This window comes from Anolis carolinensis, chromosome 5 (genome assembly GCF_035594765.1).
Source record: "Anolis carolinensis isolate JA03-04 chromosome 5, rAnoCar3.1.pri, whole genome shotgun sequence".
Lineage (NCBI taxonomy): Eukaryota > Metazoa > Chordata > Lepidosauria > Squamata > Dactyloidae > Anolis > Anolis carolinensis.
This window is the reverse complement of record NC_085845.1, coordinates 7,358,833-7,430,921: the sequence shown is the minus strand read 5'-3', so window position 1 is coordinate 7,430,921 and position 72,089 is coordinate 7,358,833. Positions and strand designations below refer to the sequence as shown.

General features: G+C 41.2%; 3 protein-coding genes and 1 non-coding gene across 4 annotated transcripts; all 4 read right to left on the bottom strand.

Moving 5' to 3' along the window:
* Positions 1 to 14,573: 14,573 nt before the first annotated feature.
* On the bottom strand, positions 14,574 to 26,428 carry LOC103280066 (uncharacterized). Its single transcript, XM_062981045.1, has 4 exons — positions 24,686 to 26,428; positions 22,176 to 22,533; positions 19,717 to 19,890; positions 14,574 to 15,411 (listed from the first exon to the last, which is right to left on the bottom strand). Exons 1-4 carry the CDS (start codon positions 24,728 to 24,730, stop codon positions 15,218 to 15,220), a joined length of 771 nt encoding a protein of 256 aa, XP_062837115.1. The 5' UTR covers positions 24,731 to 26,428; the 3' UTR covers positions 14,574 to 15,217.
* Positions 26,429 to 26,550: 122 nt separating this feature from the next.
* On the bottom strand, positions 26,551 to 61,570 carry ddrgk1 (DDRGK domain containing 1). Its single transcript, XM_062981044.1, has 9 exons — positions 61,412 to 61,570; positions 53,618 to 53,773; positions 48,057 to 48,163; positions 45,789 to 45,890; positions 37,892 to 38,014; positions 34,664 to 34,702; positions 30,203 to 30,259; positions 28,945 to 28,993; positions 26,551 to 26,776 (listed from the first exon to the last, which is right to left on the bottom strand). The coding sequence occupies exons 1-9, from the start codon at positions 61,497 to 61,499 to the stop codon at positions 26,601 to 26,603; spliced, it is 897 nt and encodes a 298-aa protein (XP_062837114.1). The 5' UTR covers positions 61,500 to 61,570; the 3' UTR covers positions 26,551 to 26,600.
* mir146b (microRNA mir-146b) lies at positions 33,991 to 34,079 on the bottom strand. The gene has a single exon (NR_129866.1). It is a non-coding gene; the product is annotated as a microRNA mir-146b (primary transcript).
* A 2,350-nt stretch (positions 61,571 to 63,920) lies between the features above and the next one.
* Positions 63,921 to 68,229, bottom strand: LOC107983285 (olfactory receptor class A-like protein 1). The gene has a single exon (XM_062981043.1). It carries the CDS (start codon positions 68,036 to 68,038, stop codon positions 67,076 to 67,078), a length of 963 nt encoding a protein of 320 aa, XP_062837113.1. The 5' UTR covers positions 68,039 to 68,229; the 3' UTR covers positions 63,921 to 67,075.
* Between the last annotated feature and the right edge of the window lie 3,860 nt (positions 68,230 to 72,089).

Below are 72,089 nucleotides of genomic sequence, written 5' to 3'. Positions count from 1 at the left end.
CTGACTTTTAACTTCTAACACTGGCTTCTGTACTCAGACTCAAGCCTCATCTGACTTCTAACTTCTAACACTGGCTTCTGTACTCAAGACTCAAGCCTCATCTGACTTCTAACTTCTAACACTGGCTTCTGTACTCAGACTCAAGCCTCACCTGACTTTTAACTTCTAACACTGGCTTCTGTACTCAAGACTCAAGCCTCATCTGACTTCTAACTTCTAACACTGGCTTCTGTACTCAATCAGACTCAGCCTCATCTGACTTCTAACTTCTAACACTGGCTTCTGTACTCAGATTCAAGCCTCACCTGACTTTTAACTTCTAACACTGGCTTCTGTACTCAGACTCAAGCCTCACCTGACTTCTAACTTCTAACACTGGCTTCTGTACTCAGACTCAAGCCTTATCTGACTTCTAACTTCTAACACTGGCTTCTGTACTCAAACAGACTCAAGCCTCAACTGACTTCTAACACTGGCTTCTGTACTCAGACTCAAGCCTCATCTGACTTCTAACACTGGCTTCTGTACTCAGACTCAAGCCTCATCTGACTTCTAACTTCTGGCTTCTGTACTCAAACAGACTCAAGCCTCAACAGACTTCTAACTTCTAACATCGGCTTCTGTACTCAGACTCAAGCCTCATCTGACTTCTAACTTCTAAAATTGGCGTCTGTACTCAAACAGACTCAAGCCTCACCTGACTTCTAACTTCTAACACTGGCTTCTGTACTCAAGACTCAAGACTCATCTGACTTCTAACTTCTAACACTGGCTTCTGTACCCAGACTCAAGCCTCATCTGACTTCTAACTTCTGGCTTCTGTACTCAAACAGACTCAAGCCTCAACTGACTTCTAAATTCTAACACTGGTTTCTGTACTCAAACAGACCCAAGCCTCATATGACTTCTAACTTCTAACACTGGCTTCTGTAAAATAGACTTAAGCCTTATCTGACTTCTAACTTCTGGCTTCTATACTAAAACAGATTCAAGCCTCATCTGACTTCTAACTTCTAACACTGGCTTCTGTATTCAAACAGACTCAACCAACATCTGACTTCTAACACTGGCTTCAATACTCAAACTGATTCAAGCCTCATCTGACTTCAAACTTCTAACACTGGCTTCTGAACTCAAACAGACTCAAGCCTCACCTGACTTCTATTTCTAACACTGGCTTCTGTACTCAGACTCAAGCCTCATCTGACTCCTAACTTCTGGCTTCTGTACTCAGACTCAAACTTCTAACACTGGCTTCTGTACTCAGACTCAAGCCTCATCTGACTTCTAACTTCTGGCTTCTGTACTCAAACAGACTCAAGCCTCAACTGACTTCTAACTTCTAACACTGGCTTCTGTACTCAAACAGACTCAAGCCTCAACTGTCATTCCTCAACTGTCATCCTTTTAAACTGTATCTAAACAGTTGCTGAACCAGTCACGTGGTCTGCAGCCCCTCCCACTACCTCAAGTACATAGAGCTAAGACAACGGAAAACATACACTTCAGGAAGTAAACAACATTATAAACAGACAAAACATTGGATAGAGGAGGCTTGAGAAGGCTGCTATCTCCAACAGAAGCAAACTGATGACAACATCCATTGAGAGTTTTGGAAGACCTTAGCAGACCTCAGCAGAAGATGTCCTTGGTCTACACCTGGCAATGGGGACACTGTCAAGCACTTCTTCGATCCTCCCCATTCTCCACCAGAAAAATAATTGCCATAGGGAAGGGGTGCCATAACAGGAGTCCTGGGAACAGCAACAGAGCAACCCTAGCAGAATCCGACAGATCAAGCTCCTACTTCATTTGATCATAGACTTCACTTGGTGTGACTATTCAGCAAACATCTGGTCTTGGAGAGAACATCGAGAGACTATGGCCTAAATCCTATTCTTGGTCACAACTAAAACAAAGCCAGTAAATTAATGGAAACTTGGTAAGGGAATACTTAATGGAAAGTCAAAAAACAATGTGCAGATGTCCCTCGCTTTTCGACAGCCTGCCTGCCTGTCCTTTTTACCATTTGTGCATTTGTTGGTTGTTAAAAAATACTAGTCTCACTGGAGTTTGTCTTGGGAGCAAGTGGCAAATGTCCTACAAAGAAAGAGAGTGGTCCATTGTCCAGCACAAAGGAAGGACCCTTCCTCAATCTGGCACATTTATGGAGACTTAGGAGCAAGCCGAGCTTTTCTAAGCTGCGAGTGGAAGAGCCTTGTTCTTTATTGCTCAAAAAAACCCAGATGTGTCACAGATGCATCTGTTAAACCTGGTTGCATAACCACATTAAAAAACATCTCATATGCAGCAGTATTTTTAGCTCTCTTATCCAACAAGCACGTTCAGGAAGCATATGGTTCTTTCCTTTAGCAAATTGCCCTTAGCAATACTTGGGAATGCCAATTTTTTTACACCGAATAGAGATGGTTAGCTGGAATGGAAGGGCTCTGCAGGCTTGCAATATCCATTCACTGACCTCAAGGAAGAAAGAGAGACATTTATCTCCATATACTTTAATACAGAGGATCCTATATTGGGAGAAAGGTGAAATTATCCATCCATAGTGTCATCCACAAAATGAGAGGTCTGTAGCATGCTACATACAGGCATTATAGTGTTTTCCAGGTAATTTAAAGGCCATGGCTCAATGCTATGGAATCTAGGATTTGTAATTTGGTGCAGCACCAGCAACCCTTGGCAGAGAAGTCCTTGCTAAACTATAATTCCATACCATTGAGCCATGGCAGTTAGTGATGTCAGCTGCATTCATTCTCCAGTGGTGATGCCCCTAAGAATACTTTCCTTGGCTTCTCACAAAGGTCGATCATCGACGGCTTTGGCACTGGATTACAGATTTCAGCAGCCACCAAATCACGGCAACCCCTTCATTTTGCACAGCGACGTCCACCAAAAAAGGATAAACAATGCACAAAGGCCCCGCAATGTAGGTGCAAAGCGCTGAATGGCAAGCCGGCAGCAGGCAGCATGGCCAAAGAATGCACACGTTCATTAGCAGCATAATTTAATTAGGCTTTTCTAAGCATTTCGCTTCGCACGCCAAGGGCTTCCACCTGAGCCATTGTAGACGCACGCACCGAGTCGGATGTAAAGGAAACCCCGTTCCTGGGAAATGATGGAATATATTTCACAATGGTGGAACTTTGGCACCGTTTCATCCCTCTGCTGACTTGGACATCTTCCATCCAAGACAAAGTGGATTTCTCTGTAGATCAGGTAGTAGTTTAGAATGATAGATTCTTAGAATGAGAAGAGACCCCAAAGGGTCACCCAGTGCAGTCCTACTACACAGGAATCAAAGCCCTCCAAACAGATGGCCATCCAGGCTCTGTTTAAAGCCTCCAGAGAAGGAGACTGCACCATACTCCCAGGAATCACGTTCTACTGTCATCTTGGATATCCCTTTTAGGGATATTTTAGCTAGAGCTAGTGCCTTGAGCAGAGGGTTGGAGCCAACCTTCCAACTCTCTGACTCTACCAGATGGTGGATGGAGCAATTGTTTAGGCACTCCAAAGAGGAACTGTTGCACCTCAGCACTGGTTCACCTTGCTCTTAACACACACTCCACCACAGCAGACTTGGTTTTTTTCAGTTTAGATAGCAAAAGATAGCAAAATCTTAATAAAAAGCAGTAAAGAAAGCAGGAATCCAATTGCAAAGGCAATCTGCAGAATATAGTTCAAAGTCTCTATAGAAAATAGTTCAAAGTCTCTAATATAGCAAATTAGTCCTGAAAAACAAGGTAGCATGAACTCCAAAATACAATCCAATCTCAGAATCTAGGCAGGAACAAAAGCAAGAATCTTTTTCCATGAGCAGAGACAAGGCAGGAATTAAGCTTCCAAAATCAACATTGCTTCATCTGAAATCTTTTCCTGTTTTTCCCTATTTAACCATGCTTACAAGCTAAGAAAGCATTCCTCTGACCTTGGGTTCCCATCCATTTCCTAGCGATTCTCACAGAACGTCTGGGATGAACTCTTAACCTTAACCTTGTGTCTCTATCTAAGGAAGACCCCTCTGACTCGCTGCCTGAGCCACCTGGACTTTGTTGATGTTCTAAATCTTGTGAAAGGTCACCCTTATCACTAACTTCAGCCTCCCTGTTAGTCTGTGGCCTTTCTGACAATTCAGAGCCTTCAACATTTTCTTGGTCAACCTGCATAAACCCAAATCCCTCTTCATCATCACACTGAACCACTACAGGAACCAGTTTCTTTAAATCCACATTCAAACTGCATTATAGCAGGTTGCTGTGCATTTTTTGGGTTATATAGCCTTGTTCCAGTGGCATTATCTCTGATATCTTGCCTGCATCCATGGCTGGCAATCTCAGAGGTTCTGTTGCTAGTGGGGCAAGTGGAATGTATACAACGTATCTGTGGAATAATGTCCAGGGTGGGGGAAAGAATCCTTGTCTGATTGAAGCAAGTGTGAATGTTGCCATTGGCAAGCTTGATTACTAACAATGAGTAGCCTTTGCAGCTGAAAAGTCAATCAGTGAGGGTATCTGCATAGAGGGAGCTTGTCTGTTGTGCCTGGAGGCACCCTCTGTTTGGGAGGTGTTCACTGGAACTTTATTGTTTGCTGTCTGGAGTTCCTCTGTTTCTGAGTGTTGTTCTTTATTTACTGTCTTGATTGTGGTGTATTTTAATACTGGTAACCAGATGTTGTTCATTTTCATGGCTTCCTCATTTCTGTTGAAATTGTCCACATGCTTGTGGATTTCAGTGGCCTCTCTGTGTAGTCTGACATGGTGGTTGTGAGAGTGGTCCAGCATTTCTGTGTTCTCAGATAATATTCTGTGTCCAGGTTTGTTCATCAAGTCCTCTGCTATGACTGACTTCTCTGGTTGAGTTAGTCTGCAGTGCCTTTCATGTTCCTTGATTCCTGTCTGGGCAATGCTTTGTCTGGGGATTCCTATGGAGATGAAGTGGTGAGAGGATCCCGTTGCTGAATGTAGCATTTGTTGAATTTTCTTGGTGCGTCTGTAAATTGTGTTGTCGAAGGCTTTCATGTCCAGAATCACTGGGTTGCCGTTACACCCCTAGGCTGCTTCAGAATATAAGCAAACAAGCTGTTTATTGAAAGTTATAAGTAAGCACAAGCAAATAAAGTTCAGAGTCAATAAAATGGGTTTAAATCCACAAGAGCAATGTACTTGAAAATCTTAAAGCAAGAGTCTAAGAAAGTCACTCAAAGAACATAATCCAAACCAGATATCAAACTCAGTCCAAGAAAAGGCATCAAGAAACAAGGTTCAATTCCAAGGCATGAGACAAACTGGAACCACAGGAAACAAGACTAGAATGTAGGATCAATCTCCAAGGTAATCCAAGGTCATAGAAATCCAAACAACATTCAAATGGATTCAAAGAGCAAAGTTACTAGAACATTCAACTGGATTCAAAGGCAAAACAAGCCTGGAACTTGAAGGAAAATCCACAGCTGCAAGAATATACAGGAACATGGAGCAAAGTTCTTTCTCTCGTGAATTGCAAAGTTGCCACCTCTGCTACGGCAGAGAAGAACCAGGCATTTAAGGAAAATCCGAGGTCTTTCTTTCATGAGAAAACTGTTGTGACTCAGCCTCAGAGTGACTCTGATGAGGATTTTGGGATACAGGTTCAAGAAGAAGCTATTCAGGTTCAGGATGAGTTTCAAGATGACTTTGATGGGAATTATGGGATTCAGGTTCAGGATCAGTTTCAAGATGACTCTGATGGGAATTATGGCATTCCGCTGCAGGGTGTTCCCCTGCAGGGTGAAGATGGGGAACAGGGAGGCTTTCCCATGGGAGGAAATGGTGTTGTGGATGCTGATGTTTCACATGTGCAAGAAGCAGGAAGGGAGAGCAGCTCCCAGCCTGATAACACTAACAAGTAGTTTGGCCTTGACAATGCAGCATTTCTGGACCGGGCCAGCTGCTTGGAATTTAGGGGGGTTCACAGAAGTCTTAGAATAGCAAATAAGAGAGAGGTCAAAGGGCAAAGGAATGCCTTCATGTTATGCTATTAAAACAGTCTGCTGAGAGAGGAATCTTTGTCAAAGCAATGTCTCTTTGAATCGAGAAGCAAGTTCTGCTTTCCTGGGTTGTCTTGTAGCCTTGATGTACTCTCGCTCATGGGACTTTGTCATGTACTGAAAGGACTTTGTTTCATGCCAAGTGTTTCTTTGGATTATTTCTTACAGCCTTGTTTCGCAACTATCTTTTGGACCTGAACTTTTGCCTTTTAAGAACTATCTTTTCCCCTATTCCCAATAAACAACAAAAGACTATATGCTGTGTACTGCCTGGTGTATTTTAGCAAGGTGAAGCTAACCTGAGATGCGACAAAAACTATTCATTAGAGCGTGTTGTATCCCAGCCACAGGCTGGCCAGATTCTAGATGATGATGAAGGGGATTCTGGGTTTGGGATTCAAGATCAGCAGTCTGAGGCTGAAGTCAGCTCAGACATGCAGTTTCGGTTTGAGCAGGATGAGCTGCTGATTCCAGGAGAAACAGATAACGGTCAAGCTGACATGAGAAATATTGAGGGAGAGACTTCAGCCTTGTAAAATAATGAGGATGACCAGGTGCAAGATAACGATGAGTTATCTAGAGAGGACCGTTTGTCTTGGATGGGTTCCCAGGTCTGTAGAAGTGAGCGTTTGGCGCGCAAACGGGAATCTAGCTGTGGGAAGAGGAATGCATTCCTAAGTTGTTATTAAAGTATGCTTTCACAGACTATTTGTCAGTGCAATTTCATCGCTTCATCTGTGTGGATGTTTTACCTTGCCAGCGTTCTTGGAACCTTGGGCCTTGTTCTTTGGACTCTATGGACTAATACCTTGCCTTGTGGATTATCTTGGATTCTTGGACCTTGTGCTTTGGACTCTATGGACTAATTCTTTGCCTTATGGATTATTGTTCTTGCTATGCTCTTTGAACCTATGGACCTAGCCCTTTTGGATTATTAGACATTCATGTTCTTTGTGAATCTCTTGGACCTATTGACTCTTTCACTACAACTTTGAATTACCTTTTGATTGATTGCTTGATTTATATTCTGCTTTGCTTAATAAAAACCTCAAAAGACTACCTGTGTGTCTGACTGGGTATCTATAGCAAGGTGAACTTAGCCTGAGGTGTGACAGAGCGCTTCAAAAGCAGTCGTTTACTTCTATGCAAACATTCTCGTTCCCTCCTTTGGTGAGTTATCGCTCCCCTCCTGTCAAACTCATTATCCTCCTCTAAACTAGAATGTCCATCTGACACCTGGACTGCAGGGAGGAATGTGGATCACAATGCCTGCTTGCAACCATTTGGTCTCTGGTTCCAGAATCCACTGGGACAAATTCTGGCTGCATGTCAAGCCCAAACCCAGAATCCTTTGGCAAAGCAAGTGCAGGGACAATCACTGGCTGAATGGGCCCATCTCAGGCTTAGGCTGAGCTACAACAGTTGCTTTGAGTTTTCCAGGCTGTCTGGCTATGTTCCAGAAGCATTTTCTCCTGACATTTAGCCCACATCTATGACAGGCGTCCTCAGAGGTGTGAGGTCTGACATCAACAATGAATTCTCACTCTCTACAAAGAAATTTGGGAGCGAAAGGAAAATATAATGGGGGAAGAATGTGTATTTGTGAGACAATGCTTTCTATTTAGGATATTGCATTAACCATCCATGACGTTGTGTGCCATTGAAGACACATAACAACAACTGAGCACCCAAGGAACCTTCCCTGGCAGCAACCTCTTGACTCCCCAATATTTTTAATACTTTTCCACTAAATGTACCCAAACACCCCACAGGAACATGGGGATAATTTAACCCATATAGAAAGGCTCTGTTTAGGGGCTTTCTATTGTCATACTCTTTATGGATGCCGTTGCTGGATGCTTCAGAGAGACAAATGCTTCACGATCCCAAGCAGCTGTTTCCCAGTTAAGCAGGCAAATTTGCTGGATTACAAACAGCTTTTTACAAGCATTTGTTCTGTTAAGGCCTGTAAAGGGATGTGCGAGCATGGATTCCTTGGCATCAAGAGTTATGTAAAAGCTTATGGATCTTATCCCCAGTTCCTGCTGTAGGCACAAATGGCTAGATCTTAGGATTACATTGCACCATCCTCTTGTGTCATCGCAATCGTGTTGGATAAGCATAACAAAACATACTGTTACTAGCTGTGCCCGGCCACGTGTTGCTGTGGTGATGTATAGTGGTATGGGAAATAAAGTATTGAGGAATTGTTGGTAGTTAAAGTAAAGGGTAAAGGTTTCCCCTGACATTAAGTCCAGTCGTGTCCGACTCTGGGGGGTGGTGCTCACCTCTATTTCTAAGCCGAAGAGCTGCTGTTGTCCGTAGACACCTCCAAGGTCATGTGGCCAGCATGACTGCATGGAGTGCCGTTACCTTCCCGCCGGAGCGGTACCTATTGATCTACTCACATTGGCATGTTTTCGAACTTCTGGTTTGGTCTTCCATACAGCCTTGTGTTTGCAGGGTCTTCAACTAAAAGCATCCCAAGCAGGTTGCTGCCTAATTTCTTTTTTGAAAACATCCAGAGAAGGAGACCTTTCTCGACAATTGGTTCCATTACCAAATGTCCTTTCTGTCTGGGAGCAAACCCAAATGGACAGGCTAAATATCCGAGTTAAATCACTGTAGATAAGGTCACAGTAGCATAGTTATAAAATGTGGCATTACTTAGAAGACATCACACTATCCAACAATCGTGCCATCACCGCTCAAGCAGGGAGCTTTGAAATTGTTGAACAGAAGCTCTCTGAAGCTTTAGGTGCTCTTATTGCCTATTACAGGGAAAGCCAACTGATTCCTAATCCATCTAAAATCCAGACATGTGCTTTTCACCTTAAGAACAGACAAGCATCTTGAGCTCTGAGGATGACCTGGGAAGGAATCCCACTGGAGCATTGTAGCACACCAAAATACCAGGCAGTCACTCTGGACCATACTCTGACTTACAAGAAGCACATCATACAAAAACTGATTGGCACAACTTGGGAATCACAACCAAATAAAATGAAGACACCTGCCCTTCTACTTTGCTACTCTCCTTCTGATTATGCATGCCCAATGTGGAATACATCTCACCATGTTAAAACAGTGGATGTGGCTCTTAATAACACATGCTGCATTATCACTGCTGGAGAAGCTATACTGCTTAACTGATATTACAGGCTGCTGGGAGGTAGCAGCCTGTAATGAAAAGACCAAGGCATTGATATCTCCGGCCCATCCTCTGTTCGGACATCAGCCAGCATGCCAACACCTTAAATCAAGAAACAGCTTCCGGATATATACAGAAACACTCGCAGGAACACCTCAGCAAGCGAGAGTCCAAAAGTGGCAGGCTAAAACCTGTAACTTCAATCAGTGGTTGATACTGTAAGACAATACCAGATGAGAAACTCCCTCCTGGGCACACAGAAGACTTGGAAGGCGCTGAACAGACTACGCTCTGGCATCATGAAATGCAGAGCCAACCTTAAGAAATGGGGCCACAAAGTGGAGTCCACGACATGTGAGTGTGGAGGAGAGCAAACCACAGATCACTGACTGAGCCTGGCCACATGCACAAGGGAGGACTTTCTTACAGAGACACCAGAGGCACTCCAAGTGGCCAGCTTCTGGTCAAAGGAAATTTATTATAATGCCAGGTTTTTAACTTTGTGGTTTTTCTATACATTATAACTGTGTTCTCAATTAAATAAAAATAAAATCCAACAATACTTGACAGTTTGATTCCTAGATTCTCAGATAGAATCCAAATCGGTGACGGTGCAAAGTTCTAGTCAATAAAGGTAAAGGTAAAGGTTTCCCCTGACGTTAAACCCAGTCGTGTCCAACTCTGGGGGTTGGTGCTCATCTCCATTTCTAAGCCAAAGAGCCGGCGTTGTCCATAGACACCTCCAAGGTCATGTGGCCGGCATGACTGCATGGAGCGCCGTTTTCCAGATTTACCAGTCAATAGCATCTGGTAAATCATGAAACAGAGGTAATACACCACCAACACATGTAAAGTGTATCAAGTGCAATTCAAGGCTTTTTCAAGGCCTGAAGTTTCGTGTGAATACCCAAGAATGTCTTCAACCACGATGGCAAAACTCAGGATTAGATTAGGTATATATATTACGTATACATATATAATATTTCTTTCTTTCTTTCACACTAAGTGCATGAATGTAGTTTGGCAACACTTTAAGTGCCAGGGCTTGGTGATAAGAAATCCTGAGAGTTGCGGCTTTAAGAAATCTTTAGTCTTCCCTGCCATTTACACTGTATGATTAATGCACTTTGAAACCACTTGCCATTGCTCAATGCTATGGGGTTGTAGGGGTTGTAATTTTACAAGTCATTTTTCCTTCTCTGCCAAAGAGCTCTGGTGCTTCACCAAACTACAACTTCTAGGAGTTCATAGCATTGAGCCACAGCAGTTAAAGTGTTGTCAGACTGTAATAATTCTATAGTTCTATTAATAATTCTATTGTAGAGTACGTAATAATTCTATTCTATTTCATCTCAATATCCCTGTTGCAGTTTCATCATTCCCAGTGTTTCAATGTGCGCTTAGTGCCGATTTGCTAATAATATTTGTCCAATTAATCCCTGAAGATATAAGAAGAGAAACCATTTACAGTAGAGTCTCGCTTATCCAACGTAAACGGGCCGGCAGAATGTTGGATAAGCGAATATGTTGGATAATAAGGAGAGATTAAAGAAAAGCCTATTAAACATCAAATTAGGTTATGATTTTACAAATTAAGCACCAAAACATCATGTTATACAACAAATTTGACAGAAAAAGTAGTACAATACACAGTAATGCTATGTAGTAATTACTGTATTTATGAATTTAGCACCAAAATATCACGATGTATTGAAAACATTGACTACAAAAATGCGTTGGATAATCCAGAACGTTGGATAAGCGAGTGTTGGATAAGTGAGACTCTACTGTAATTCTATAGTCCTATTAATAATTCTATTCTATAATACGTAATAATTCTATTCTATTCCATCTCAACATCCCTGTTGCAGTTTCATCATTCCCAGTGTTTCAATGTGCACTTAGTGCTGATTTGCTAATGATATTTGTCCAATTAATCCCTTCAGATATAAGAAGAGAAACCATTTACAGTATATTAGAATTCTCTTGTTTGCCCTCAATATAAACTTCATATAGTGAGGTGGGGCAAAAGGAAAAAAATATTTAAAAATTACTGAATTAGTAACAGGTAATCCTTGGGCCTGGCCAAACTGCCAGCATACATGTCTCCGTTGTGCTTTGCTTTGGCCCAGGCCTATTATCCTTGTTGAATATCTTGTCTTTCCACTTTATTCTTTTTCATTGCTCCATTGTTTGGGCTCATGGCGCTGTCCCAGGGCGCACAATGGCTCTATTCATCGGGACCGTTGGCTCGGCAAAAAAATAAAAATAAAATGAAATAAAAGTGAACAAATAACCTTGAATAGAATCGTTAAAAGTGCCTGGGAACTGGCAGGATTGCATTCATTGCCTGCAGGTGAGAGCATGGATATTACAGGGGGCAAAATAGGGAAGAAAGGAAGGAAGGAGACGCAGCACAATTTTGCAAAGGGCGCAACCGATTGCAGCCAGCGCCGGTTTGAATTAAGGTAATGGAGCAGCATGCGACCTGGATGCTTGCCCTGCGGTGGCTCACAAGGTTGCTTCTGCGATGTGCAATGGGAGATACACTGCTGCCATCCCCTGGGCAAGCCATGGATTGGCCCTTGAATAATGGAATTATAGTGTTGTAAGACACCACAAGGGCCATCCCGTAAATCACCCCTCCTGACACTGAAGGTCAGGGGTCCCCAAACTTTTTAAACAGGAGGCCGGTTCACGATCCTTCGGACCGTTGGAGGGCCGGACTATAGTTGGCCACCAAACAATAATAATTAACAACAACAACAACAAAAACAGGGGCCGGGCTGTGGCGCAGCTGGCTAGTAACCAGCTGCTATAAATCACTACTGACCGAGAGGTCATGAGTTCGAAGCCCAGGTCGGGTTAAGCCTCCGACCATAAAAAAATAAACAAAATCGCCCCGGCTTGCTGTTGACCTAGCAGCCCCGAAAGACAGTTGCATCTGTCAAGTAGGGAAAATTTAGGTACGCTTTATGCGGGAGGCTAATTTAACTAATCTACAACACTGCTCACAAGGAAAAGAAGAGGAAGAACAGCCACCAATGGACGGTGAAGCAACAGCTCCCCCTGTGGCCGGAATCGTGAAGCTGGAAAAGATGTAAAAAAATGCCTCTGTGTCTGTCTAAAAACTGAATGTTGTTTGTCTGTTGGCATTGAATGTTTGCCATATATGTGTTCATTGTAATCCACCCTGAGTCCCCTTCGGGGTGAGAAGGGCGGAATATAAATACTGTAAGTAAATAAATAAATAAATAAACAACAACAATAAAGAGGGTTGGAAGAGACCCTTTGGGCCATTGAGTCCAATCCCCTTCTGCCTTTGTGCGCCAAAAGCACAAGCAAAGCACCCCTGACAGATGCCCACCCAGCCTCAATGTTAATAATAATAATAATAATAATAATAATAATAATAATAATAATAATAATAATTGGGCCCAGGCTGTGGCGCAGGCGGGAGAGCAAGCCAGCTGCAACTAGCTGCAATGAATCACTCTGACCAGGAGGTTTTTTATTTACTGTCCTGATTTTAGAGGTTTTTTAAAATACTGGTAGCCAGATTTTGTCCATGTTCATGATTTCCTCCGTTGTGTTGAAACTGTCCACATGCTTGTGGGTTTCAATGAATTCTCTGTGTAGCCTGACATGGTAGTTGTGAGAGTGGTCCAGCATTTCTGTGTTTTTAAATAATATGCTGCGTACAGGTTGGTTCCTTAAGTGTTCTGCTATGTTTGACTTCTCTGGTTGAGTTAGTCTGCAATGCCTTTCATGTTCCTTGATTTGTGTCTGGGAAATGCTGTGTTTCGTGGTCCCTATGTAGACTTGTCCACAGCTGCATGGTAACCACTGCATTTGATTTTGTGTATCTGTGGCAGTTGTAGGGGTTGAATGAAAAGTAATGCCTCCACCTTCGTTACTTGGGTTTGGATGGGAGTATTTTAATAAATCAAATGCAGAAATAATCCTTAGAACGTGCTCTTTAACTACCACTATTCACTTTTCCACATCATCACCAGACAATTGGATACATTTCTGCCAACGATGAACAAGTTTTCTGAAGCCGTCATGGAAGAAGTTGACACTCTGTTTCCGCAACCAGCATCTCACAGGATCCATCGTGCACAGATCTTCTGATAGCCAAGCAAAGCAATAATGTGACCCACACATTCTTGTGAAATGTTGATTATGCTTGAAATTTCTGAGTGGTACAATGATTGTCTTGAATCAATCTGTCACCCTTTTGCTTGTGAAACTTGGTAGTTGCTGTCACAGGATGTCGAACACTTTGTTTGTCACACAAGTCAGATGTTCTCACCTCAACATCTTTAAACTTACTCGCCCAACAACGCAGAGTACTCACATCAACACAATAACCATAAGCACTTTGCATTCTCTGATGAATCTCCTTTGGGGTGACACCTTCTTCTGTCAAGAATTCAATGACTGCACATTGCTTAAGTTGCATTGACCGACAATCTGCGCAGGATTTCATACATTGTACTTTAACAACACAACTGTTCAATGCTAAGGCTTCTCGCCAAATGGAACTGTAGAGGAGAGTCTACTGAACAAGCCAGGACCTGCCACATACCAGGACTGTCATCTGTTGAGGAGTTACGAAGGTGGAGGCATTACTTTTCATTCAACCCTCATAGCTGTTTTGAAACAAATCTCCTGTGCATTAGGAAACACAAAACCTCCCGAAAGAACAAGCCAAGCCAACTTTTAATAGTTTAACAGAAGGAGTTAAGTAAGGCAACGGGAAAATAAGATGCTCAAATATGCACATCTCTGTGTTAATTAAGCAGGAACCCACCTTCCTATGCGCAAGACAGCTTTAGAAGGAAGGAGACAACTAGATTATTTAGAGATGTAAAACACCACAAGAGCGTATAAATGGAAGGCTGCTGCAATGGTAGATGCTAACACTACTATATTTGTTCCTTCCAGGATGTGGTCTATATGTACGTATCTATATTTAATTATATATAAATATCTATATATCTATGAAGAGGCACTTTGGAATTAAGCATCTTTACTATAACGAAGGACTGGATTAGATATTATGTTCTCTATAGATATCTATATGTAATTATATATAAATATATATATATCTGTGAACTGGCACTTGGAATTAAGCATCTTTACTATAACGAAGGACTGGATCAGATATTATGTTCTCTATAGATATCTATATGTACTAATTATATATAAAATATATATCTGTGAAGAGGCACTTTGGAATTAAGCATCTTTACTATAACGAAGGGCTGGATTAGATATTATGTTCTCTATAGATATCTATATGTAATTATATATAAATATATATAGCTGTGAACTGGCACTTTGGAATAAAGCAACTTTACTATAACGAAGGACTGGATTAGATATTATGTTCTCCTTTTTTAATCATTTTCTTATCTAGGTTGATTCGCAGATCTGATGTAAGCTGGTTCAGATATAACATTTCTTGCTTCCTAAGCCATGGTTTTTAAAAAGCGTAAAACAGTGTTGGAACTGTAAACAATCCCCTTGTTTCTTGCTCTTCCTTCCTCCTTTGGGTCCAAGGTTTGGTATGGAAACCCTCTTTGCTTTCGAACCACAATCCCCTTTTTGCAATCTAACTCCAGTTTGGTTAGTCGTCTTGGGATAAGATCCTGCTCAAACCAGAGGTGCCGATTTAAAACAGAATTGGGAAATCCATCTTAAGCAAACCAGGGTTTCTATGCAAGGGACAAGGGATAGAAGGAAACCATATTTGTCTCCATTTCTATTAACTAGAGTGGACCAAACGTGACCTCCTAGATAAAAACTGCATTTTAGGACTCGGCATTAGCTAGTCTAATGCAGGCCAATGGGAACTGCAGTCCAACGCATTAACTTGGCCGGCCCCCTCCTAAACCATGGCCAATGAAAGCAGGAATGTTGTACTTGAACTCAGGACATTTCTGTGTTGCAGTGGCTGTTTGTGTTTCAATTGTTTCATTGGAAAGGCGGCTCTTTTCGTAGTGGTCCCCTCATTATTCGCTGTTCATTGACCGCACACTGAATACGACGGATAAGATGATCAGAGCTAAACACATTAAGATGATGTAGAAACTCTCTCCGGGGACAACGCTCAAGTGGAATATCTTCCATCCTTCTTCAGTGGTGCGCCACTTGATCTTCATCAAGCACCAACAACATAGGGTTATGAGGGAGATGATAAATATGCCTACAAGAGGGAGAGAGAGAGAAAGAAGGAAAGAAAGAAAGAGAGACGATGAGCAAAACAAGCCGTGGAGAAATCCCTCATCCCTGTGTGTCGCACCTCAGGCTAGTTTCACCTTGCTATATACACCAGGCTGCACAAAAGGTTGAAGACTTTTGTAGTTTATTAGGAAATAGAAAGATAAATAGTTCTTTAAATGTAAAAGTAAAGTTACAAAAGATTGTTACAAAACAAGGCTTCAAAGAATAATCCAAGAAATCATAAGGAATACACAAGGTCCCAAGAGAGCATGACAAAGTCCCATGAACTTGAATACACAAAGGCTGCAAGATAATCCAGGAAACAAGAGCTTGCATCTTGACTTGAGCAAGAAGTTGCTTTGACAAAGGTTTCTCTCCCAACATACTAATACCCTTTGAATAATACCCATGAAAGCATTTCTTTGGCCTCTGACCTCCTTCTTGTTTGCTATTCTGACACTCCTTCGAACCTGCCTGAATTCCAAACGACCAGCTCGATCTAGTGATTCCGTTTCATCAAGGCCAGCCAGCTCGTTAGAGTCTGTCTGCAAGCTATCAGGCTGAGAACTGTCCTCCTTTTCTGAGTCAGTTTGCACCTGGCTAGTTTCAGTATCATCAACACCATTCCCTGCTGTGGGAAAGCCTCCCTGTTCCTCATCTTCTACAACAGGAACACTCTAAACCTGAATTCCATAATTCCCATCAGAGTCATTTTGAACCTGAATCCCATAATCCCCATCAGAATCACTCTGAGGTTCCAGCTGAGTCACAACACTGTGTGTATTCAAGCCATTTCCTACCTATGCTAACCTAAGGCCCTATCTACACTGTCATAGAATAAAGTTTGAAACTGCATGACAAAGAAAAGTGGATCTACGCTGTCAAATGAATGCAGTTTGACATTGCTTTAACTCAATGGTACAGATTCATGGAAGTTGGAGTATTGTATTGTGTAGTTTTGAAATTTCACTTATGGTTTAAAGCAAATTGATTGTGTGTGCCTGTAATGCAGCATTCCAGTAGTGTAAGAGTTAATTGCATAGAGTATTGCTAGCAGGCTAAAGTGTGTGGTTTCCGGATACAACAAGACATTCGTCATTGCTCTGGAATGTGCGAGTGGACAGCAGACAAGCTTCACTCGTGGCCATCGATCATGTCGGATGCTTAGATGTTACCTCCTGCAGAGCTATGTAAATATTGTAAATTACTTCAATAATGATAATTTACCACTGGCTTCAGCCAACAGCTGAGAAGTGTGGATTTATTTCTGTGCAACTAAGCAGATTGCTAGATCACCGGAGAAGGTAAATTGAGACGGAAGGTAAAAGTGTCTCAATTTAACCCTTTCCTGACAGTAGCTTGGTGAGTCACTCTCCCTCTTTGGAAGGGAAAGCAGTCCAAAGAGGAAACAGTCAAGGCTTTGAAGCTGCGAGGCTATTCAGTGCTAATCGAGCTGGCCAATTGCAACATTCACACTGGCCTCAAGCAGACAAGAGTTCTTTCTCCCACCCTGGACATCATTCCATAGGGATATAAATCCCACTTGCCTAGTTTCCAACAGACCTCACAACCTCTGAGGATGCCTGCCATAGATGTGGGCGAAATGTCATAGAATCATAGAATCCTAGAGTTGAAAGAGACCTCATGGGCCATCCAGTCCAATCCCCAGCCAAGAAGCAGGAAATCGCATTCAAAGCACCCCCGACAGATGGCCATCCAGCCTCTGCTTCAAAGCCTCGAAAGAAGGAGCCTCCACCACACTCCGAGGCAGAGAGTTCCACTGCTGAACAGCTCCCACAGTGAGGAAGTTCTTCCTGATGTTCAGGTGGAATCTCCTTTCCTGTAGTTTGAAGCCATTGTTCCGTGTCCTAGTCTCCAGGGCAGCAGAAAACAAGCTTGCTCCCTCCTCCCTATGACTTCCTCTCACATATTTATACATGGCTATCATGTCTCCTCTTCGGCAGGCTAAACATGCCCACCTCTTTAACCCGCTCCTCATAAGGCTTGTTATCCAGACCCTTGATCATTTGAATCACCCTCCTCTGGACACATTCCAGCTTAGAATCAACATCTCCCTTCAATTGAAGTGCCCAGAATTGGGCACAGTGTGATTCCAGGTGTGGTCTGACCAAGGCAGAATAGAGAAGCAGCATGACTTCCCTGGATCTAGACACTAGACTCCTATTGATGGAGGCCAAAATCCCATTGGCATTTGTAGCCACTGCATCACATTGTTGGCTCATGTTTAACTTGTTGTCCACGAGGACTCCAAGATCCTTTTCACACGTACTGCTGTCGAGCCAGGCGTCCCTCATACTGTCAGGAGAGAATGCTTCTGGAACATGGCCAGACAGCCCGGAAAACTCACAGCAAACCAGAAAGACTTTGTAAAACTACAACTCCTGTGATTCCATAGCAGTGAGCCATAGCAGTTAAAGTAGAACTAAACTGCATTAAGTCTACAGGGTAAATAATAATAATAATAATAATAATAATAATAATAATAATAATAATAATAATAGGGCCGGGCTGTGGCGCAGCTGGCTAGTAACCAGCTGCAATAAATCACTACTGACCGAGAGGTCATGAGTTCGAAGCCCGGGTCGGGTTAAGCCCCTGACCATTAAATAGCCTGGCTTGCTGTTGACCTATGCAGCCCCGAAAGATAGTTGCATCTGTCAATTAGGGAAATTTAGGTACGCTTTATGCGGGAGGCTAATTTAACTAATTTACAACATCATAAAACTGCCAGCAAAACACGAGGAAAGGAATGAGGAAGTACAGCCACCAGTGGACAGTGAAGCAACAGCTCCCCCTGTGGCCGGAATTGTGAAGCTGGAAAAAAATGTTAAATGCCTCTGTGTCTGTCTATATATGTTGTTTGTCTGTTGGCATTGAATGCTTGCCATATATGTGTTCATTGTAATCCGCCCTGAGTCCCCTTCGGGGTGAGAAGGGTGGAAAATAAATACTGTAAATAAATAAATAAATAAATAATATGTCTCAAGTACCACCTCCCAGCAGCTGATGACCCAAAATGCAGACTGTGCAAGGAAACTGACGGAACCATTGAACATATCCTCAGCTGCTGTAAGAAAATTGCACAGACAGACTACAAACAGAGGCACAACTATGTGGCCCAAATGATTCATTGCAACTTATGCCTCAAGTACCACCTGCCAGTAGTAAAGAACTGGTGGGATCACAAACCTGCAAAAGTATTGGAAAAGGAGCACGCAAAGATACTGTGGGACTTCCGAATCCAGACTGACAAAGTTCTGGAACACAACACACCAGACATCACAGTTGTGGAAAAGAAAAGGGTTTGGATCACTGATGTCGCCATCCCAGGTGACAGTCGCATTGACAAAAAACAACAGGAAAAACTCAGCCGCTATCAGGACCTCAAGATTGAACTTCAAAGACTCTGGCAGAAACCAGTGCAGGTGGTCCCGGTGGTGATGGGCACACTGGGTGCCGTGCCAAAAGATCTCAGCCGGCATTTGGAAACAATAGACATTGACAAAATTATGATCTACCAACTGCAAAAGGCCACTTTACTGGGATCTGTGCGCATCATCCGAAAATACATCACACAGTCCTAGGCACTTGGGAAGTGTCCGACTTGTGATTTGGTGATACGGAATCCAGCATGTCTATCTTGTTTGCTGTGTCATAAAATAATAATAATAATAATAATAATAATAATAATAATAATAATAATACTACTTTATTTTTATATCCCGCCACCATCTCCCCGAAGGGACTCGGAGTGGTTAACATGGGACCAAGCCCAAAGGCAAAACATAAACAAGATTAAAAGCATATACGAACAGTACCAACAAACAGAAAAAATAAATCAGATTAAACACAATAAAACAAGGTAACTCAGTCAGTTGTAACTCTGAGTTTTGTAAGTCCAGACTACGATAGCTAATTACCAAGGCTCTTAAAAGTCTCTCTTGTTTGCCAGCTTGATGACAAACAATAAACAACAACTAAGTTTTGTAAACCTTGGCGTTCCCTTGCATCTGCTGATACCTCTCACTGGACAGCTAGGATCCACATTTCACCCATAAGCTGGCTATTTGCTTCCGAAATGATGGTGTTAACAACGACGACGACAACAACAACAACAACAACAACAACAACAACAACAACAACAACAACAGCAGCAGCAGCAGCAGCAGCAGCAACAGATTGTGATGGTGTACACTCCATTGAAACTATTGTTTGAAACTGCCCCGTATCATCTCCTGCTACACACAAAGGCAAGGAAAACATTTACCTGACAAAATGTGGAGGAAGCAGGTGATGGACATTTGGTGCCGGCCAAAGCGCTTTATTTTCACAAAATCCATGAGGAAAGCCATAAAGCCAAAAAACAGGCCCATGATACAAAGGGTGATCATCACAGGCACCACGCTGTCTTCCTCTTCATCCTCAAAGAAATAAAGTTTCCCTGTCAAAATAGGGGGGGGGGGGGAGAGAGAGAGAGAGAGAGAGAGAGAGAGTTGTAAATGACAAAAGTTGGATTTTTGGTTTTGGATTTCAGATTTGGTTGGGGCAGAGCAGAATGGAGGGTGAACCCTGGCGTAAAGAATTTATAACAACTGCCACCAATTTGTGAGGGACTAAGAATGTCTAAGGCTCCTTCAGGCAGGGGGAATCTTTTTTATCCACCTGCTGCCACCAATTTGTAACGTGGTGGCCCCCAATTGACAAGGAGGTGCCTCCTATTTCAGCGATGTGTGACCGACTCAGGGAGGAGACCTTTTACTCTTCTTCTTCTTCTTCTTCTTCTTCTTCTTCTTCTTCTTCTTCTTCTTCTTCTTCACTTTAGATGGTAGCGTAACTTAGTTTAGAATATATGCGACAGAGGCTTGGATGTTGAAAGAACAATAACAAGTTATTCAGGCACAGAGCCTAATGGTTACAATGTTGTTTCTCACTTAGAGGTACACTTTCTTCAACAGTTGCAATAATAACATATGGTGAATTCCCTTTCAAAAGACTTTCTCCTTTCCTTGAGCAGTTTAAACCTTTTTCTTCTCTTACAACCGATGCTATCAACTGATCACTTTGGATCTAACTGGGATTGCTTCCCCTTAGCACTCAGACTCCAGTACTAACTCAAATAAGTCACTTGACCTATTTAAAATGACTCAAACTAGAGATCTGAACTTCCCTGGTTCTCACAACCTTAGAACCAGTCTTTCCCTGTGATTCCTTGATCACAGACTGACATTTGAACTTATTTATTTATTTACAGAATTTATATTCCGCCCTTCTCACTCCGAAAGGGACTCAGGGCAGATCACATTACACATATAGGAAAACATCCAATGCCTTTTAACATAGAACAAAGACAAACAAACATAGGCTCCGAGCGGCTTCGAACTCATGACCTCCTGGTCTGAGTGATTCATTGCAGTTAACTGCAGCTGGCTTGCTCTCCCGCCTGCTTGCTTATTATTAAGCAAGCATTCATTATTTGCTATAGATTGCTGTGGCTGGCAGAATTCCACTTCTTCCCTTTAGTATGGAGATCAGAGGAGGAACTATAGTACTCTGAATAAAATGACCTCAATTTCAATTTATAAAAATAATGCACTTCTTATATTTATGTTAATAGTGTGCAGTATTTCTAATAGACAACCAACTTCCCTGGTTCCAACCATCTCAGAACCAATCTTTCCCTGTGATTCCTCTGATCACAGACTGAACTCTTTTTTAAAACATTCCCTCCTTTTTCATCCAGCTAGCTCCGCCCCTTTCTTGCTAGCTTCGAAATAGTTACATTTCTACAGAAGCAGCTACGTTTCTATGGCAACCTGCCTCAGAATGCTGAGCTGGCTACCATCCCCCACGCACTGGTCACTTTAATACTTACCCTTTTAAAACATATACACACAATTAAACATAATAGCTGTAAACCAAAATTTGTACTTCATTACACCTGGTAACGAGGGAAGGAAGGAAAGAGGGAGCTGATTAAAGAAAGACATAAAGAATCTTTGCACTCTCCGCAAAACAATTACAGCCTGCAAATAGTAGGAAACAGCTGCTGCCCTAGCTGAGACGAAGACTTAAACACATCCCTTTCTGGGTTGCTGTGAGTTTTCCAGGCTGTACGGCCAGGTTCCAGAAGCATTCTCTTCTGACGTTTCGCCCACATCTATGGCAGCATCCTCAGAGGTTGTGAGGTCTGTTGGAAACTAGGCAAGTAAGGTTTATATATATATACTGTATATACTTGAGTATAAGCTGGGCTTTTCAGCCCTTTTTTAGAACTGAAAAATCCCCTTTGGCTTATACTCGGGTGAGGGTCCTGGTTGGCTTATATTCGGGTAGGCTTATACTCGAGTATATATGGTACATTTATTATTTTCCTCTATTATTATTGGCATTGTTACATTTATTATTTTACTCTACTTATTATTATTATTATTAAGATTTACCGCTCTTGGCTTATACTTGAGTCAACGTTTTCCCAGTTTTTTGTGGTAAAATTAGGTGCCTCGGCTTATAGTCGGGTCGGCTTATACTCAAGTATATACGGTACCTGTGGAACAATATCCAAAGTGGGACCAAAAAGTCTTGTCTGCAATGGCATAGAAGGGGAAAAGGAACGGGCCTGAGGCCAGGAATTGTGGGAGTTGAAGTCCAAAGCGCGTCATCGCATTTCACCATCCAAGTTAGGAGCGCATCCGCTCAACTCCCTGTCCTTCTTGCAAATGCACTTACCTGTAATTGTTTTGTTGCTGCCTGGCGGTGCGTACACGACCATCTCGTAGGGCACGCCGAAAGTGTTGGACACGAAAACGCGTGGGAGTTGGCTGTAGTGCTGGAGCACGATGACCCACTTGAGCAGGGAGATGGCCACGCAGAGGCAGGCCATGCTCAAGCACTCCATCAGCGCGGCCAGCAGGCTGTAGACCGTGGCCATGGACAGCTCCTGCATATTCTCGTGGAGCGTTTCGCGTCGAGCTTGAAACGCCGCACTTGCCGGCTGTGAGACTCGCGGCATTTGGAGCGCCGCATATTCCGACTCTGTGAATAGCCGAGTTGGTGCGCTTGGTTGTGTTGTACTAGCCTTTGAGTCCTGCCATAAAGGAGAAGGGAAAAAAAGATTTGTGCAAACCATCTGGCTACCTGCACGGCTGTCGGGCAAATGGAGTTGGCGAATTAAAGGCATTAGCCTTCCCTTCTCAATTTGATCCCCAGTAGCTAGGCAGGAATGGGTTGGTCCCATTGTAGCACGAATTCTGTTCCTGGGTTATAATTGGCATTTCCTAGTTGGTTCTATCATAAAAACATGGGAAAAGCACACTGCTGTATTGTGGGGCTAACTGGACAATGATGTGCCAGACATACATTAAAAGGTAAAGGTTTCCCCTGACGTTAAGTCCAGTCGTGTCCAACTCTGGGGTTGGTGCTCATCTCCATTTCTAAGCCGAAGAGCCGGCTTGTCCGTAGACACCTCTAAGGTCATGTGGCCGGCATGACTGCATGGCGTGCCATTACCGTCCCGCCAGAGCGGTAACTATTGATCTACTCACATTTGCATGTTTTCGAACTGCTAGGTTGGCAGAAGCTGGGGCTAACAGCGGGCGCTCATTCCGCTCCCCGGATTCGAACCTGTGACCATTTGGTCCACAAGTTCAGCAGCTCAGCACTTTAACACACTGTGACACCGGAGGCCCCCAGGCACACATTAAAGGTAAAGGTTTCCCCTGACGTTAAGTCCAGTTGTGTCCAACTCTGGGGTTGGTGCTCATCTCAATTTCTAAGCTGAAGAGACAGCATTGTCAGTAGACACCTCCATGGTCATGTGGCCGGCATGACTGCATGGAGCACCATTACCGTCCCACCAGAGCGGTACCTATTGATCTACTCACATTTGCATGTTTTCGAACTGCTAGGTTGGCAGAAGCTGGAGCTAACAGCGGGTGCTCATGCCACTCCCAGGGTTTGAACCTGGGACCTTTCAGTCTGCAAGTTCAGCAGCTCAGCGCTTTAACACACTGCGCCACTGGGGCTCCTTAGGGTACACATTAGCCACAGCTAAATTTTGGGCCTGACTTGAAAGTGATGTACCAGGTACACATTAGATATATACTGTCGTTAATGTGATGTGTCAAACGCTTCTGTTAGCCATAGCTTAATTTTGGACCTAATGTGACAGTCATGTGCTAGACAAACATGTTAGACATGGCTTCATGACAATGATGTGCTTGGCTCACATGTTAAACATGTATGCCAAGCACATTGCTTTATTGTGGGTCTAACTTGATAATGATGTGCTAGTCCAGTGATGGCCAACCTATGACACGAGTGTCAGCACTGACACGCCTAGCCATTTTTGCTGACACGCTGCCGCATGCAGATTGATTGGATGACTATGTCTTTTGTGGCCAAATTTGGTGTGATTTGGTCCAGTGGTTTTGTTGTTTACTCCATGGGAATTATGCACAATATATATATTAAAAAATCTATTATTATTATATCATTATTGCAGTATATTATTATATTATTACTATTATATTATTCATTATTCATGACTACATTGAAACTACAATAGAGAGAAATCAGCATGGAAACTGCAAGAGGTACCATAGATCGTTGTACATGGAAATGAGGGTAGTGAATAGTTTTTGATTTATTAAATACAGTTATATATTATATTAATTATTATTTAAATATATTATTTAAATTATACATATGGGTTTTCTCTCTCGAAGTGACACACCACCCAAGTCATGCTAGGTTTTTTGGTGAATTTTGACACACCAAGCGCAAAAGCTTGCCCATCATTGTGCTAGGCACACATACTAACCATAGTTTCCTTTTGGGATTGGCTTGACAAAAGATGTGTCGGGTTGGGTACACATTAGCCAGTTTTATTTCGGGCCTGACTTGAGAGTTATATGTCAGCCACGTGCTAGCCACAGCTTAATTTTGGGCCTAATGTGAGAAGGATGGCCTTGGCACACACGGTATCCATGGCTTCGTTATAGACCTGGCCTGACAATGATGCTCTAGACACCCATGGCTTCGTTTTGGCCTTGAAAACAGTCTTGGTTGTGTGCCCCTGCCCTGCGCATCTTTGGGCATCGGAGGGGCTTCCCCTTGGTCCCAGCCACGGCCCATGCGTCCCAGCCCTCCTTCTCCTGTGCAGCCATAACTGTAGTTCCATAGCCGTTACAACGCAGTGCGCTGCATTCTTTCAACCCTGCCCTCCCTTCCCCACTTGCCTTGGGCAACCGTGCACTACTTGACTCAGTCATCCTTTCCGACATAACTGGTTACATGCCTTCCTCATACGTCATGCAAGCAAGTGCGCATGTGTCGGGGGGCAGCCATAGCAGCCATAGAACCTCTGTTGATAATGGAAGCATAATGGATAGTGGAACTCACAGCATTCTGCACCCTTGGCTATGCTGGGTAGAGCTGATGGGAGAGGCAGTCCAACCCTATCTATAGGGCCAGTTCCATACACCTTAATATCCAATGGGTTTGGTTCCAAGGCTCCTTGTGGATACCAAAATCTGCGGATTTGCTCCTTTGCAGAAACCAAGCAAGTTGGTGGACAGGGTGGGAGAGTGAGTGGATGATTAATGCATTGCTTGTGGCCTTCTTCTGGATCAGTGATTCTCAAAGTGTGCTCCAGCTCCTTTTCCCTGCCTCCTTCACCACCATTAGCCTTTTCCCCTTGGTCCCCTTGCTGCCAAAAGGCTTTTTTCCTTTCCTCCCATTCTGACAAAAGCCTTTTTTCCATGCTTCCCTTGCTGCCAAAAGGATTTTTCTGCTACCCCTGCTCCCAAATGCCTTTTTCCTTGCCTCCCATGCTGCCAAAAGGATTTCCCTCACCTCCCTTGCTTCCAAAAGCCCTTTTCCTTGCCTCCCTTGCTGCCAAAAAGATTTCCCTCGCCTCCCTTGCTGCCAAAAGTCATTTTCATCGCCTCCCTTGCTGCCAAAAGGATTTCCCCTCCTCCCTTGCCACCAAAAGCCTTTACTCCCTCACTGCCCAGATCCTATTCCCCTCGCCTTGCTTGCTTCCCAAAAACTTTCCCCCTCCCACCACTCAGGGGAGTGTTTTGACTGTGTTTTTTTCTGTTGACTCACTTTTTCATCTGCTGTTAAAATATCCCAGTTTCTCTGTTCAATTTTTGGTTTATTTTAATTGTTGCAAACTGGTTTGAAAGTCGTTTTGCACTTATTAACAAATGTGTTGTAGCCTGGTCAGATTCTGAGATGAGGAAGGGGATGAAGGGATAGATTCGGAGGACCCAGAGGAAGATAGAAGTAGCCTAGAGAGAGTTGTTTTGGAATCTCCTGGCAGTTCCCATGAGACTGGAGAAAGTGGTATCTGTTCTCATGGGAACTTGTCAGAAGTGCGGGCTGAGAGAAATGTGGGAGACGAATGTTTGTCTAGGTCAAGGCGCTTGAAATTGAGGAGACAGAGCATGCAAAGACAGACTCGCTTTTCCCAGAGACTTAGAGATAGGGAGAGGAAAAGCAGGTGTGTGAGAAATGATGTTATGGGAGGGACTGAGGCCTTATAAATTGGTTCCTGCTGGTACAATTCTTTGTCAGAGCAACATTGTATTCAGGTGAACAGCTCTCATTTTTTGAGTCCTATGTTCTTGGAATTCATGTATTCAAGTTCCTAAGTTTGCTCTTGTTTCTAGTTTTTGTGTTGCATAGGTTGCCTGTCTTGGATTCATGCTATCTTGTTTATGGATATTTTTGTGGACTGTATTTGGAAGGATTGTGAACTCTTGGCTATCTTGGAAATAACCTTTTGAAATTTGATTATCTCTTTTGCATTTGCTTATTTTTTGTATATACTCTTCTTTAAATAAACCTTTACTGACTGGATTATCTGGACAGAGTGTGGTTTGTGGTGAAAAGGTGTTTCCGGGCTCTAGTGCAACAAAATGGACTAATGATGAACCCACGATTTGGTTGTCTGAGGATGCATGTCATAGATGTGGGCAAAACGTCAGGAGAGAATACTTCTGGAACATGGCCATACAGCCCGAAAAACACACAACAACCCAAATAAAATATGCTTAATATTAATATTTTGGTGTGCAAAGAGAAACGGAGTCTTGCCTGTTTTTTTCACTGAGACCTTTATTTTTTCCAGCCTCGCAGAGAGGCAATTCACGCCACCCCTTTGGTAAGAAGTGCCCTGGGCTCCGGCTCCAGGTTGATGAGGGAATTGCTGTGCTGGGCCAGTTCCGTAATGGAGACGCGTCCCCTCCGGCGAATGAAGTCGGCCATGGCGCTCATCTCCTCCGCCGTGATGTAGATGAACTTGCCTCGGTCGTCGATGACACCTGGAGGAAAAGGCCAGGCCGGGATTAAAAACGCCGCAGCTTGCGCTTCACTCGTTTAATTGCCTAATTAGAACTTTCTTGTCAGTCTGGCTCCGCGGTTTGGGCTGCGTCGCGAGAGAGGAATGCCAGGCCTTCAACCTTTAATTGAATAATGGGCACCATTAGGGCTTTAAATGTGATTTTAAGTGCCCAACTAATTAATAGGCAGAAGAGCCTTATATTCCTACTTGGCAGGTTTGCCAGTGTCACTCCATCACTGCCAGTTGAGGTTTGCCAGCTTATGTTGCCTGGTAAAGAGTATAAAGGAGGAAGAAGGAATGCCATCCCCACCAAATAGTAATCTATTGATTAAAATGCTGGTGATTCGTCATCTAAAAACAGCATTAGGTGACACTGATTTCTTCCTCTTTTATTCTTATGTGCCTTCCAGTTGTTTCTGACTTATGGTGACCAGAGGGTGAACCTATCACAATGTTTTCTGAGGCTGAGAGTATGTGACTCATCCAAGGTCTTCAGGTGGGTTTCAACGGCTAAGCACAGAATGAAACCCATGGCCATCTGTCAGGAGTGCTTTGACTGTCCTCCTGCACAGCAGAATACGGTTGAACTGGATGCCATTTGGTTTCTTCCAACTCTAGGATTCTATTCTATGCATTCCAATCAGCACTCAGCCAGTAACACCAGCAAACACTATGCCTAGATCGTCTATGGGGAAGCCCGCAAAAAGTAACACTTATGTCTCTCTTCTGAAATCTAATTCACCCTCAGTGTAACAATATAATAATAATAATAATAATAATAATAATAATAATAATAATAATAATAATAATAATATAAAACTTTATTTATATACTGCCCTATCTCCCAGAAGGGACTCAGGGCGGTTTCCAACAATAATACAACAACATACAATACATAAACAGTATAAAAAAACACATTATTACACAAGATAAAAACCTTTACATTAAAAATAACAATCAAAAGGTGTTGGGGTAAAAACAAAACAAACAACACGCCCGCTGGGTAGATATGTGAATTAATTCCTTCCTCTCACATCCTCTCTGTGCTGTGCACGGGAATAATTGTCTCAAGGCGAGCAGTTAAATTGAACCAAAACACAGCAGAGTCTTTATCTGTAGTTAGCAGAGATTTATAACACAGCCTCTGACCTTGTTTAATAAGACACTTGAGCTCTGGCTTTCATCCAAATTCCTTTGGAGGCTTTAACCTTCAATCACTGAATATATACAACTATTTACACATCAGGTTTGATATCGGTATATGTGAAGATATACACACAGCAAAACAACGGGAAGCGACGAACATGGCAAGGGATCATCACTGAAAGAGGACTGCATGGCAAAGAGAGACCGCATGACCAGAGATCATGCACATCTGTCACCCATTTTTATACCCATAGGAATCACAGGAAATGATACAATTCTCGTCATGTCTATCATACAGTCATGACTCTGCTGTCCGAGTCTACATCCACATCTCCGCTTGCTTAACCTTTCAGTGGAATGTGCTGTGACCACATGTCTATTAGAACTGTATTTTTCATTTATTTTTCACACATTGTATTTCTATCTAACACAGCATTATCTATCCAACAAAAGGCCCTGATAGTAATAGCCATTCATGTATGTTGGCAAAGTAAAGTTCACTGTGGTTCTCTGTGTGTGTGATTTACAGTTTAGAGTTGGAAGGGACAACAAGGACTATTATTCCTGGTGAGATCTGACCAAAGCAGAATAGTGTGAGGCTAATATTTCTTTCAATATAAGTCCTGTGGCTAAAATCCTTTGGTGCACTATATTCATTTTTTTACTTTTCCCAGGAGCAAAATCTGAGAAACTTATTTTTCCAGCACCTTTCTTCCTTCCTGCCTGCTTCATCGGCAGCCTTTCCCGCTCCACTTATGCTGGAAGCGTTACACTTGTGTGATACATTAACTGTAGTCTAGCAAGTGTCATTTCTGTCAACCAGGTTTTCTACCTGGAGTTATTTCTACTCAAAACAGTGATATCTGCAGTGCTGCTGAGTTGTAAATCGAAACAGCACCTGAATGAAACCCAAAATAACCCAGAGTTGATGTTTAGGTGCTTCAAGACATCTGTTTCAATCTAAAACAAGGTGATGCAGTCCCATCATGTTTTTGTTGTTACCTGTGAGCGTTCCATCTGCCATCAGGTCTTGTACTCTATTAATTGCATCCTGTTGAGGAAAAACAAATCAAGTAGGCAACACACTTCATGCTTCCAGGTGCGCTGGCATGTTTGAAGACAAGCATGCTAGCATTTTGACAAAGGCCCACAGAGTGTCTATTTTGGGAGGCATTCAAAGTGCAGAAAACCCAGCCAAGAAGAACCTGTGTTACACAGAGTCAAGGACTGGCTCATTTAGCTAAATTATTATCTATATGGGGTTGCACTGTTCGGATGCAGGCTGCGTTTATGCCTCTGAAATCCCACTAGTCTCCTAAAAGCCCCTAATTTAGATTGTATCAGTTGGATTTTACCACTTTTGGGGTTCATCTACACCAGGGGTCCTCAAACTTTTAAAGCAGAGGGCCGGTCCACAATCTTTCCGACTGTTGAGGGGCCGAATTATAATTTGAAAAAAAATACGAACAAATTCCTATGCACACTGCACATGTCTTATTTGTAGTGCAAAACAACAACAACAACAACGAAAAAAAAAAATACAATATTTAAAAATGAAAACAATTTTAACCAACATAAATCTATCAGGATTTCAATGGAAAATGTGGACCTGCTTCTGGCCAATGAGATAGTCAAGTTAATTAGGATTGTTGTTGTTGTTCTTGTTCTTGTGTGCCTTCAAGTCATGTCAGACTTTGGGCGACCCTGAGTCTAAAATTATTCATTTATTTATTTACTACAGTTATTTACTACATTTATATCCCACCCTTCTCACCCCGAAGGGGACTCAGAGCAGCTGTATGTACATACAATAAATTATATTATTAGCACAGCACAATATAAGCATTATATATTACTATATATTGAACTATACCATTATACTGTAATTTTATATGTAATATATAATATATAATTTAATATTATTATATGGTATTATTATTAGTATTATATTGTATAACATTATAATATTTTATCAATATTATATGTATATATAATATGTTATTAAAACTGATATAATAAAAATATTATATTATAAAACGGAGGGCGGGGGCCAGGTAAATGACCATGGAGGGCCGCATCTGGCCCCTGGGCCTTAGTTTTGGGACCCCTGATCTACACTGATGAATCGATGCAGTTTGACAATAGTTTAGGTGCCATAGCTCAATACTGTAGAATCATGGAAGCTATAGTTTTACAAGGCCTTTAGCCTTTGATGGTGCCTAACAATTGATGCGTTCTTCTGCTTCCAAATACTACATACCTGTGTCCTTATGCCCAGATAGGAAGCCAGGTCTTCCAACAGGACCACTTTGGCACTCTGTAGGGAAGAGACAAGAGTCATAGCAAGCTATCCAAGAGCACACTTTCTGAAGCTTCATTGTCTTACACTTGAATTGTGCAGTTACATATTGGCCTGCAGAGTAATTAAATTACCAGATTAATGCTGCCTAGTTTCCAACAGACCTCACAACCTCTGAGGATGTCTGCCATAGATGTGAGCGAAACGTTAGGAGAGAATGCTTCTGGAACATGGCCACACAGCCCTGAAAACTCACAGCAACCCAATTACCAGATTGATAAGATGTATGATAGAGGTCACAGAATGATTAGACTTTGCACTTTGCCTTTTTGCTAAAATCCCAACAAGAGTCCAGGGCAGCATTCAAGGTACAAAACAATGGCTTAATGAGAGGAACCAATAATAATAATAGTAACAACACAACAACAACAACACATGGTATGAGGATTTCAAGATCGAATTACAAAGACTCTGGGACAAGCCAGTCAAAGTGGTCCCAGTGGTGATTGGTACACTGGATCCAGTACCTAAAGACCTAGGCCTGCACTTAAATACAATTGGTGCTGACAAAATTACCACCTGCCAGCTACAGAAAACCACCTTACTGGGATCTGCTCACGTTATTTGCCAACACATCACACAGTCCTAGACACTAGGAAAGTGTCCGATGTGTGATCCAATACAACAGCCAGCAGAGTGTCTGCTGTGAACTCATCTTGTTGTGTTTCAATAATAATAATACTAATACTACTAATAATAATACTTTATTTTTCTATCCCGCTTCCATCTCCCCAAAGGGACTCGGGGTGGCTAACATGGAGCCAAGCCCAAATAACAGACCATGAACAAAAAATTAAAAGCACATGTAAACAACATCATCAAACAGATAAAATAAACAAATTAAAAAGCAATAATATGATATAATACAATAACAATACAATAAACTGGTAAGATGATATAAAGCAGAGACCACCACTTAATGGTAAAATGGATAAAATGAGAGGGCGGTCTGAACAAAAGTGTAAAGATATGTAATTGCGCCCTAATAGCCACAAATGGTGACAAATGTGACTGAAATTTGCAGGACTCCCTTGTGCAGAACTACACCTGAGACCAAGGATTCTGGCATCTTAATTTAGGGTGTAGTTATACAGAATTAATGTAGCTTGACACCATTTTAACAGACATGGCTTTATGCTATGGAATCATGAGAGTTGTCATACCACAAGGCATTTTCTAGGTCCTGCAGTGTGACTCTATGGCATTAGTGAGCCAGGAGTCCTTCATTTTAATAGTGTTCCCTGCTATCTACAGTTTTGGCATCTACGTGGAGTTTGGAATTGTATCTCTCAAAGAGTATGGGTAAATACATACCAATTTTGGATAACATAATGAAATATTTCAGTTAACGGCTAACTCTAGAGTGAATGCTTTGTCTCCTTAACTATGTCAGCAATGTATTTTAAACATACATCCATACATTTTGCCGTGTGTGCTTACAACAACTAGGGTAAAAAATACTCAAAGGCAATTGATGAAGCCTAAGAAAGTTGAATAGCTTTTTAAAACATGGAAATTAACTAAATTAGTTTCAACTGACATCTTCTCAAGGTGTCATTGACAGACATCAAATAATCTCTCAAATCTGGAAGCCAGTGCTTAATTATTTATGGGATGTCCTACTGAGACTTGTTTCTAAGATGGATGCTTGGTACGTGCTGCTAGTATGACTTAACAGTCAGTACTTGATTTACAGCTCATTTTGGGGTGTGTGGGTGTGCAAGTTTAGCAACTAGAGAGGCCCATTTTCTGCCTCTGGATACTGCCAGGTGGAAGGAAATCCACTTTTCAGTGTGGAAAATAACAACACCATTGAATGTATTGTCGAAGGCTTTCATGGCCAGAATCACTGGGTTGCTGTGAGTTTTCCGGGCTGTATGGCCATGTTCCAGAGGTATTCTTTCTTGATGCTTTGCCCACATCTATGGCAGGTATCAGCAGAGGTTGTGAGGTTTGTTGGAAACTAAGCAATTGGCCACCTCTAAAAGCAGGACAGTAAATTAAGAAAAACACTCAGAAAACAGGGGAATTCCAGACAGGAAACAATCAGGGCCAGCTAACACCTCTCAACAAGGCAGGAAGCAGCCAGGCTTTGAAGCTGCAAGGCCATTCAATGCTAGTCAAGGTGGCCAATTGCAACATTCACACTTACCTCCCTGGACCTTCCACAGATATATAAATCCCACTTGCCTAGTTTCCAACAGACTTCACAACCTCTGAGGATGCCTGCCATAGATGTGGGCAAAACATCAGGAGAGAATGCTTCCGGAACATGGCCATACAGCTCAGAAAACACATAGCAACACACCCCTTAATCTTAAACAGTGCAGGATTGTGTCGCAAATTGCCTTTGAAGGAAAGACAATGAACACTCTCTATAAGATAAAAAGAGTGACCAATAGGTCAGTTGTGTTACATAGTGTAATTGTCACCAGATAGGGATATATTGATTTATATATAGAGAGCTGGAGTAAAGAGCGGTAATCCCACATCTGGATGTAGGCAGCAATGGGATATAAACCGAGACATTCCTACCTGGTGACAATTACACTATGTAACACGATTTTTGTTCCTAATTGGTTCTATCATAAAAACATGGGAAAAGTTTATTAAACAGCAAAAACTTTGTCTTTGCGGAAGGACATCCTGCAGCACATTTTGCTCTAGTTTTTCAATGAATATCTCATAGAGTCTCAACCAATTCAACCTAGTTTGCAGCAGCCACAAAAACTATTTCTGGAGTATAACAACTACAGTAGAGTCTCACTTATCCAACATAAACGGGCCGGCAGAATGTTGGATAAGCAAATATGTTGGATAATAAGGAGGCATTAAGGAACAGCCTATTAAACATCAAATTAGGTTATGATTTTACAATTAAGCACCAAAACATCATGTTATACAACAAATTTGACAGAAAAAGTAGTTCAATACGCAGTAATGCTATGTAGTAATTACTGTATTTACGAATTTAGCACCAAAATATCACGATTTATTGAAAACATTGACTACAAAAATGCGTTGGATAATCCAGAACGTTGGATAAGCAAGTGTTGGATAAGTGAGACTCTACTGTACTTTCAAATTAAGTAACATTCCATTAAACAGGAAATAACTCTTTCAAACCAAAAACAGAATTTCTTTTTACATTTTGTTACATAGTGTTATAGGATTATTCGAGAACAGCCCCTACAGCAGATATTTCCATGTGTGTGTCATGACACGTTAATGTGTTGGCTACAGTGTGTAGGTGTGTATCACAAATGTAACAAGAAATGATAAACTAAAAACTTTGGAAATGTCTGTTTGCATCGTAGAAATCATACATTTGTAAAAATATAAAACTGGGACTGAGTGCAGAAAGTGTTACCAGAAAGAAAGACAAAGATATTAAAGAAAAATTAAAAATCCACATTATTATTATTATTTGGCCTTTGGATTGATATGTTTTAATTCTATAGAGAGTTTATCTGCATGTACCCAATAACATTTTAAAGTCTGAACTATATGTTATTTTAATCTGTATTTCTTTTCACTTTTGTAAGCTATCCTAGAATCCCAGCTACAGAGGAAAATATCGAACACAGATAAATAAAGTGTTAACAGAAACTGCAATAGTAGTAGCAGCAAAACGCCTTGCAATGACCAACTCATCTGATAAAACCCAAACTCCCAAAATTATGATGCCAGGTGCAGCCAAGCTGGAAAACTGAGCATTATGGACTGAGAAGACTAAATGGAAACCAGTCCACGAAAACCAGTTCTCAAAGCTTGGAACTGCCAGAGTTCTCCTTTAAAAGGATGCCGGGTAAAACAAAAACAAATGCAGGCTCATCACACATCCTGATTCCGAGTAGCACTTTGGGAGCCCAAAGACTGGCCTCCTCAATGTGACATCCTTTCAAATACTGAAACACAGTGATCGTGAAGACAGTGGGACTATGACTTCCCTCGATCTTGGCACTATCCTTCTATTGATGCAGCTTAGAATCACATTGGCTGTTTTAGCTGCTGCATCTCACTGTTGACTCATATTCAGCTTGTGATCTACTAAGACCCTTAAATCCCTTTCACATGGACTGTTTTCAAGCTACTTCCACTTGTGAACCCGCTAAAATTGAACAAGAGTTGTATATCTGTTCCATGCAATAACTATCGCTTTGGGCTTCTAGGACCAAGCTGACAAATAAATATCAGCAATTTGCTCTATAAATAAAGGTTTCTTATAAGTGAAGCTGTTTATATCCTTTGGATTTATAACGAGATGCTTTGAGTGTTAAGCACAGACCTGTAGCACCAGAAAAAAATTAAGAATATTCCTTTCTTCAAAGGCAAAGAGGGAAAAAAAGGAGAGTAACATACCTTGATGTAGTCAAGAAGTTCCGTTAGAAAGCTTTGGGACTGGGCAAATCGAGAGAAACCATGATTAGTTAAAAGAAGATGCATGTATGCATGAGAAATTAACTTTTAAATTGTGATAAAGCAAATAACAAAACCCTGCTCTGTTTGTAAAGTAATAGAAAGGAGCAAGATACAGTTCACATTTTTGGAAAAATGTCCAACAGTTCACCTATCAGATATTTACAACTTTTTTCTGAAGTAGCTCAGAAGGCTTTCCATCCACTATATGGCACAAGATCAATCTCTACTCTGACTTTTTTTATTGTGTCAGAAGCGATTTGAGAACATACTGCAAGTTGCTTCTGGTGTGAGAGAATTGGCTTTCTACAGAGACGTTGCCCAGGGGACGCCGGGATGTGTAACCTGGGAGGCTTCTGTCATGTCCCCGCAAGCTAGAGCTGACAGACAGGAGCTCACCCAGTCCCACAGATTCGAACCGGCAATCTTCAGGTCGGCAACCCAACCTTTATTTCAGCAGTTCAGCCAGCACAAGGATTTAACCCATTGAGCCACCACGGTTCCCTTCTAATCTGACTCAAAGATATGAAAATATATTACAGTAGAGTCTCACTTATCCAAGCTAAACGGGCCGGCAGAAGCTTGGATAAGCGAATATCTTGGATAATAAGGAGGGATTAAGGAAAAGCCTATTAAACATCAAATTAGGTTATGATTTTACAAATTAAGCACCAAAACATCATGTTATACAACAAATTTGATAGAAAAAGTAGTTCAGTACGCAGTAATGTTATGTTGTAATTACTGTATTTACGAATTTAGCACCAAAATATCACGATATATTGAAAACATCGACTATAAAAATGGCTTGGATAATCCAGAGGCTTGGATAAGCGAGGTTTGGATAAGTGAGACTCTACTGTACATTTAAAACCTAATTCAGACTGAGGATAGGGGAACCCTAAGTGTTAAAACCCTTTCTCCTTTTTAACACTTATAATCTGGGTATTAATTATCCCATTTCACAGACGTTTAGAATGATAAATGAGAAAAAACATATCTTCTAATGAAATTCTTCCCATTTTTGACGAATGAGAAAAGGACCATCATTTGACCAATACACCTGCAATAAAAAGGTGGGAAGTAAATGCCCTTTGATTTAGGGCAAGAAGACAGCATTTATATAAGGCGACCTTGGAGGATTTCCAGGCCTTTGTGGCTGTGCTTCACTTTTTTTTACTGATGAAACCAACTCGCAGCCTGCCTTCCAGTACATTTTGCTCGCCTCGCCCCAAGGGCAAAATTTAGCCTGCAATATTAATGAGGTGCAATGATCAACATAAAAGCGGACTTGGCTAAAGTTATGCCTTTTGTTCAATGATTCAGCAGAGCTGTCCACGGAATAACTAGGGCTCCGCAGAGCGTGGGCGCCCAACACATAGAGCTTCTAATACTTTCTTAGACCCATATATTCCTGAAGCAGAAGCTGATTCAAAGCAGGATTAAAGAAGTTGTGGTCAGTGGAAAAGTTATGGTCAAATACAGTGAAATCATTAAATATCATCATCATCAGAAGATTTGACACCTCTGCTCCTTACAAAGAGCTAATTGGGCAGCTTTTATTGTGAGATACTGGCATTCAAAGAAAGGTTTTCCTACGTCTTTCCCAAAAGGAGTTCAAAAAAGAATTCAGGGAGTCCCTGAGTTCTGACAGCCAACCTACATAAGACTCCGAGTTAAGAACAGGAGTGAGACAACAGAAAGTGAGAGGAAATCTACTCCTCAGAAGGGAAATTCACTTCTGGAAGAGTGATTCTGGAAAGTGTCTCCAGTCAAGCCTTATCTACAATCTTTGTTTCCACAACAAGCCATTTTTTCAATATCACAGGGACACCCAATTGTGGAATTTCCTCCTTTCGGAGACCCAATTGGTGCCAATACTTGTTTCACTGAGGCACCAAGTGAAAACCTGGCTGTTCATCAAGGTCTCTGAGTCTCATTAATTCACTGCAAATACAGTAGAGTCTCAGTTATCCAACTTTTGCTTATCCGACACTCCATATTATCCGACATGCCGGCCGCGTCTCGTCCCTTTTTAATTTTTTTTTATTGCAATGGTATCTATCTAATACATAGAAATCAACTTACTTTATATACATCCACTTTATATACTTTTTACCCACTTTCCCCCCCTCCCTCCAACTTTACAAAGCATTTTTAAGTGCAGCTAGTCCAGGAGTCTGTCTATTTTCTCCTTTATCTGATCACTTTCTCCTTTCCCTTCTTCAACCCATTTCACATGTATTAACCAGTTCTCTTTGATTCTTTGTATTTTTTATAATCCATGGGAAATCTTGTTGTACTATTTCTATAATATCTGATTGTACTTGTTCATAAATATATTCATTCCATCTGTCCATTGTCCATTTTTTATCCTTCCATCCCAGTGCTATTACAGCATGGGCAGCTTTAACCATCGCCATCAAAGTTTGTTGGACCTCTTTCTTCAGCGTTTGTAAACCCAACGCTCCAATTTCCCGCAGACCAGGCCCAATATACAATTTTACCTTGAATAACCTGTTTATTTGTTCTTTTCCAAAAATATCTTCACTTCCTCACATTCCCACCACATATGTGTAAACCATCCTTTCCCCCTTTTACAATGCCAGCAGTTTGAGCTGAACCCTTTTATTATATATGCTAACTGGGCTGGGGTTCTGTGCCATTTTTGATAAATCTTTTTTACTAACTCTTGGAACTTTTCCATTTTAATGGTACTTACCCCCTTCATGATCTTTTCTACTCTTTCCTCTGAAAATTTCCTTTCCTTACTCCATTTTTGTATTATCGTTCTAGACATCATTTCTTTTGCTTCTACTATCATTTTGTATAATATTCCCCTCCGGTAAGCACCCGGTGCTTGGAGAGGCCTGCTGCACATCACTGAGAAACAGCTGTTTTCCTAGGCCTCTCCAAGCCAGGAGTCTTGTCCCTCCCAGCAAGCACCTGGCACTTGGAGAGGCCCGCTGTGCGTTGCTGCCTAGAAAAGCAGCTGTTTCTCAGCAACGCGCAGCTTTTCCTTAATCCCTCCTTATTATCAGACATTTTTGCTTATCTAATATTCTGTCGGCCTGTTTATGTTGGATAAGCAAGACTCTACTGTACAGGTTAAGTATCTCTTATCCAAACTGTTGTTCCAGTCCTCGGATACATCAGCATATTAGATCCTACCTGCTCCTCCGTCAAGGCTTCATCCACGCCTTCCTCTTCCACCACAAAGGTCTCCTTGAGCTTCAGGTATTCCTCATACTCCCGTTGTTCCTCCTCTTCTTTTGCCTTCTTCTTTTCTTCTTCCTGAAAGAAGGAAGAGCAAGGGCAAGAACGGCATTATTTAATTTCTGCAAGACATTTCTGGGCAGGTTGAATGTGCTGCAGGGCAACCTATGTACCATCAATAGACGTAATGAGTTTATTGGTGAGATATTTTAACACAAGGTAAAAACAACAACGTTGTTTTCAATTTTCAATAGCTGGCAGTCAGTCAAACTCCATGACTTCCCTTTGAAAGAGCAATTGGAGGAGACAAAAAACAATACCCTAGATGGTATTATACCCCTACCCTGTATTTTATTAGGTCCTTATTATCTATGCACATTAACATATCATTTTATTCTTGCATAGCTGCTTCAGTCTCTCCACCTATGAAGTCAACAGAATTGTGCCTAGTGGTTGACTGATATTATAATACTCCTGCTTTATATTGTATTATTGTTTTTGTCTTTTATACTGTGAATTGTATTTATGTTGATGTTTCTCTGCTTAATTATGTTGCTTGGGCTTCGCCTCATGTAAGCCGCCCCAAGTCCCCGTGGGGAGATGGTGGCAGAGTATAAATAAATTATTATTATTATTATTATTATTATTATTATTATTATTATTATTATTATTGTATTTATTAATGGTAAATCAGATTGTATGCAGAACAGGTTCAATTGGGGTGATTTCCAGTTATGACAAGAAGGAATGTAAAACCCTGGAGAGAGGCTGTGAGACAGCTCAAATACACCAGTGTAGACAATGTTAGGTCAAATGGAGAGAAACTCTGATTTCAGGCAACACACTGCCCAGAATTCTAGAATCACACCAATATATACAGTACTAGCTGTGCCCGGCCACGCGTTGCTGTGGCAAAGTGGTGGTGGTATTGGTTAAAAATTGTTGTGTAATTTTTATTTGACGTTATTTGCATTTTTTAATTAATTTTATTGTAAGTTATATTTTTATTTATTATATTTTATTATTTTCTTGTATTATTTTTAGTTATTTTCTGTTATTATAGTATTTTATTGTATTAATTTTTTAGTGTTTTTTATTATTTTTTATTGGGTTGCTAGGAGACCAAGTTGGAGGAGCTTAGCCTTTTAACTGGCAGCAATTGGATAAAAGCAATTATTCCTCTCTCTCTAATTAGGACTTTATTTTTCTTTTCTTTTTGTTGTATCAACCTAGAGGCGTGGATGATGGGTTGTGTTGTCAAATTCCGAGGTTGGGGGGCCTGTAGTTTTGTTGTTTTGTGGGTCGCCGTGATACCATCACTCTTTTATATATATAGATGTGTAAGTGGAGTGCTATACTTGTTAAATCTTTTTATTAAAAATATGCTTTCAATGTGTTTCAAGCATTTCTAGCTGTATTTAGAATAATGTCCTAACAATATTGATATATAATTGTTTATAACTTTTGTAAACCAATGCTTTAGCAGCACCTTTTAAAAATTCTTGCTAGCCTCCTTAAATTTCTCCTACTTTGGGAGAAGGACTATAAATTCAATAAATAAATAAACAATTAGATGAGAAAATTGTTAATTCATCATAAATAAAATTTCTACTTACCTTGCCATGGGGGTGGTACTTAAATTAGGCAGAAGGGGCCAATAATGGATCATAAAATTCAATTTACAAATCCTTCAGTTTCTTAAAGTTGCTAAGCCAAAGCTCTTTCATACATGCTGACTTAAACTGAAGGGAAGATTGACAGAACAGCAAGACAAGTTTTGCCTATTTGCATAAGCCTATTTCTGATATGCTGCTGAGGAGGAAGTCCCTGCCTCCTCCAAACCAAGATATCCTTTTTCGGTGATCAGATCTGAACATGATCTGGTGCAAGATGAGAAATCTGATTTCGATATTCCACAAAGATGTGAACTTACTTCCAATTGTGAACCTGGTGGGACTTAACTGGCACAATACTCATCAATGATTAATACAGATCATTTTAAATCTCCTTTTTAATTAGAGCCTTAGAGTAAGAACTGACACATCAGCAAGAAGCTTCAAATCTTGCCTTTAGTAGTAAGGCTAAAATAAAACGGGTCTGAACATATACAGAGTGCTTTTTCATGCAACAAATGGGAGCATGTCCCCACCCAAAATGTAGCTGGTTATGTCTTTTAGGGGGAGACGAGACTGTAGAATGTTTAAGGAAGAATTGAGTTTCGTGACTGAATACTTTTTAAAAAGGAAGATGTGGAATTAACTACAGGTTTTAGTTAAAATAAGTAGCTGGGCATATATGTAGAAGAAATACAATAAAGTAGAAATATGTATTAGTGTTATAAAGGTTTCCTTTTTGATAATGGAGCCCCCAGCACCACAGCGGGTGAAACCACTGAGTTGCTGAACTTGCTGACCGAAAGATCAGGAGTTTGAGTCTGGGAAGCAGGGTGAGCTCCTGCTGTTAGCTCCAGCTTCTGCCAACCTAGAAGTTCGAAAACATGCAAATGTGAGTAGATCAATAAGTATTGCTCCGGTGGGAAGGTAACGGCACTCCATGCAGTCATGACCTTGGAGGTGTCCACAGAGAATGATTTAGGAATGGATATGAGCACCCCCCCCCCCAAGAGTTGGACACAACTAGACTTAATGTCAGGGGAAAACCTTTACCTTCACTAGAGAAGACGTTACTATATCTGGAATTACAATATGGCATGCCAGAAGTGGTTTATTACCACTGTTGTGTTTCATCCAGTGTACTTGCTGCAGATGTAGTGTGTTAGTTACAGAGCGTGTATATCTATGGAGGCATTTCTTGGTTCTCCAGTGTGATTCAAATCCCAGCAGAAGATGGTCACTGTGCTGGAGGCCCTTGAAATGCCTACAGAGAACATTTTTTGGTTCCACATAAAGCAGCACCAGAGGCAAATGCACAAAGGCATGAATAATAAAATCCGCAAATGCATAACTAGCAAAAGTAAGGGATTACTATACATGTTAGACACCCAAATAAGAGTTGCAAGGAAAGTGACCGAATTCTACGTGTGAACTGTTTTCAGTGCCCTGCTCCCTTTAATGCCAGAAATTTGGGGGAATGTGGGAAAACGTGTTTGGGAGGTAGAATATCTATGGGGAGGTCAATATTTTCAGCTATATCCTTAGGCAAAGGAAGGTTGAGCTGTAAGCATATATTATTAGGGGCTGAAGGCCTTAACGTCACTTTGTCTCCCTGTTAATTGTAATGATGATGATGATGTCAGTGGATCAGTGATTTCTCTCTAGGTTTTAGTCCAATCTTTCAAACAATTACACTATGTAGCACAATTTATGTCCCTGGGTTATAAATGTCATTTCCTAATTGGTTCTATCATAAAAACATGGGAAAAGTTTATTAAATTGCAAAAACTTTGTTTTGGCAGGACATCCTGCAGCACATTTTGCTATATTTTTTTCAATGAATATCTCATCCAGTTTCAACTAGAATTTTCTGGAGTATGACAACTATTTTCAAAGTAAGGATGGCACAATTAAACTGGAAATAACACTTTCAAATCAGGAACAGATTTTTTTTTTCAAATTGTGAAATGACAAGAAAACAATGTCAAATAAAAAATTACATGGATGCTTAGTATTGCCTGAATCTTATTGATTTGTTGAATGATGAGCCTACACACAGGCAAGTAACACTAATTCTTTAAGTTTACCCAATATCTACCAATAGATTTTAGGTGACAGTATCCAAGTTAAGGCAGAGGACTTCATGTTACAAGTTTATTTTATTGCAGGTGGGGGAGTTCAAGTAAATTTTTAAGAAGTCTTTCTTTAATCTCTTAAATAATTATTTAAAGTTGTTGAATTGAAATAGGGCTGGCTTTCAAATCGAGAAAGCATGCAAGGCGGAAGAAGCACCACACTAAAGGCAGGTTTTGTGGCTTCAAGGCATGGCAAGCTCCTTGCAACAGAAGTAAGGGAGGCATTTGTTCTCTCGCTGATAGAACGTCTGTGGTAGACCATTTCCTCCACCAGAAAAAAAAATCCAGGGCTGAAGGGAAATTCCCAGGGCTGCGCAAAGCGGATGCGAAGCACTGATGCAGGCTGGGAGTATCTATTGCAGCCACTGGGACTTTTTGAGAGGATACGAGGTATTTCAAAAATACGTTTTACCTAGTTTCAAATATCAGAACTAATGGTGTGCTTAGCTGAAACATGACCTAAATTATTACTAAGAAATTGCCACAAGAAATTGTCCTAAAATGTGAAAGCCCAGACACATTTTGAAAAACATGCACACACAAACACCAAAATACTGGTCTAATGTTGCAAAGGGTGATTATTAAAGAAATGTAAAGGATTAGCGAAGTGGCATTAACAGTTCTCCGTGAAGCTGTGAACAATCACTGTACCTTCCCCTTAACACCTGGCCCTGCTGCCCCCCCCCCCTTTTGTGTTTCTCACCCCATTTGCTTCCCTCAACTTCATTACATCCCATGATAGAGACTCATATCTTGTTGGTGTTGAAGTCCCAGCGATCAATGAGGAATGTTAGGACTAATAGTCCTATGGCTTCAAAATGATTCCAACCTCTGCCTTGTTGAAAGTGAAGAAGCATCAACTCTGGTTACCAATTGAGCACCGGATCACTTTCAAAGTGATGGTACTTACCTTCAAGGCCTTACATGGTCTAGGGCCTATGTACCTGAGGGACCGCCTCACTCCCTACAAACCCCAGAGATCCCTCTGTTCTGAGGACCAAGACCTGTTGGAAGTCCCCAGTTTTAAGACCTTGCGTCTAACAGCAACTAGACGCAGAGCCTGTTCAGCAGTGGCACCATCTCTCTGGAACACCTTGCCACCTGAAGTCCGTGCCTTGCGGGACTTGTCGGCTTTCCGCAGGGCATGTAAGACACACCTGTTTCGGCAGGCGTTTGAGTTCTGTTAGATGTTTAAAAGGTGCTTTTAGGATGTTTTAAGATGTTTTTTAAAGATGTTTTAAAGATGTTTTAAAATTGTTGATTTTAGCCGGCTCTTGTAAGCCGCCCCGAGCCCTAGGGGAGTGGCGGCATATAAGTTTGAAAAATAAATAAATAAATAAATAAAACTCTTGTATACAGAACCCAGTGGTGCTAGCCTGCTGCCTTGTTTCCACCTTGTTTCCTAGACCTCTGTAACTCAAGGTGTTTTGTTTCCTAGACCTCTGTAACTCAAGGTGTTTTGCTTCCCTCTTCTTTATATGATTTATTGCCTTTTTGTTTGAGAAGGAAGCATCATGAGGCTTTTCTCTGCCACATGATGTCTTGAACACAGACATGAGAGTCAGCACCGGAGACTCTTCTACCAAAGTTTGGTCTATCTACTCTTTTAATATATCAAGATAATAATGGTCCAATATGAGTGCTGTAAACAATATGTATATTAAAAAGGTAAAGGTTTTCCCCTGACATTAAGTCCAGTCGTGTCCGACTCTGGGGGTTGGTGCTCATCTCCATTTCTAAGCCGAAGAGCCAACGCTGTCCGTAGACACCTCCAAGGTCTTGTGGCCGGCATGACTGCATGGAGCGCCGTTACCTTCCCGCTGGAGAGGTACCTGTTGATCTACTCACATTTGCATGTTTTCGAACTGCTAGGTTGGCAGGAAAATATGTATATACATAATACGTTAACTAAATCATTACGAAGTCCTCTGAAATCATATAAGATTAACAACAAAATAATATCTATCTCAAAATGTCAAAACAAACAAGTAAATATACAACTTTCCGTAGTCCTGGAGGGATTTCCTATAGATTTCTATTGAGTTAACCACAGATTGGAATTAAACAGTCTCAATTTCTCTATAGTCCTGGAGAGATTTCCACTGGATTAAACATGAATTAGAATTATGGTGCTCTAATATACATATTCTTTACAACACTCATATTGGACCATTATTATCTTGATACATTGTTTATAACAGACATCTGTGTTCTTGACTGTCTACTCTTTTAAACAAGATGTACCACCTGCAACAATGACAGTATTTAAAAACCTTTAAAAAAAATCTTACCGTAGCATCATCCCGGTTCTTTTCTCTCCTGTTTTCTACTGTAAGCTCATATAATAACACTGGCTGTGCTGCACTTTACTCTCTAGCAAATATTTATATATGCCTAACATTGGAAAGCAGGAGTAGGGAATAATAATAACTTTATTCTTGTACCCCACCTCCATCTCCCCGAAGGGACCTGGGACGGATTACATATGGCAACAAAGTGCCTAAAATAGAGCATAAATAAACACACAGTACAATACAATAAAGTAAATCATATAGCATATACTAGTAAAACAACTATTTAGAGCAACGCCCAAAACCTATGGTGACCACTATCGTTGGACATGGCCAGACTGTAGACAAGACACGGGAATGGGATAATGCAAATTGTAGATAAGGAACAAGGGCATGGGATGAAAGTGCAGTGCTGTGCTATTGATTGCGGACCATCAGGGCTAGACATTCTTAAAGGTTTGTTTAAACATCCAAGTTTTCTGATCTGTAATGCCTTTCTGCAAGATGCTGTAGGTCTGCAAACGGCCCTCCGTATCCATGGAACAAATTACACAAAAATCCAAATAGCAAACTTTGATTTTGTCATTTTATATAGCCCCCCCCCCCCCCCATTTTCCTCTACCCCTGTATATGCTGGGACTTCAGCACCCACACATGTTGTTATTTAAAAAGTGGATAAGACAAATATAACAATAATATCCTTGCTTTTGACATTTTAATTGGTTACATCTCCTTCTCCAGCAATGGGATCCTACAATTTGTCTCTGCCTTTGCAGGATTGCCCTTCCAATGCTTTCTCATTTTCTTCTGCCACTATTCTTGGATTACAGCATTATTACAAATAAGGAAGAGAAAAACATTTCAGTTAATCTGTTACAAAGCTGAAAACCCCTTCTTCTATGCTATTAGCAACTGCTCCCTCTTCTAGGCTAGAAATAGAAATATATGACCATTTCTTAGAGGCTTTTGTGCAACTTAACAAAAACGGGGAACTAGACACACCTTTGTTTGCTTTGGCAACCAGGTGGTTTTTTTTTGTTTTGTTTTGAACAAGAGACTGAGTTTTTTTCCAGTATCCTAAGAAAAATAATCCCAGCAGCAAAACAGTTAATCTAGCAGCAAAAATAAAGCCTCCTATCCGCAAGGAAAACAATGACAAAAGAAAATATGAGAACAACAACAATAATGTAACTAAATGCTTGAAGATTGTGACGACTGAATGCAAACATACAACTGGCCCCTTCCACCAACCAAGAAAAGGCTGTGCGTAGCTTTCATTTCGTATTATTGCATTCTGTTACAAGCTGCTTTGAGGCCCGTTTGATCAAAAGCCCTGGGCGCAGAGCTTCAAAAATAAAAAAAATAAAACAATTCTCTGATCTGAAATCAACAGAACTCCAGGGGAAGGATAGGAGCAGAAGCAAGTACAGTATATGCAAATAGACAGGAAGCAAAGAAGCTCTGCGTATGTTGTTTGCAGGTAGTAAGAGTAGCAGACCTTTTTCAACCAGAAGTGACTTATATCTGCTGTGGATGAACAGGTGAGGAGATATCTGTGAGACTGTACTACTCAGTTAATGAAGTCTTTCACAGCAAAGCTCCTGTATTGAAACAGAGGAAAGACTGGGAAGATAACTTGACACAGAAGTGGACAGAGAGAGGAAGGGAGGAACAGGAATGAAAGGATGTGAATGCAAGAGAAAGGAAGTCCTAGGTGTCTCTACTGATCCCATCCATGACTGACACAGAGCTCTATGGGGATGCAGGCCAAGGAAGACTTCCCTGTCCTCTTCCAGGCCACTCTGAAGCTCACCTGTCTTTCTTCCTCCTGCCGCAGACGCTCGTCCTCTTTACGCCTCTCCTCCTCTCGCTTCTGTTCAAGTTTCTTTCGTTCCTCCCGTTCTGCTTCTTCAGCCTTTGATATTTCAGCAGGTGGGGGAAAAGTCAAATAATGCTCTTCAGAGAATGATACAATTCAAAAACTACTGCTCACCCCAGTACTTTTTAGAAACGTTGCCATATCTAACCATATTGGAGAATCCAACTGGAAAGAGCTTGCCTCAAAAAGTGGTGGACTCTCCATATTTGCATGTCTTTATGCAAAGGTTGAATGGGCATTTCTCTAAAGGTTGTGTATTCCTGCAAGGCAGGTAGGTTGGATTACATGGCCCTTGGGATGACTTCCAAATCTAAGGTTCTTATCGTACTGCATTGGGTTGATAGCATTAAATGTATCCTTCCTTCAGAAGCTCCTGGGTAATGTTGACTTTCTGTGGACCTTGTCAGTCATTATGACCACAATATTGTATGGGATACGTTCCTAAACTTACTGTAGAAACAGGAAACTGGATAATAGGGAGTATTATTGAATTTAATTACTTCCAGTAAGAGCTACTACAGCAGTGGTTCTCAACCTGTGGGTCTCCAGATGTTTTGGCCTTCAACTCTCAGAAATCTTAACAGCTGGAAAACTGGCTGGGATTCTGGGAGTTGTCGGCCGAAACACTTGGGGACCCACAGGTTGAGAACCACTGTGCTACACAGTCATTCTGGAGAACCTAGAAAATTCCTAGGAAATTCCATGGGTCCTCCAGGGCAGCTTTATAGTAAAGTCAATACTATGAATTGCCCAGAAGACCTGGAAACATCCTAGGGATGTCATACTTTATTGAATACAAATAGATAAAACTGTGGGTACTGATCAATTGGTACAGGAAATGTACTATCTTTTGCATAATAAGCTATTAGTCTACAGAATCATTACTTAATGATGTTCACATGCCACTAATTGTTTATTTATTTACTATATTTATATACCACCTTTCTCACCCCTGGGGGGGACTCAAGGCGGTTTACAACATATTGATGGCAGAAATTTAGTGCCAACATACATACAATAGAAAATAACCCATAATAACTAAACACTAATATATAGCTATAAATGAAAATCGTTAAAACCATTAAACACATGCATACATAACATTCAAACATGAAGGCAAAGCATTAAAACATCCTAATATAAATATTAAAATCACATGATTCAAAAGTCGTACATCGTGGCCATTCCAATTGTCATTGCACATATTTCTTAATTATTCTTTGTACTGTATTACTGGCCAAAAGCTTGGTCCAACACCCACGTTTTTTGTTTTCTTTCTAAAGACCAGAAGGGAGGGCATTGATCTAATCTCACTGGGGAGGGAGTTCCATAGCCGAGGGGCCACCACTGGGAAGGCCCTGTCTCTTGTCCCCGTCAGCCATGCTTGCGACGCAGGTGGGACCGAGAGAAGGGCCTCCCCAGACAATCTTAACCTCTGAGACAGCTAATAGAGGGAGATACATTTGGTCAGGTAAGCTGGGCAGGAATTGTTTAGGCTTTATAGGCTAAAGCCAGCACTTTTAATTGTGCTTGATAGCAGACTGGCAGCCAGTGGAGCTGACGTAACAAGGGAGTTCTGTGCTCCCTGTATGCTGCCCCAGTTAAAAATCTGGATGATGCTCGTTGGGCTATTTGAAGCTTCCAAACAGTCTTCAAGAGCAACCCCACATACAGCGTGTTGCAGTAATCTATTCTAGATGTAACAAGAGCGTGGACCACCGTGGCCAAGTCTGACTTCCCATGGTATGGGCAAGTTTTAATTGTGTGAAAGCTCCCCTGGTCACCGCCGAAACGTGGGGTTCCAGGCTCACCAAGGAGTCCAGTCTCACTCCCAAGGAGGTGATTCTGTTCAATTATGCTCCTTAAAAACAAGGCACAGGACTTTGCTTTATGTACATATTAAAGAGTGTGGGGTGGGGGGAAGATCATAGAATTAAAGAGCTGGAGGAGACCCCAAGGGCCATCCAGTCCAACCCTCAGCCATGCAGGAAAATATAATCAAAGCACTCCCAGCGGACAGCCATCCAGCCTCTGCTTAAAAGGAGCTTTTCTTTAAAGCAAAAGTGAGTTTCTGTCCATTTATCCTATTGAAAAATCCCAAACACAATCCCTTTTGCTAGTAGAGGCAGCCCATGCTTGGCAGTGGGGAGGCAAAACTGCCCCTGGACCCACCAAACTTCCTCCCTCTTTGGTAATGCTCACCTCTCGCTGGGCTTTCCTTGCTTGCTTCTCCTCTAACTTCCGCTGCTTTTTTGCTCCAACTTTCCCAGAAACCTGGAACTCAGCAGCTTCAGTGTCGTCATTCTCCTCTAGGTTATGTTATTAAATGTTAAAAAAGAGAAAGAAAAAGAAGAGCAACAGCTCATTATCAAAGTGATCACACCATAGGGGGCCAATCCAGCTGATTCCACCATTAATCTTTCAGGAAACTTCTGTTTTTCCAGGAGGACTTTTGAGGGAGTGAGGCAAGAATCCTGCGTTATTCATGGGAACAACCCTGGCTTGGTTTCAGATGAAAGCGCAAGTGTAACTGTTATCAAAAAACATTCCTTACCATACTTTATTACTATGTTACTATGACGACAACCCATATTAGTCAGAAGGATTTCTTGTTTGAGAAATGAATTTAACAAATTTGAGAAATGGAGACTGGATACAAACTTGAAATCAAAAGACAATGAACTCCAGAAGGGATAGGAATCATGAATCATTAAATTTAAAAGCATAGCAAACTCCCCTGCAGTCCTAGTAATGAATGCTCAAAGGCATGCTCAGGAGAATTAAGAATTCAAAAGGAGCATACAAGTCCCCTTCAGTCTGTCCTCTCTGCACTATGTTGTGTCCCTGATACATTTTGTTATTACATCTTATGTATGTGCCTGTATCTCTAACAAGGGGGTGGTTTAACCTCCTGTTTACCAGTAAGACTGAATGATTGCGTTGTGAAATGATGTGTGTGTAAAATGTGCATTATCAACATGAAGCATTTGGAAAGCTCTGCTCTATGGAGATCTTCCACTGGACCTAGAGATTGCTACAACAAGCTCCTCTTTAGGAATTTCTAGCTCATCGAGGGCAACATCATCCTTATGGTTGCTTTCAAAGAGTCACTGAATCCATGGATGGAGATTCTGTGGATATAGAGGGCCAACTATTAACTTTTTAACATCAGTATCCTTTAGTTTTGGTCTCCAGATCTTCCTGAGAGGACAACTCCCATTATTTTTGATTATCCACCATGCAGACTAGGGATATTGAGAATTGTAACCCAATAGCACTGGGTGGGGTAAGGTGGAAAGACATTTTAAAGTTAGACTTCATACCCACAAGTCTTGCAACTCAATCCAAACCCTACTCTCCTGACTAAAGAGAACAAACTGGAGCCTTACAGATGTCACTGAATAACAACTCCCATCTACTCTATCCATGATGTCTAATAATGAGGAATACAGGAGTTGGAGTCCAGCATCTGGAGGCTCACATAACATGTCATGGAGGGCCGGATTTGGAGAAGCTAGAGTACGTGTGCTTTAGCTTCTCCAGCAAAAACCAATGGTCAGCTTCTGGAGGATCTAGGGATTCCTTAGAGAGATCATACTAAACAAATATACTGATAATACATCTAAAAAGGTTAAAGGGATGACTATATTCTCTTTGAAGTGGAGCCGAAAAGGGCAGTGCAACATAGATTAAACTAAACCATACTTTAGTAGTACAAGCAGTCCGCAAGTTACAAATAAGATAGGTTCTATGTGTTGTTGAAGGCTTTCATGGTTGGAATCACTGGTTTGCGGTGAGTTTTCTAGGCTGTATGGGCATGTTCCAGAAGCATTCTCTCCTGACGTTTCGCCCACATCTATGGCTGGCATCCTCAGAGGTTGGAAACTAGGCTCTGTAGGTTTATTCTTAAGGTGAATTTGTACGGTAAACAGGTACATTTTAAAAAGTGTAACGCCAGCCAAAATATATATTTTTAGCTTCGGATCACATAGGGAAGGGTTAACATCCCTGTGGTATCTGTTTTGCTGTCTGTGTCCCTGTTCAGAAGATTTCCTTTCCCTTTCTGTTTCTGTGATCATTGGATTTTGAAAAAATTGGCTTGTTGTGGAAACAAGGATTGGGGATAAAGCTTCCTCCCTGACAATAACTCTTCCAGGAGTGGATTTCCCTTCCTTCCAAGGGGGAGATTTATCTCACTTCCTGTTATCTCACCCGCGTTCTTAACTATGAGTTGTTTGTAAGTCGGATGTTTTAAACTTGGGGACTGCCTTTAGTGTGACAAATCACACTTTGGAGTAATACCTGAAGAGAACCACAAATTATTTCTTGACATTTTACCATTTCAAACTGCCCCAGGCAGGTGTCACTTGAGTGACAATGCTTGACTGGTCAACCAACCCAACGACTGAGTCCCAATATGGCTGTGACTTGTTTCACCCACGCTGCACTCCTCTGCTGTTGTGGAAGACTCAATGAAAGCAGCACCAGCCTTTGAGATTACTTCAAGGGTGTTCAGTAATTTGACAGAAATTATAAGCAGCCTGGCCTGAAAACATCAAAAGCATTTTTTCTGATTTCATTCTTTTTGAAATGCCTTCACACTTCAAAGAGATACACCCTAAGTTGAAAAGTTCAGGGCTGTCAATTTATCATCTGCGCACCCACCAAATGTAATCATGAATTCAGACGGTGCGCGGTTACGACAGAACAAAGAGGAAAAGTTCTACAATTTTTCAAAGTGGAAGAGCAGAGCGCCCCATCAAAAAAAGGAAAAAAAGGAAGGCATCCAGGGGTTGCTTGCTCATTACGCACTGCCTGCTTCCCAGCAAAGAAACATCCTTGGTTTTGACAGGTAGAAAATTCCACCTGACAGGAGAGAGTCTGCAGGTCAGAGAAGGGGCAGAGCTTAGCTGTAGGGCTGATCCAGAGAGTTTGTGGACCCAGGCGCCTTGTGGGGTCGCAGCAAATTGCGATTAAGTCGCAAACGCCATGCAGAAAACCCCAGGTTCACCTTCTCCCCAAAGCAAAGCAGGTAGCAAAGCTGGAGGACTTCTGGGAAGGGAAAGATAGTTTGCATGGGCTAAGGAGTGGCCTGGATCACGATAATAGCCTTCATATGCTTCCACAAAGCCTTGCTAGAAACCAGAAGATGACTAATGATTCTTAGTTGATCTGGAGGCAGTATTCTAAGCAGTCTGTTCAACCTATGTGGTTTTATATGTTTTTATGGATTTAACCTGAATTGTTTTTAATACTAATGATGTTTAATACTGTTTTAATATTTGTATATTTAATATTTGCCATACACACCGAGGGGGGGGGGCACAAGGGAGGTTCCAGACCAAGCACAATCCAAAGACTTCAATGGTGGATCAGGCACATGTTACAATAGCTGTGAAGATGGAAGAAAGATGCAACAGGTTGAGGAGCCACCATTGTCGTGTTAACCACGCCACTGGTTGGGACCCTCATTCTGTGAAGACTGTGTGTTGATCGGCTGTGCACCGACCTCCACATATTAAAAAACTTCACACATAGGCGTCATCCAAGAACTTGGAAGGCCAACATACTCAGACAACAAGGGATTGCCTAAGTAAGTAAATATTTGTATATTTTAAATTGTATTGTAATGTTTCTAATGTTAGCTGTTTTGAGTCTCCTTACGGAGAGAAAAAGTGGGATATAAACATAATAATAATGATAATGATGATAATAATAATAATAATAATAATAATAATATATCCAAAGCTCTCTCAGTAACTCTGTTGTGATTTGGTACTGCATCTATCCTATATACCCATATATAAGTCTAGAAATTTCAGGGGGGAAAAATCAACCCAAAAAAACCTGAATCGGCTTGTCCATGATTCATTGTACCTTGACACTTATCAAGAAAAGGAACCACCCCCTTCTCTGAGCACAGTAGAGAATGGGGAAAAAGCTTAATCCAAACTGAAAGGACCTAAAAGAAGCACCAATTCCTTCTATTCTCTCTCCTGCTTTTGGTCTTGTCCCTCTGAGGTAACACTACTGCTTTCCCCTTTCTGTGGGAAGACTCTCAACTTATCCGTGGGTCACATTGAAATCCACAATTTTGGTTCCAAAACCTGCCTTTGCATTATACATGAGGTCAATTTATTCAATTTATCTATCTATCTAAAAGTCAAATTATGTCTGCTTGTCTGTCTGTTTATACTACATAGGCTGTTGCTAGGTGAAGTGGTCCTCTGTGATGTTACTGGGAAAGAAAGGTGACAATAGGTGTATGAGAGGAAGGGAGGAAAGGAAAGAAAGAGCCATATTGTCCTAGAGATATTGCGAGGTAGGCCCTTTCAGAGCTGGAGAAGGGGGAGGGAGGGAAGGTGGAAAGAAAGAAAGAAAGAAAGAAAGAAAGAAAGGAAGAAAGATGAAAGAAAGGATGGAAGGAGAAGGAAAAAGGGGGAAGAGGGAAGAAAGAAAGAAAAACAGAAAGAGGAAAAAAAGGGAGGGAAGGAAAGGAAAGAGAAAGAAAGGATGAAAGCGAGGAGCAATGGTGCCCTTCCAACACCTGGGCAATGCCAGGTTTATACTCTAGTGCAGAGTTTCTCAAATTGTGCTCCTCCAGATGTTTTGGACTTCAGCTCCCACAATTCCTAATATCTGTTAAGCTGGCTGGGATTTCTGGGAGCTGAAGTCCAAAACACCTGGAGGAGTAGTTTGAGAAATACTGCTCTAGTGAGTATACAGTAGAGTCTCACTTATCCAACACTCGCTTATCCAACGTTCTGGATTATCCAACACATTTTTGTAGTCAATGTTTTCAATACATCATGATATTTTGGTGCTAAATTCGTAAATACAGTAATTACTACATTGCATTATTGCGTATTGAACTACTTTTTCTGTCAAATTTGTTGTGTAACATGATGTTTTGGTGCTTAATTTGTAAAATCATAACCTAATTTGATGTTTAATAAGCTTTTCATAATCCCTCCTTATTATCCAACATATTCGCTTATCCAACATTCTGCCGGCCCGTTTATCTTGGATAAGTGAGACTCTACTGTATATGATAACAGTACATTTTTACTCAATGTAATGGTTTTCACAAATGTCCCAAGACTTCTTGAACATGAGAAGGCAGGATGCACACTCTCTAAATCAGTGGTTCCTAACCTTTTTTGACCAGGGACCACTCTCCAACATTAGTACCAAAAGGGTTATGAATCGGTTTTTGATCAACTTTAGATTCGGTTTGGTTATTTAGGGTGCTAATTCAGAAAATTGCATTGGACAGACCACATCAGCTCTAGTTTCTGATGCAAAACATATGCCATCCAGTAGTCGCCATCTGCCCGCCCATAGAAAACCATCTTTAATAATCTAGAGCTGATGTGGTCTATCCAATGCAATTTCCTGAATCAGCACCCCAAATAAACCCAGGAACAAGTCTAAAAATGAAGACACCAAGGCACTGCCACTTCCAGACACCACATGGAACAGCTCCGCTCAGGGGGAGGGAGGAGGAGAAGCAGCAGTCAGGGGGCTTGTTGTCACTCCTTTCATGGGAAGTCAGTCTCTCCTCTCTCTTGATATCCCCGTTGCCTTGGCACTATAAGGGTTTTGCGAGACCAGTCGCTCCCCTTGCAATGGTGTCGTAACAGTGAGGCCATGGACCACATTTTAGTTCTTGGGGACCACTGGTGGTCCGTGGACCATAGGTTAGGAACCACTGCTCTTAATGAACCATTGCACAAGGTACTAATCTCATTGGCAAAGATTACCTTCTGACGCGTCCTCTGCCTGCTGCCGCCTCTGAGCCAGCAACCTGTTTCCCATGTTCCTTCGGCGTCGTGGCATTCCCTCGCCCCGCTCTCCAGTGAAGGGCTGAGGCCTGGCTGCTGCAGCGGCCACCACCTGCTGGTGGTGATCTTCATCATCTAAACAGAAGACAGATATTTATATTTAGGTCCTCCAGCATGACACCGTGGTCAATGTCAGACAAAAGTTGACCATATAGTGTATTGGAGGACTAAGGGATTCCAAAAAAGAACTTATTTAATCAAATCCAAAATGATAAAATCTGCAAACGTAAATAATAATAATAATAATAATAATAAAAAAAAAACTTTATTTATACCCCACCACCATCTCCCCGTGGGGACTCGGAGCGGCTCACAATGTTACAAAAGTAACAGCGCAAATACATAAACAATACACACAGTTTAAAACACAAGAAGATGATAAAACAGAAGTTAAAACAAAGGTTTATACAACAGTAATAATATCAATAGTAATAATATCAAACAACCACCAATGCAATTCAGTCAACTTCAAAGGTGGGGGGGACTATAGCAGCAATATAAGATAAAATCATTAGATTAAAATACCCCAATGAAAGGAACCTAATAACATTCAGAATAGAATTATAATGAGGCTGGTAAAACTCACGATTGTAGAGGGTTGAATGAAGTTTTCTATTTTAGCTTTTACTAAGCATGGAGCAATATACTCACTGGCACTACTATGCAGAGGAGATGCCACATCTTAAAATCAGCCCTAAAAATTAGCACTTTTTATGGTGATGTTACATTCATTCTTTGCATTTGAATCTGTTCTTTAAATTGTTTTGAAATGCAGACAGTTTAATGTGACTAACTGTAACTGTTCATATGTTTTATTCCAACATATAATTTTTTAAGCATGGCATTCTTTTTATTTTGAAAGCCTGTCTTGAGTCCCAACAGTGGGGGCAGATAGGATTGGGACATATTGCTGAGATGGTGCTTCCTTATACACTTTTATTCAGGAGAGCTCCTATGAGATTGCACAACAACGTAATGACAAACACTCAACTAATACTGTTTTTCATGACTTCTAGCTACATCTCTACAGATGGTGAAATAAATGAACAACAGGTATGGCAGACACAGCATTTCCTTCAAGGCATTTCCAACCTATGGTGAACTTATAAAAGGTTTTCTTGGCAAGTTTTGCTCAGACGAGGTGTGCCATTGCTGTCCTCTGAGGCTGAGAGAGTGTGACTTGCCCAAGGTTGCTCATGGGATTTTATGGTTGGTGGCTTAAAGAAAGAATTTCAAATATTGCTGACATTTCTCAGAGTTGAAACTATCCTAGAAATACAGTAAAATTAAATTCAAGACACTGAAAATTAAATCAGTATGTTAAAAGAACTAAATTGGTGCTGTGTTTCTTCAAGCCATTTCTGACTTGAAAACAGTTCAAATTGCATTTTTTCAAAATAGTTTGGCTGAATTTATTTTATGTATATTTCTATTCTGAATTCTGTATTTATTTCCAGGATGTGGTGATAGTTTACTTTTCCATTATTTATTGTACTGGTTACTGGATATGTAAACTTGTTGAATGATAAATCCCTTATATGAAATGCTCAGGACCAGAAGATTTTGGATTTTCATGTCTATAGGGAAATATCTTGGGAGGTGGGAGCGAAGCCTTACATTAAATTCATTTATATTTCATATGTGCCTTATACACATAGCTTGAAGGTATTTTAATACATTTAAAATATTTTGTGCATATAGCAAAGTTTGGACACACTGAACCATCCGAAAGCAAAGGTGCTACTATCTCAGTCATGTGATACTTTTAAATTTTTGGAGTATTTTAGAATTCCAGAGAAGTGCTGCTCAACCTGTATTACAAACCATGTAGAATCAGCTGTCAAAATGGCATGAAAAGGTTGCCCAAAAGAGTGACGTTCCACTGTGTATATGCCTCCAAGTTGCTTGTCAACTTATGGTGACTCCATAAATCTCATAGCTTCTTTGTAGACAAGACATAACCAGAGGTAGTTTGGCAGAAATATAAATGCATGCAAATGTCCCAAACATGCAATTCAGTCAAATAAGCTATGGTCCCTAAACATACTTGACAGGAGTTAGTTGCTCCATGTTTTCTGCATGTCTTATGACAGGAATACCCTGATAAGAGCTGTCAGTGCATATTACCACATTCAGCCCCCAGAGTCACAAAGAAATGAACTACCTTTTGAGTCTGATTTTTTTTTGTTCTGAAGGTTTGATGTTACATCAAAAAAAGGAAGAGGAAAGAGAAGGCGCCGTTGGTGGGATAGATTGGCACGAGCTCTGTTTGTAATATGTTATAGTCTGAAGGCAGTGGTTCAAGAAAGAATTGCTTGTGCCCTGTGCCTTTTTTGAAAATAAAAGCTATCATTCATTTAAATCTATCTCACATGCTAACTAGAAACTCACACCACTGTTAAAGAAGAAACAGAAGAAACAGTGATGAATGTCAGTTTAGAATACTGAAATTATTTCCATTCTATTTTTAAATTGTTTGTACTGATTTAAGTGTACCACCAGAGATTTAATTACATTGGGCAAAGCAAAAATAAATTGAGAACAAGCTGCTGCAGTGAAGACGAAGTGCAATTGACACATTCTATTGAAACAATAAAAGGCAAAATTAATAGAAGTTGTGACCATATAGTGGTTTTAATGTTGGAGTATGACTATAGAAGACAGTGTTCAAATTCCTACTTGGTCATGGAAACCCACTGGATGACTTTTGACAAATCACACACTCTCAGCCTCAAAAGGAAAGGAATCACAAACTTCTGAACAAAGTATGTCAAAAAAATACAATGTTAGCTTAGGGTCGCTATAAGTTTGGAAACAAGGTGAAAGCACATGACAACACCTATGGCTGGTGTATCTTTCTTTCTCTCAGTCTCCTTTTAACCCGATTTCAGATAAATTTGCATCCATAAATGATAGCAATACATATAGAATCACAGATTTGGAAGAGACCCCCAAAGACCATCCAGTCCAACCCCCTGCCATACAGGAAGATGTAATTCAAGCCCTCCCAACAGATGGTCCTCCAGTCTCTGCTTAAAAACCTCCAGAGAAGAAGACTCTACCATAATTTCATACGATTGAAGAGCATCCATCACACACATTGCTAGGACAGGGTAGCTAACTTTAAAACCATTTATCTATCTATCTATCTGTCTATCTATTTATCTATCTAAAGATAATGCTTGCTTAGATTCTCCCTTCTTTGTATAAATTGTAGGCAAGCTGTCCCTACAATATCAATTTATCTAGCTTATCTCCAGATAGGCAACATTGCCAAAATACCTTTATTAGGGCCAAATGAAAATCACAAAGCAAGATAAGCTTGAGTTTCACATAATTCTTTCGTGGGTAAAGTGGTAAACAAAAGAAGTTGTTGTGGTCATATAATCCCATTTTCCTTTTTTTGTAATGGCAAAATTTTATTATTTGTGATTATTTTTTTAAAAAGGAGTATTAATAAATTTAGGTAAATGCAAAACCATTATGAGGATTCTTGCCCAGGCAGGTGGTAGGATTAGAGGTTTGGGGAATTTCTTCCGAAGTTCAATATTATCATTCTTAATGGAGAAGGAGAAGATGCATAAGAGGGTTTGAGAAATACTGGATTGTGTAACGATGCTTAAAAGCAAGCACACTGCCCCACATCCTGGGAGCCTGGCAATGCTTCCCAACTGAAATACTAGCACAGTTCAGAGGTGCTCAGCTTGCGAAATATCAAGACTGACTTGTAACAGATGGGTTGGAGAGGAAACAATAACACTATGTAACAAAATTTGAAAAGATATTCTGTTCCTGGTTTGAAAGTGTTATTTCCTATTTAATTGTTGGTCCTTACTTTGAAAGTACAGTAGAGTCTCACTTATCCAAGCCTCGCTTATCCAAACCTCTGGATAACCCAAGCCATTTTTGTAGTCAATGTTTTCAATATATCATGATATTTTGGTGCTAAATTCGTAAATACAGTAATTACAACATAATATTACTGCGTATTGAACTACTTTTTCTGTCAAATTTGTTGTATAACATGAAGTTTTGGTGCTTAATTTGTAAAATCATAACCTAATTTGATGTTTAATAGGCTTTTCCTTAATCCCTCCTTATTATCCAAGATATTCGCTTATCCAAGCTTCTGCCGGCCCGTTTAGCTTGGATAAGTGAGACTCTACTGTAGTTGGTTCTACTCCAGAAACTTCGTTTATCGTGCCACAAACTATGTTGAATTGATTGACACTCTATGAGATATTCATTGAAAAACTATAGCAAAATGTGCTATAGCATGATGTTCCTTCCACAAATACAAAGTTGTTGCAGTTTAATCAACTTTTTCTACGTTTTTATGAAAGAAACAATTAGGTGATGACATTTATAACCCCGGAACAGAAATCATAGTGTGACATAGTGTAATCAACACCTGGTGGTGGATATAATATGGCAATAATAATAATAATAATAATAATAATAATAATACTTCTTTATTTTTCTATCCTGCCATCATCTCCCCGAAGGGACTCGGGGCAGCTAACATGGGGCCAAGTCCAAAACAGAAACAAAAAGTTAAAACAGGTATCAATAACTAAAAACAGTGTCGACACAACAATCAGGCAAAATAAACAATTAAATAATTCAATTGCAATTAAAATACAAAATACAGTATACTACCATCATTACTATATGAAACTGAAGTAGTAAAACAAGCATCACCACTGATGGATAAAATGGGGACGGTCATATAAAAGTGCATAATTTCAAGGCCATTAGAACAAAGAAGTGCTCGATGTACTTCAGCATTGTGTTGTCAAAGGCTTTCATGACCGGAATCACTGGGTTGCTCTGAGTTTTTCGGGCTGCATGGCCATGAGTCTCTCCTGACATTTCGCCTGCATCTGTGGCTGGCATTCTCAGAGGTTTGTTGGAAATGAGGCAAGTGGGGTTTTTGTATGTACCGTATGTATGTACAGTAGAGTCTCGCTTATCCAACGTAAACGGGCTGGCAGAACGTTGGATAAGCGAATATGTTGGATAATAAGGAGAGATTAAGGAAAAGCCTATTAAACATCAAATTAGGTTATGATTTTACAAATTAAGCACCAAAACATCATGTTATACAACAAATTTGACAGAAAAAGTAGTTCAATGCGCAGTAATGCTATGTAGTAATTACTGTACAGTATTTACAAATTTAGCACCAAAATGTCATGATGTATTGAAAACATTGACTACAAAAATGAGTTGGATAATCCAGAATGTTGGATAAGTGAGTGTTGGATAAGTGAGACTCTACTGTATGTAGAATGTCCAGGATGGGAGAAAGAACCCTTATCTGTTTGAAGCAAGTGTGAATGTTGCAATTAGCCAACTTGATTATTATTGAAAAGCCTTGCATTTGCAAAGGCTGGCTGTTGCTGCCTGGGGGCATCCTCTGTTTGGAAGGTGTTAAATGGCACTTGATGTTTGCTTTCTGGACTTCCCCTGTTTCTGAGTGGTGTTCCTTATATACTGTCTTGAATCTGGTGTTTTTAAAATACTGGCATCCAGATTTTTTTCATATTCATGCTTTCCTCCTTTCTGTTGAAATTGTCCACATGCTTGTGAATTTTAATGGCTTCTCTGTGTCGTCTGACATGGTGGTTGTCAGAGTGGTCCAGCATTTCTGTGTTCTCATATAATATTCTATGTCCAGGTTGGCTCATCAAGTGCTCTGTTATGGCTGACTTCTCTGGTTGGATTGGTCTGCAGTGTCTTCCATGTTCTTTCATTTGTGTTTGGCAATACTGCGCTTGGGGGTTCCTATGTAGACTTGTCCACAGCTGCATGGTATATGATAGACTACTGCAGTGGTGAGAGGATTCCTCTTATACTAAAATGTAGCATTTGTTGAATTTTTTTGGAGGATCTGTAAATTGTTTGGAGGTTGTGTTTCTTCATCGGCTTCCCTATGTGGTCAGTAGTTCCCCTGATGTCTGGTAAGATCCTCGAAGTGGATCTTTGTTTTTACTCTCATGGCTTGTTCTTGGTCTTGCAACTCTTTTGATGTCTGTCGTAGAATACCCTGTTTCCCTGAAAATAAGACATCCCCTGAGAATAAGACTTAGTAGAGGTTTTGCTAAATTGCTAAATATAAGGCCTCCCCAGAAAGTAAGACCTAACAAAGTTTTTGTTTGGAAGCATGCCCACCAAACAGAACACCAGAGTACACAGGATCGGTAGATGTACATAATATAGATTGTTGTACAGTAGAGTCTCACTTATCCAATACTCACTTATCCAACGTTCTGGATTATCCAACACATTTTTGTAGTCAATGTTTTCAATATACAGTAGAGTCTCACTTATCCAAGCTAAAATAGCACGATATTTTGAAAACATTGACTACAAAAATGGCTTGGATAATCCAGAAGCTTGGATAAGCGAGGCTTGGATAAGTGAGACTCTACTGTATTGTGATATTTTGGTGCTAAATTCATAAATACATTAATTACTACATAGCATTACTGCGTATTAGACTACTTTTTCTGCCAAATTATGATGTTTTGGTGCTTCATTTGTAAAATCATAACCTCATTTGATGTTTAATAGGCTTTTCCTTAATGCCTCCTTATTATCCAACATATTCACTTATCCAACATTCTGCCGGCCCGTTTATGTTGGATAAGTGAGACTCTACTGTACATGCAAATAGTGGTAGTAACAAGAAATTCTTGATAGGATCCACAGTTTGTCTGGTTATGCTGGTTTGTGATGACAACTATTGTATATAATAAATGTTCTTTTTTTTTTTTGTTCAACAATAAATGTGAATTCTTATTCATGGAAAAATAAGACATCCCCTGAAAATAAGACCTAGCATATCTTTGGGAGCAAAAATTAATATAAGACACTGTCTTATTTTCGGGGAAACACGGTACCCATTGGCCTGAAGACTAATTCAACCAGAGAAGTCAGCGATAGCAGTGCGCTTGTTGCAATTGACCACCTTGATTAGCACTGAATGGTTTCGCAGCTTCAAAGCCTGGCTGCTTCCTGCCTGGGGGAATTCCAGACTTGAAACTATCAGGGCCAGCTAACACTTCCCAACAAAGGATTCTCCCAAGTAGCAAGCAGACAGGCTCTGAAGCTGCAAGGCTATTCAATGCTAATTAAGGTGGCCAATGGCAACATTCACATGTGCCTCAAGCAGAAGAGTTTTTCTCTCACCCTTTATTTTTCCACAGATATATAAACCCCACTTGCCTAGTTTCCAACAGACCTCACAACCTCTGTGGATGCCTGCCATGGATGTGGGCGAAACGTCAGGAGAGAATGCTTCTGGAACACAGAATCATAGAATAGTGGATTTGGGAGAGACCTCATGGGCCATCCAGTCCAACCCCTTGCCAAGAAGCAGGAAATCACATTCAAAGCACATAGTCATACAGCCCGGAAAACTCTCAGCAACCCAGTGATTCTGGCCATGAAAGCCTTCCATAACACAAAGAAGTAAGTGCTCAATGTATTCTCCATTTCACTTATGCAGGGCATGGGATCACAGAGTTGGAAGAGACCCCTAAAGGCCATCTAGTCCAACTCTGTGATCCGAAGACACCATCAAAGCCCTCCCGACAGATAGCCATCCAACTTCTGCTTCAAGTCTGGGAAAGCAGACTTGAAGCTGGGAAAGCAATAGGTTTGTGAGAGACTGGGGGGGATTCTGGGATGTATAGTCCAAAGCCCTACCGGCTTGTGCTCGTCCCCTGACTCTGCTGACGAAGATAATCAGCGCCACCAATAGAACCGCAGCACAGACATAGAGCACGGCGTCCATCTTGAAACACGTGACTTCGCCTCAGCCTCCTTGCTCCTCCCCTTTCCTGTCCCTAGCCACGCCCCCTCATTTGCAAGGTGGTTTTCTCTGACCAATCCAGAGCCAGCTTTGCAATCAAACGCGCCTTGAAAGGAAACCACGCCCCTTCTTTGATCCTCCGTCCAATCAGGTCACTTGGGAGGAGGGAGAGTGAACATATTTGACGTAGCGTCGTAGCATAGCAACGAAAGAGGCCCCCGATTTTTGACACTCGCCCCGCCCCTTTTTATAGCTGGCTCATCAAGTGCCTGTTTGGGGGAAAGATTCCCAGGATTCCACAACAGCCTTGAACCAGAGAAGGGAAAAGTGGTGCCAAAGTGCATGAATTCTGCATTTCAAAATGGAATCCTATTCCAATTCCTCCTTATTCCATTTGGGGTGGGGTTTTTTTTTCATTTTCCCCACCAGATGTCACTACAGTCCTGGAGATGGTAGGCCTTGCCTCACAGAAAAGAAGAAAAGAAGTCCAGTTTCAATGTGTTTCAGTAAGTGCTTTATTCCAAATCAACAATATTTTACAAAGTGAATCTTTACAAGTTGGAGCAGTAATGTGCCTTTTAATAAACATACTGGGAATACTGGGTTGCTGTGAGTGTTTCGGTCTGTATGGCCATGTTCCGGCAGCATTCTCTCCTGACGTTTCGCCTGCATCTGTGGCTCATGGCATCCTCAGAGGTTCTGTTGGCATTAGGCAAATGAAGTGTGTATATATATACAATAGAGTCTCACTTATCCAACACTCACTTATCCAACGTTCTGGATTATCCAACGCATTTTTGTAGTCAATGTTTTCAATATATCGTGATATTTTGGTGCTAAATTCATAAATACAGTAATTACTACATAGCATTACTGCGCATTGAACTACTTTTTCTGCCAAATTTGTTGTCTAACATGATGTTTTGGTGCTTCATTTGTAAAATCATAACCTAATTTGATATTTAATAGGCTTTTCCTTAATGCCTCCTTATTATCCAACATATTCGCTTATCCAACATTCTGCCGGCCCGTTTATGTTGGATAAGTGAGACTCTTCTGTATATATATATGGTTGAAGGTAAAGCTTTTCCCCTGACATGAAGTCCAGTCGTGACCGACTCTGGGGGTTGTTGCTCATCTCCATTTCTAAGCCGAAGAGCCGGCGTTGTCCGGAGACATCTCCAAGGTCATGTGGCCGGCATGACTGCATGGAGCTCCGTTACCTTCCCGCAGGAGCGATACCTATTGATCTACTCACATTTGCATGTTTCCGAACTGCTAGGTTGGCAGAAGCTGTGGCTAACTGCAGGTGCTCACTCCTCACCCCGTATTTGAACCTGTGACCTTTGGGTCCGTAAGTTCAGCAGCTCAGTGCTTTAACACGCTGCACCACCGGGGGCTCCCAATATACATACATATATAGAACTGTTTGAAGCAAGTGTGAATGTTGCAATCAGCAAGCTTGAATAGCATTGAGTAGCCTTGCAGCTGCAAAGTCAATCAGTGAGGGTATCTGCATAGAGGCAGCCTGGCTGTTGCTGCCTGGAGGCATCCTCTGTTTGGGAGGTGTTAACTGTCACTTGGTTGTTTGCTGTTTGGAATTCACCTGTTTTCTGATTGCTGTTCTTTATTTATTGCAGGCACGGGCAAACTTCGGCCCTCCAAGTGTTTTGGACTTCAACCCCCACAATTCCTAACAGCCTACCGGCTGTTAGGAATTGTGGGAGTTGAAGTCCAAAACACCTGGAGGGCAGAAGTTTGTCCGTGCCTGATTTACTCTCTTGATTCTGGTGTAGACCGAGAACAAGCCACGAGAGTCAAGACAAAGATCCACCCAGAGGAAAGGTTTTCTTATCATACATCAAGGGAACCACTGACTGCACAGGAAAGCTGATGAAGAAACACAACCTACACACTATCTACAGACCCACTCAGAAAATGCAACAAGTGCTATGTTCAGCAAAGGACAAGAGGGATCCTTTCACCTCTGCAGGAGTCTACCGTATACCATGCAGCTGTGGACAAGTCTACAGAGGGACCACCAAATGCAGCAGCATTACCCAGACACAAATCAAGGAACACGAAAGGCACTGCAGACCAATCCAACCCGAGAGGTCAGCCATAGCAGAGCATATGATGAATCAACCTGAACACAGAATATTATTTGAGAACACGGAAATTCAAGACATTATGTCAGACAACACAGAGAAGTCATTGAAATCCACAAGCACACGAACAATTTCAACAGAAAGGAGGAAACCATTATTATTATATCATTCCAGCCTGGTGTCTTTGTCCAGTCACCCTCTACTACATTAGTATTAAAAAAAATACCAGAATCAAGACAGTAAATAAGGAACACCACCCACAAACAGGGGAACTCCACACAGCAAACAATCAAGGGCCAGTTAACACCTCCCAAACAGAGGATGCCTCCAGGCAACAAAAGCCTAGCTACCTCTATGCAGATAACCTCACTGATTGATTTTGAAAATTTCATGGCTACTCAATGCTAATCAAGCTTGCTAATTATAACATCCACACTTGCTTCAAACAGACAAAGGTTCTTTCTTCCACTCTGGATTCTCCACACACACACACATACATACACTTTCAAACCAGTAACAGAAAATCTTTCAATTTTTGTTACTTAGTGCAATCCACACCTATAATTCTTCTGTCTGCTGCATTTGCTTTCTGCTGCTTTTTTTGTCATCTCCTTTCCTCTGGATGTTTCCACCAAATTATTGCAATGTTAGAAATACAGTTGGACCCTTTGTAAAAACCAGACAAAATTAGACCATGGAAGCGTTACCTTGTTGGATTGCAGCTCCCATTATCCACTACTCTGAACGGTCCGCGATCACTAGTTTTTGGCCCACCCGTAAACCATTTGGTACAGCAAACAATCATTTTCTCTGCTAGCTATAATCTGTTTGCATCTACCTGCACATGGCTCGAAATGGAGGGGAGGAAACCCTTTTGTTTGCATATCTGTATTAGCCTTTCATATAGGAACACATGCGCAAGTGACAGCTATTCTTCTGCAGGGAAACTGATGATGTTACAATGGTGGGGTTGATAAGGGGATACATACAGTGAGCAAAGGAGAAGCGGACGGAGAATGCTATCTACCGATAAGTGCACTATTAAGCTCTAATGGGGTCCATTTGCTAAGCATTCACTTGCCATGCTTCTTGATTTGGGGTTTTTAATGCTGAGAGATCTGCCCTCTCCTCCTTCCAGATGGGGAAAAATACAGAATCTTAACATTAGAAGAGATCCCAAAGGCCATCCAGTCCAACCCCATTCTGCCAAGCAGGAACACAAAATCAAAGCACTCTCAACAGATGGCCATCCAGTCTGTGCTTAAAAACCTCCAGAGATAGAAGTATGCCAGAAAGGAGCCTATTCCATTGCTGAACAGCCTACTGTCAGGGGGTTCTTCCCAATGTTTAGGTGGAATACAATAAAATAATAATAATAATAATAATAATAATAATAATAATAATAATAATAAAGCTCCATTGAGTGCACTTTATTCCCAAGTTAGCAATTTGATACAGTACATACCTGCCTTTCTGGGCATCTTTCCTGTAGGGCCACACAGCAGCAAATTCCCTTACCCCCACCCAAAACATAGCTGCTTTCCTGTCCAATACTGCCTTTGAGACTTGCCTTTCTTTTCATTTTCATCAGTGTGGGGAACTGGGAGTAGTCTGCAATGCCTTCCAAAAACTGGCTACATCCACACTGTGGAATAAATGCAGTTTAAAAAGATAAAGGTTTCCCCTGACGTTAAGTCCAGTCGTGACCGACTCTGGGGGTTGGTGCTCATCTCCATTTCTAAGCCGAAAAGCCAGCGTTGTCCATAGACATCTCCAGGTCATGTGGCCGGCATGACTGCATGGAGCACCGTTTAATGCAGTTTAATACCACAATAATTGCAAAGGCTTAATGCTGTAGCATCATACAAATAATAGGGTTTATTTTTTTTTTGCCTACTTTGCCAAGGAGTTGTACTACATTTTTGCCCCTTTACTGCAGCTCGTCCATAAACCATCAATTTGATTAACACCATTCTAAGAAATGGGATGGACAATGTAACCATGGACTATTTTAGGTCCTTTATTTAACCAGGACACCAGTTTTTGAAACCAGTCTCCCATATAAGGTCTCCTGTCTCCCTTTTGTTCCCTGCACTGGATTGCTTTCTTTTGACCCAGCTTTTTGATTCTGGTTGTCTTGAATCCCTTCTCCCTCCACGGTGCCCTTTAGTAGGAGCTACATGAAAGAAGCCAGATGGGAAGGCATCGGCCTCATTTCCATTAGAGCGGAGATGAAATATGAATGTTGAAGGTGAGATATCCCAGAGTTGGTGATGTGAACAACAAAACAGAAGCTAAAAAGTAAGCTAATGTCCTCCTGCAGCAACTACACATGATTGGATTCTAAACATGTTTGAATCCTGCCTTCTTTGCAGTCTTCTTATATCTTTGTCCAATAATTAACAAGCAGAATGTATATTCCAGAAAGCAAAATATTGGTATGTGTTTTCGAAGGCTTTCATTGCCTGGATCACAGGGTTGTTGTATGTTTTCCGGGCTGTATGACCATGTTCCAGAAGTATTCTCTCCTGACGAGAGAATACTTTGGTTGGTTCATCAAGCAGAGCACTTGATGAACAGACCTGTACACAGAATATTATTTGAGAACACAGAAATGCTCGACCACTCCAACAACTATCATGTCAGGCAACACAGAGAAGCCATTGAAATCCACAAGCATGTGGACAACTTCAACAGAAAGGAGGAAACCATGAAAATGAACAAAATCTGGCTACCAGTATGAAAAAACTCCAAAATCAGAACAGTAAATAAGGAGCAGCACTCTGAAAACAGAACAATTCCAGACATGAATCAATTAGGGGCAGCTAACGACTCTGAACAAAGGATTCCCCCAGACCAGGATGTGAGGCTGGGAAGGCCATTTAATGCTAACAAAGGTGATTAATTACAACATTCACACTGGCCTCCAACAGACATTAGTTCTTTCCCCCACCCAGGAACTTCCACAGATATATAAACCTTCCTTGCTTAGTTTCTCCATACCTCATAACCTCTGAGGATGCCTGCCATAGAGGTGGATGAAACGTCAGGAGAGAATACTTCTGGAACATGACCATGCAGCCCGGAAAACATACAACAAATATTGGTATGTTGAGAAAATACAGTACAACCCATATTCATAGGGGATACATTCCTGGACATCATATGGATATACAGAACTGGACATAATAGTGAATCCTATTGACATGAAGGTCATCTGGTCCAGTAGTGCCATCTAGTCATTTCAGAGGACTTAGAAGATGTCAAGAGAGGACATATTTTCCTGGGCACGAATGACTGGACCCATAGATGTCAGTCCTGCTGGTCATATTGTATTGACTCTAGGGTGATAAACTTCTCAGGTTGTGGACTTCTCTAGTAGGAAACAAGTTCTTGCAGATAGCATTAAGCATTTCCATCCAACGAGAGTTCACTGTGAGAGCCATCCTCCTAAGATGTGCTTTGCACCTTGGTGGACATTGTATATCTGAAGCACCAGCAGGCCTCCGTCAGATACTCTCTGACTTTTCTGTAGCCAAACACCACAACATAGGAGCTGGCTGAGTAATAAATCGAAGACAGGATGCCGAAGAGCTCATTGAGGATGCTGTTCTCAAAATCGCTCTTGATGTACCCAGACATGATGGCGATCCACACCAGGTCGTTGGAGATCCAGCAGACCACATAGATGCAGAGCAAGGACAACAAGACTTTGGTGGCCTGGGCTGTGTGCTTGTTCCATCCATTGCTTGTGACTGAAGTGGTGGCCTCCACCTTCCTGCTGTGCTTGTAGAGGAGGTCAATAATGAAGCAGTTGAGGACGATGACCAACACAACCAAGGCAAGGTCCAAACTGATGGAAAAGTAAGTGGTGAACTTCATAGCCAAACTCTCTGTGGACCCTAGGCAGGTTGAAGTACTCAACCAGATGATAGTTGCATTGTCCCTGTGTGTTGTTTTCTCATACTGCAAATAAGGGATCTGTAGAAGGATGCTAACTATCCAACAACCGGCAAGGGTGCCGTTGACATATTGTCCCTGGTGCCGGTAGATGAACTTTGACCACCGATGGTTGGGTCTTCGAATCTTGATGAGATGGAGAAAGCTCAGGTTCTCTACAGACCAGATGCTGATCAGCCTCAACGTATGATACGAATAGAGAAGGATCCTGCAGCCCAGCTGATCCAAAATGTTGGCTCTGATAAAAAAAAGGAAGGCTGGAACTGTCTTGTAGCAGCAGAGAAGGAAGTTCACCAGAGACATGTTGATAATGATGCGGTCCAAAGGCTGCACAGCTTTGTTTCGGACAGCGTTGCTGATGAAGGCAAAGAGGACGATGAGATTGCCAATCATGCCGATGATGGACGATAGGCAAAGGATGATGGACGTGGTGAAGATGAGGCTGTGGCCCATGGTGGCGCACGTCTGCTCTTATGCATCTCCTCCTTTGATTGCTGCCGAAGTTGTTTTCCAAACGCAGGAGGCTTATGGGCTCTTTTATACGCCACCTTTCCCTCTCAACACACTCACACCCCTTGAGTTACTCAGGCCCATAATTACTCTGTTATTTGTCCAAGCTTTGTTATCTCCCTGGCTGAAAAGGGTCAGGTGTAAAGCAGATTAGCCAATGATTCATCAGTCAGTGTGCTAAAACCCAGAGAAGTGGGGAAGGGAATTACGAAAGCCACCTTTCAATATATAAAATCTCTCACTTTTTCCTTTATGAATGGACACCCTCCCACCCTCATCACCAAGCCATTGGAAGATGATTTACAGCACTTTATAATAATAAAATACAGGTAATAAATGAACCAAAATACCATTCTTAGTCCCAACTAGAGCAGAATCCATGTCAGGGGTCCTCAAACTTTTTAAGCAGGGGGCTGGTCCACAATCCTTCAGACTGTTGAGGAGCCAAATTATCATTTGAAAAAGAAATACAAACAAATCCCTATGCACACTGCACATGTCTTATTTGTAGTGCAAAACAACAGCAACAATGAAAGAACAATAAAATATTTTAAAATGAAAACAATTTTAACCACCATAAACCTATCAGGCCAATGAAATAGTCAAGTTAATTAGGATTATTGTTATTGCTGCTGTTGTTGTTGTTGTGTGCCTTCAAGTCAAGTGGGCAAGCCTAAGTCTAAAATTATTTATTTATTCATTTACTACATTTATTTACTACATTTATATCCCACCCTTCTCACCCCGAAGGGAACTCAGAGCAGCTGTATGTACATACAATATGTATTATATTATTAGCATAGCACAATATTAGCATTATATATTACTATATTGAACTATACTACTATACTGTAATATTATATGTAATATATAACATGTAATTAATATTATTATATGGTGTTATTATTAGTATTACATTGTATAACATGATAATATTATCAATATCATGTATATATAATATATTATATTATTAAAACTGATATAAAAATATTATATTATAAATGAGGGCGGGGGCCAGGTAAATGACCTTGGAGGGCCGCATCCGGCCCCCGGGCCTTAGTTTGGGGACCCTTGATCCATGTAGTGTGCATTGGCATTGCAAAATGAATTAACTATCAGGGAGTCAATCCTATGGAATCCTGGGAATTGTAGTTTAGTGAGGCACCGGCACTCTTTAGCAGAGAAGGCTAAAGACCTTGTGAAACTACAACTCCCATGATTGCATCTCATTGAGGCATTATTATGGAATTTCAGCTCTGCTAAAACTGCGGGTTCGGGGCTTGGAGTACCAAGCTTCCAAAGGACCAGATAAGCCACAAACGGGTTGAAGGCTAAAATCAGAGGCTTTTTCTCAATGGCCAGAGAGGATGTCAGCAGAGATAACTCTCCAAAGAACTGACATACCTCAATGCAAACATGCAGAAATATTTATAGCACTTTGACAGCTATTCAAGAATACCACATAGCTTCCGATCCAGAATTCGGTTCAGATTCTGGTCCAGAATCTGCTCCCTGGTTGATCTGGGTCTCCACCCAACATCATTGCTGGTTGCTCTCCGCTGTGGTGAGAAACTTTAACAAAGTGTCATTGGGTTATTTTGAAAATTATGTCAATTTATGGATTTATCCAGGAGACAGGCTTGTTCGAGAAGGAATGTGGTGGGACAAGCAATAATGGCCTGAAATGATTCTTGATATCTCATCTCTGTTCAATGCAACGAGTGCTAGTCCGGATAAATGAAAGGGTGTTTAAGACGTTGGTCATGTCAATGGAAGTCCCAGGAAGGGGTTTGGTTTGATGACAGGGATGAGGAAGTGCTCCCAGGAAAAAATCAAATCATATCAAGGGAAACAGAAGAAACATCTGGAGGCTTTTGCACAAATCCATTGTATGTCTCCATAAGTCTTCCTGATGTATTGTGAGGGGATTATGATAATTATGAAGTTACATCCTGAAGTCCGAGGTGTGCTGGGGCAACATTCCAGGGGAAATTCATGAAAGGTTACTACAGAAGGCAATAGAGAAAGGAATGTGGTTTGCTGTCTGTTTCAATGGAATTGCGGATCATAATTCATAATTCTGGGGTCTGATTTTTTCTAACACCCTAGCAGTTCAAGTGGAATCAATCTGCATTAATTCTACAGTGTAGATGCATCCTTGGTCTCAAAAATCCCTTTTCAATGGCATTGTATCCAACACTGTTTGCCTTCTTTAAAATGATGACAACAATGACATCATGCCGTTAGGTCTTTAAGAAACCTAATCAGGCTTTTCCTACTTGGGGACATGGTGTACAATTTGTAGTATGTCCAAAGTTGCAGCAAGTATCTGCACTATTGGCATAGTCAACAGTCATTTTCTTTGGTCTTTTCCTAAGGACAGATACAATGAGAACACCCAGCTGGCTACTGAAGAATCATACAGGGCATCTCTTGGAAACCGGGTAGCTTTTTTTTGTTCTTGGTTGCTGGGAAATCTATAGAGCTTAGCAGTCTTTATTCAGAGGGGAACTTCCAGTAAAGAGCTTTCGTCATGCAGCCATTGAGGCAAGGGCACAATACCCCAGTAATTTGTCATTAGCCAGTGACAGGTTTAATTCTTTGCACTGATAAATTTCCCCAATAACTTATATTAAAAAGACTTTTAAAACATGAGCAGTGATAATCAAGGAGAACTCTGTGAACTTCATCACCAAGCAGAATGTTGAACCCAGGAAGATTCATACGTTACCTGAATATATACATTTTGCTTTACTTTGCATGCCCCCAAAGGCTTCTAGAATGGCTTACGTAAATTGTTAGTCCTTGCCCTTGAGCTAACATTCAAAGCAAAGGATATATGTTGCTAGTCTTTCTTTCCTCTGAGTGTTCACCTTCAGGTGCATCTACACTATAAAATTAATGCAGTTTGGGATTCTTTTAACTATCATGGCTTAATACTATGGAATCCTGGGCATTCTAGTTTGGTGATGCACCAGACTAAAAAGACAAAATACCTTATAAAACTACAACTCCATAGCATTGAGTTAAAGCAGTTAAAGTGATGAACAATTGCATTCATTCCACAGTATATATTCTATTTGTTTCTTCCATCCCCTAAAAGCAAGATATATAATGCTCCAGAGATCCTTCTATTGGCACTTGAGGGGAAAAGGTCCATACTGAGAGTATCTATTTGTTGATGATAACTGCTACCGGTATTAAGTTGGCTTTGATTTACAGTGACCCATGAATGAGAGACCTCCAAGTCAATCCTATCTTCAACAGCCCTGCTCTGGTCTTTCAGACTCAGGACATCTGTGCCTTCCTTGGTTGAGTTTATCCACCTGCAATGTGGTATTTTCTTGCTGCTTTCTACCTTGCAGAGCATTATATCTTTCCTAGAGAATCTCACAATATGTCCAAAGCACGAGAGCCTCAGTTTAGTCCTCTTGGCTTCTAGGGGAAGTTCAGCTTGGAATTGCGCTTGTTGTGTGACATCAAGTCCTTTCTGACTTACGGTGGCCTAAGGCAATGCTACTACAAGGTTTTCAAGGACAGAGAGAGTATGACTTGCTAAAGGTCTATAATCTTTTTTAGCACTCAGTGATTCCACTGAATTTTATAAGGTACTAGCTTGGGGACCCGGCGGTGCCCGGGTTATTTGAGAAAGTCATTGTTTGCCTGTGTTTGAAGTGTAGTTTTGATGCAATGTCAGCTGGATTCAGTGAGTGTGGGTGAACTACAACTTCCATATGCAGATCCCTTCGTACACACTCCATCCCCCTGTAATCAGCGTCAGGATGTTGAGAAGGTCATGGGGGCTCTATGTTGCAAGTTTGGTTTTGATCAGTGATTGTGGGAGGTCGCAGTGTTCTCGGGAAGTGAGTGAAGATACTGCAGGTCCCATCCTCCATGGTATGTCCTCCCCCAAACTGCACCAGGACATAAAGTGGGTGAAGGGAAGTATGTCTGCCAAGTTTGGTCCTGATCCATCATTAGTGAGAGTAACAGT

What these genes read in the sequence shown, in the direction of transcription:
- LOC103280066 (XM_062981045.1), bottom strand. Translation starts at nt 24,730, where the DNA reads ATGTCGGAAAGGATGACTGAGTCAAGTAGTGCACGGTTGCCCAAG. An exon ending in CAGCAACAAAACAATTACAG is followed by an intron (nt 19,891 to 22,175) that starts GTAAGTGCATTT and finishes CTATTTTGACAG; the next exon opens with GGAAACTTTATTTCTTTGAG. An exon ending in CTTCCTCCACATTTTGTCAG is followed by an intron (nt 15,412 to 19,716) that starts GTAAATGTTTTC and finishes TCCCTCTTGTAG; the next exon opens with GCATATTTATCATCTCCCTC.
- ddrgk1 (XM_062981044.1), bottom strand. Translation starts at nt 61,499, where the DNA reads ATGGACGCCGTGCTCTATGTCTGTGCTGCGGTTCTATTGGTGGCGCTG. An exon ending in GGCAGAGGACGCGTCAGAAG is followed by an intron (nt 48,164 to 53,617) that starts GTAATCTTTGCC and finishes AACATAACCTAG; the next exon opens with AGGAGAATGACGACACTGAA. An exon ending in AAGCCTTGACGGAGGAGCAG is followed by an intron (nt 34,703 to 37,891) that starts GTAGGATCTAAT and finishes CGATTTGCCCAG; the next exon opens with TCCCAAAGCTTTCTAACGGA.
- LOC107983285 (XM_062981043.1), bottom strand. Translation starts at nt 68,038, where the DNA reads ATGGGCCACAGCCTCATCTTCACCACGTCCATCATCCTTTGCCTATCG.